General features: G+C 44.6%; 1 protein-coding gene across 3 annotated transcripts; it reads left to right on the top strand.

The window, feature by feature from the left end:
• The first annotated feature begins 6,138 nt into the window (after window positions 1–6,138).
• LOC121269811 (synaptic vesicle glycoprotein 2B-like) lies at window positions 6,139–59,568 on the top strand. 3 transcript variants are annotated; one of them, XM_041174778.1, is made up of 12 exons: window positions 6,139–6,676; window positions 18,412–18,592; window positions 24,885–25,036; window positions 31,346–31,479; window positions 32,988–33,077; window positions 33,799–33,909; window positions 36,941–37,029; window positions 39,571–39,735; window positions 40,779–40,912; window positions 43,939–44,145; window positions 55,319–55,478; window positions 59,021–59,568. In XM_041174778.1, the coding sequence occupies exons 1-12, from the start codon at window positions 6,139–6,141 to the stop codon at window positions 59,202–59,204; spliced, it is 2,145 nt and encodes a 714-aa protein (XP_041030712.1). In that variant the 3' UTR covers window positions 59,205–59,568. The 3 variants fall into 3 exon arrangements, with proteins under 3 accessions (XP_041030712.1, XP_041030710.1, XP_041030711.1); XM_041174776.1 differs by lacking the exon at window positions 6,139–6,676 and adding an exon at window positions 13,370–13,506; XM_041174777.1 differs by lacking the exons at window positions 6,139–6,676; window positions 18,412–18,592; window positions 24,885–25,036 and having other exon boundaries at window positions 31,401–31,512.
• Window positions 59,569–72,089: the final 12,521 nt, after the last annotated feature.

A 72,089-nucleotide genomic window follows, 5' to 3' on the forward strand; every position in this document is an offset into this window, starting at 1 on the left:
TTTAAAAAAACAACAGGCAGTCGCTGAGCAGGAATTAATTAACCAACAGCGGTTCCTATCAAACGGAATAAATTAAAAAGCCATTTGGGGAGTTGAGAAAGCTTCTGCAATTTTGTATAGAACTCCTCACGGGATTCTCACATGAACAAAATTAAAGGCATTTCATTGTGAAAATATGTTTGGCCAAATTTTTTTGTTTGAAGAAGACAATAAATGTATTTTTTCCACATGTAACATCACACGTAAATGACTGAAGTACATGCATTGTGCTTTGTGTCATCATGTCAGGTATTCTCAAACAAATGAGAAGGGGTTTGTCAGGAAATCTTTCTTCAGAGAGGATATTCCTGTATCCCTTTGAACAGCAACGGAGCAGATGCATCTGCATGAGAACAGAAGCTTTCTATAGGCACAAGCCGCCCCCACAAATGCAAGGAATTAGCCATGAATCAGACAAACCCTATTGTAGCCATTATACCATGGTTATAATTACTTTTCCACGCCAATTTTATTTCTGCCCAGAACTAGATTTTTAAAGTTTCCTCCTGACCTTTCTGGTGGCACAGGTATTGCTCGGATGATTCTTTCTGTTCCACAGTTCAGTAAAGGACAGCTGTGGCTTGATACCTGCTCTTTGTGAAGTACAAAGGTATACTTACAATGCCTAGTCTTACTGTGTTATGGCACAGGAGTGATAGCTTTTCTCTAATACCTCGTCCTGTTTGGTAAGAGCTCCACAGGTGAAAGCAGTCAATGATTCCATTTTACCTTATTGAGTATTTTTAAACTTTATTTTAATAAGTTATTTCAGCTGTTACGTTGCTGATTACTTTCCTGGGTGAATCCCTACGTTGCGACCCCTCTAGAGCATATTGGCTTCAAATTTTAGGAGTTTTGGTGAAATGCCTGGGTAATGAACAGCAAGCCCTCTTTAGTAATTGCTTCTAGATACTCACTTTACATTGCCATAGTGCCTGTCATTTTCAAAAGTAGAGAGATTGTCATTTGACCTGATTTCAAAAGTGAAATATAGAAATGATATGTTAGGCTTTATAGCAAGACATTTGGAGTATATGTGCAAGGAAGTCTTGCTGCAATTATATAGTCCTTGTATGAGAGCACACCTGGAGCACTGTATATACTTTTGGTCAACTTATCTAAAGAAAGGTATATTTACCTTAGAAATGGTGCAACAAAGGCCCACTAGATTTATTTCTGGTATGGAGGGGCTGACCTACGAGAAGAGATTGAGTAGAATAATCCAATATTCTTTGGAATTTAGAAGAATGAGAGGTGATCTCATTGAAATGTAAAAACTTCTTAGAGGGATTGACAGGCCTCCAACGGTTCCTGGATGGAGAGTCTATAACAAGCGATCACAGTCTCAGAATAAGGGGTCATCCATTTAGGGTTGAGCTGGGGAGAAATTTCTTCACTCAGAGGATTGCGTATTGTTGAAATTCTTCGCCCTGGAGGCCTAAGTATACTCAGTTGTTGTGAATATTCAAGACTGAAATCAATGGCTTCTTGGGCACTGAGAGAATCAATGAATTTGAGAATAGAACAGGAAAGTGGAGTTCATAAGACCATAAGACATATGAGCAGAAATTAGGCCAGTCAGCCCATCGAGTCCGCTCCGCCATTCGATCATGGCTGATAAGTATGATAAGTATCTCATAAGCTGCTAAGTATCTCATGTAGAGATTCAGCCACGATTTTATTGAATGGCGTAGAAAGGTGAGGGGCCATACGACCTATATCTGCTGCTAATTCTTATGTTTTTATATAAAGCAAGTTTATTGCGTAAATGTTGAACATGCGATTAACCTAACAATGATATAACAACTACATATTTGTAGTACTATTTCTACTTATCTTTTCATTATAATAAATTAACAGCCCTTAGGGTGGAATTTTACATTAGCAGGATTTTATGGTGCTGCCAAAGTCAGTGGATTTTTGAATGGCTTGCCGCATTTTACAGCCCCACCCCCACCCTGATAGGGCTGTAAAATTCCACCCTAGGAAATATTTGAATTTACATTTGATTGATAAATAAAAACAGCAATTTCTCTTGTCTAATTTGACATCCAAAACTTCCATAAGCTCCTCCTCCTGAGATCACTCAAGGTAACTTTTCTTGTATTCTTTCAGGGGATGTGGGTGTCGCTGGCAAGGTTAGCATTTTTTGCCTGCCCCTAATTGCCCTTGAGGATGTGAGGGTGAGCCAAGTTTTTGAACTGTTGCATTCCATCTGGTGCAGGTACACCCACAGGGCATTGAGTTCTAGGACTTTGATTCTGCGACAGTGAAGGAATGGCGACATAGTTCCAAGGCAGGATGGCTGTGGTTTGGAGGGGACCTTGCAGTTGGTGGTGCTCCCATGCATCTGGTGCTCTTGTCCTTCTAGGTGGTTCAGGTTGCCAAGCTGCCAAGCTGAAAAAATTATCTCACAATTGCATTAACTCATGGGCATATTCATCTGCCCAACTAATTATCTAACCCAAAATGCTATTGGCTAGTTTTTTTGTTCTATCTACCTGCACTTGTACTCTCTAGGAATTATGTATTTAGACCTGAAAGTCTTGCTGTTGCTCTGTGCTTTTTGGTATTCTTCCACTGAGTATACAAACTCATCTCTTGGCCTGTATTTTATGTGCCTCCGCCAGATGTGCTTTGGGCACGGGATGGCATGTAAAATAGGGTGGGTACGCACCCCACCATCTTCCTTCCTAACCCTGAGCTTGCCCCTGTAATACAGGGGCTGGGCAGGCACCAAAATCGGCAGCCGCCCATCACATTCAAATAAGTAACCAAGGGTCAATTGGGCTTGACAGCAAGCCAATTCATCGTGATAATGTTGCCCATGCCATAAAGTCTTTGGCGTGGGCAGCTGGGTAGGAGCGGGCAACCCGATTTTTAAAAAAAGTTCTTCTAAGGGTGGGTAGGAAGGGGAGTTCGCTCTTTGGGGGTTGTTCTTTGCTGATCCTGGAGTTCCCCCCCACCTAAGATCGAACCTGCCTTTCCTTCTCACCCTCCTGCACCCTTAAATCCACCCTCAAACACCCCCCCCCCCCCCAACCCCCTTGCCACCACCCCATGATCTATCCAAACCCTCCTTGCCCAAGACCATGGACTTACCAGCTCGGGGGAACCATGGGCCTTCTTCCTGCTTCTCCTGCAGTCCCGGGAGCTGCCACTGACACATTTTTGGTGCTGCCAGGACTGATGGAGCTGCTGGCCAATCCGATTGGAGGGCTGGACTTCCTCCTCAGTGAGGGGTGAAAGTGCCACTTCGCCCTCGTTTAGCTCCCCTAAAGCATGGAGCATGTTGGTGTGGAGTGTGGAGAACCACCGCCCCCCCTCCAACATCCCCCCCCCCCCACCATATTATTCAGCCCCTCGTCTTTTTCCCAAAACAAATGACCTCATTCTTTTGTGCCATAAACTATCCACCAATACTATTAAATTATATTCTCCTGAAATCTTCCCTTGCTGTTTGTCAAATTGCTGCTTTTTCTCTTTTGCTCTCGAAGGTGGTTCTTGAATCGTTGACCAGCTTGAAAAGCTTAGCAAACATAAAATAGAGTTTAAGGTTGTGACTGTCAACCAACTGTGTATGGGCACTAACTCAGCACTCCCACACAGGGAAACAATATGGGTGTTGATACAGGAGGATGGAAATGCCTCATCAATCCATTTATATATTTCATCTCCAGGGGAGGTAACGTCCTTCTGAGGTTGAGGTTAAAGAATGTTGAGAAGACAGGGAAGGCCGTTCCTGGACATAACACCAACTACACATGCCTTGGGAGTGCCAAGTAATGGTAATGAGTGCCAAAATGTGGAGAAGAATTTTTTTCATCAGCACTGACCATGATTAGCACAGAACAGCCCTACTGCAATTGAGAAATGCAACCTAATCCCAGGGGATTCACTCTGATTTCATTCCCCCTTAGATGTCTATCACTCTGTAGTTACCTGCAATATAATTATTGAAGCATGGGTATATATTAACGTAAAGCCACAGAATAACCAGTCAATCTCTATGTGACATTGCAATAGATTGTCTGATGCCATAATGACTTATAGTTAGGGAGGCACACTTACTTTAATATTAGTGTGTACTGATTTTGGGACAACGGTTTTATATTTGGCATTAAATATCTCAATTAAACTAAAGTAGAGATAAAATGATTATGAAAGTCAATAGGATAGATGCCGAAAAACTATTTCCGCTGGTAGGAATTGAAATTTTCAGCACGTAGACTGCTAAATTTTCTTAACTAAGGGATATGGAAGAAAGTAGAGTAAAAGGGGTTGAAATAGAGGTCAGTTACGATGTAGTTAAAAGGCGGAACAGCCTGGAGGGGCTCAGTGGTCTCCTTTTGTTCTGATGTTGTTATGGTGAAGAACCTTATGCCTCAGGAGCAAAACTGCTGCCATTTAAGAAAGGCTGACACTCACAAAATACTCATTCTTGATATGTGAGCCTGCCATGTAATAGCTGTCAGGCTGTTCATCTAAAGGGGGGTGTGGGGCATAAAAGGCAAGCACACAGTGCCTGTGTTCAACATCTACATACATACAGTTTACAGCCAAGCTCACTAGAGAGCAAATTGCAGAGGGAATCCCTCACTATCAACATCCTGGGGGTTACCATTGACCAGAAACTGAACTGGACCAGCCATATAAACACTATGGCTACAAGAACAGGTCAGAGGCTAGGAAACCTGTGGCGAGTAACTCACCTCCGGACTCCTCAAAGCCTGTCCACCATATACAAGGCACAAGTCAGGAGTGTGATGGAATATTCTCCACTTGCCTGGATGACTGCAGGTCCAAAAACACTCAAGAAGCTTAACACTGTACAGGACAAAGCAGCCCACTTGATTGGCACCCCATACACAAACGTTCACTCCCTCCCCCACTGACAAACTGTGGCAGCAGTGTGTACCATCACTGAGGCTCCTTAGGCAGCGCCCTTCATATCCAAAACTGCTACCATCTAGAAGGACAAGGGCAGCAGACACATGGAAACACCACCACCTGGAAGTTCCTCTCCAAGCCACTCACCATCCAGACTTGGAAATATATCGCCGTTCCTTCACTGTCGCAGGGTCAAAATCCTGGAACTCCCTAACAGCACTGTGAGTGTACCTACACCACATGGACTGCAACGGTTCAAGAAGGCAGCTCACCACCACCCTCTCAAGGGCACTTAGGGATGGGCAATAAATGCTGGCCCATCCAGGGACACTCACATCCCATGAAAGCAAAAGGAAGAATGCTGTTCATTTTCTTGTTCTCTCGCGCAGCTCCACTGTCGTCAATTGTAGCACCGCCTTATGTCAGAGTAGGCACAATGTGCTGAATGGGCTGCACATATTCCTGTGTTCCTGTTGCCTGCACAACTGAAATCAGCGGACTCAGCACACAACTGGGATTGAACCCAGTACTCACTTCTAATTCAGAAACCAATAAAGCTGTAGCTAGAAACAATATTCTTTGGTGAACAGGGTCCAATAATGATCCATCGTGTTGCAAACATATTTAGCTTCTATCCATTTAATTTAAACTTCACATTTAATTAAATAGATATGGGGATTCCATTGAGCATTGATATATGTGAGTGGCCTCTAAAGACTGTCAGTTTGCCAGACATTTTTAACAACAACAGCTCAATCAGAAATGAGATTGAAAAGAGATAGCTTGTAACTCATTTCATTCCAATCAACTTGAAGACAGCAAAGTTTATTTTCTCTTTCTTCTTTATTGCAGAAATTTACCATTTGGACCAGTCAATGAGACGTACTAAAGATCATCCATCACTTCAAGACACTGATAGAATTTGATAGCTAAGCTTTTTACAGTTGGAAGAATTGCCCCACGGTCTTCCTGTTTACATTAGCATCTCTCCCGGAGACATGCAGTGACCTCATCGTGGAACTGAAAAACACTTAAGAATTTCAAACTTCTTTCTTCAACTCTTTCCTCCTAGGAAATCAGTGGAAGAGCATCCAAACTGCGTTGTGGCGTACTTTTTTAACAGTAGAACAGATTGTAACTCATGCTGACAAGATTATGTACATGTAGTTGAAGTGCAAGTCAGAAGAGCTCTACTTTTCCGTGAGCACAATGGATGACGGATTTGGGAATAATTCAAACTTCTTTCAAGGAGCCAAGGATATCGCCTACGAGGCCAAGAGGCAAGGCAGGATGCAAGACTCTTACACACGGTATGAAGGTGGTGGGGAGCATGCCTCTCAGGATGGGGGATATTACCAGGGTGATGAGCCCCATGCACAGGAAGATGCTGACAGTGATGCCACGGAAGGGCATGATGAAGACGATGAAATCTACGAGGGGGAGTACCAGGGGATCCCACACCCTGATGATATTAAAGCCAATCGGATGGCAGCAACTCAACCCATTCCTGATGAATACAGGGACCAAGCAGATCTCATTGCTGAACGTATGAAGGATGAGGAGCAGCTGGCACATCAGTATGAGTCAATCATTGAGGAGTGTGGACATGGACGCTTTCAGTGGACACTCTTCTTTATCTTGGGATTAGCGCTGATGGCTGATGGAGTAGAAGTGTTTGTGGTAGGCTTTGTACTTCCCGTGGCCGAAAGGGACATGTGCATGTCAAATTCCAACAAAGGAATGCTAGGTAAGTGCTGCTACAATGATACTAATGGAGTTCATTCCAATAATTATACCTTCCTCCCAGAATCTGAATTCCAAAATGAATCTTATTCCTGATGGAACTTGGAGATGACAGTGTTGGCATTTTGTATTTGGTTGTGATGCAGACATTGTCCCTATTTGTCACAGGAAGCACATGTTCTCCTCTACACACTGATCTGCAACATGATGTAATTCATCTTCAGTCACCAGACCAGTACCTGAACAGATGGTCAAAGGCCTGCTTCTGCATTGTTGCATTATAAGAACATAAGGAATAGGAGCAGGATTAGGTTACTCAACTCTTCATACCATGCTCCGCTATTCAACAAGATTGTTACTGATCTTCGAACTCAACTCCTCCTTCCTGTCCTAACCTTATTACCCTTAATTCCTTTAGTATCAAAACTCTATAGATCTCTGTCTTGAATATATTAATTGCTTGCGTATCCATAGCTGTCTTGGGTAGAGAATTCCAAAGATTCATAACCTTTTAAATGAAGACATTTCTCCTCATAATTGTCCTAAATGGCCAATGCTTGATTCTGAGGCTGTGACCCTTAGTTTTAGGCTCCTCAGCTAGGGAAACATCGGCCCAGCATCTGTGTCAAAACAACTATGAATCATTCCCTTATTCTATGGTGCATTTGCTCACTGTTCCTTTGGACTGCCCAGTGTGTCTTTAATCGTACTTTATTTTACTTAAACTGTTGATGGATTATTGTGACTCGAACCTGTGGTCACATGATGACATTACCATGCACTGATGGCATTAACTTCAAATCCCATCCGGACATATGGGCTGAAGTGCTGTTTGGAGGCCAGACAGTTTCTCTTAGCGAGGGAAGGAAAGCTTTAAGATAATTTAACCCCCTGGTCTAAGCTGCACCTCCTAGTAGCCAATTACAGAGTAATCTTCCAAAATGGGAGTGAAGGAACACCTGCATCAATTGGGAGAGTGAACAGCAGCAGAAAAGATAACCTAATTAAAGAGATCTATTGATGGGTGGAGGGGGTGTTTGGTGTCTGACTTTGAGAACACGAAGAATGGGCAGACTTGATTTCCACTTTGTCTTGAGCTATCTGATCTTAACTGGATGATGGGGGCAGTTCTAGAATTTGCCTCAGTTCCTCTAGGCTTTTAACTGGCATTCCTGATCCGGATCACAATCAGTGACCTCTGTTGAAAAGCCCTTGGGGGCCATTTTTAACTCTTTTAAGCGGATGAGCTATAAGTGAGTTAAAATCTCACCCCAAAGGTAGGAATTTCCTGTGGGCTTCGGGACCCTGCCATCAGGATGAAATGGGGATCCTGAGTCTAGGCCCTTGCTGGTGGTAGGACTGGCTTGGCTATTTGACTGGAGGGGGCTAATTCCGGGCTTGTTTTCTAATTAAGGACAGCAGGCGGGTTTCCGATGCTGTGGCCCAGCCAGAGGGCTGGCAGGTCTGGATCCTCAGCAACTCCAAGTGAGAGCAGTCAGCCTGTTCGGGCCCTCAACATTTTAATTTGAAACATACCCCTCTGACCTCTCAACCTCTGAGGCAGCTCAGGGATATCAAGGGGTCAGAGGGGTAAGTTTCAACTTAAAATTTTGAGGGCCCAAGCAGACTGAATCCATCAGATGGTCCAATGGGGCCACGCAAGTGGCCTTTCCTGCCTGCAACCAGCTCCTTGGGCCTTGGACCCTCTGGCTCTGATGGCACCCCCCCCCCCCCCCGCCCTTCCCCCCCAACCCCACCCGCTGCCAAGGGGAGGCCACATTGGTGAAGCTGGCGACCTTCCCATGCGGTGGGAATTGCCGGCTGTCACCACCAAGATGCCGAAGGGCCTGAAGGAACAGCCCTAAGCGGGTCATTAATCACTTAAATTGGCTTCCCACACTCATTCAGTAGGCAGCCTTCCACATCGGCCTGCATTGGGGTGCTGTCCGTCTTGGCTCCCCCTACTTTTCCGGCGCCTCCCAACCCCCAACTGAGGGGGAGTCTGGGAAAATGCTGCCCCAAGTGTCTGATATCAGGTGAAGACAAGATGTCATCCACATCAGCTCAGCTTATAGGGAGAGGAAAACAGTTGGACAATATACGTGAAAGCCCCCAACACTGATGGAACATGAAAGGCAACATGACTCAAGAAAGGTAGGAGAAAGCTGGGTGAGTGAGAGAGAGAGAGAGAGAGTTTCTCTCTCACCAACTCAACACAAATAGGGTTAAATATCTTTTTGGATCTATGTATGATGAAGCAGGCCCTTACGACTTTAAATACTCAAAAGGTTAAATAGTTGTTTTAAACAGTAATGCTATAGGAGTACTTTGAATGGTTAACACAGTTTTAACAAGAGTGAATGCAATATTTTGCTGTTCACGCAAAACCTCATTAAAATGATGGCCAGGCTCCCAGAGTGTTATTGATACCACTGAGAATGCTCTGTGATGTGAGCTCTCAGCATTCTATTGATTGAGGAGTTTAATGGAAATTATCTGTTAAAGTACCATCTTCCATTTTGTGTATTGACTTCCAAGCAAATAAATTTTTGAAACTGCAGTACTAAGTATCTTGGTAAAAGCAGAATGTAATGAGATTGCTCCTACAGAGTGCCTCAAAACCACTCAATAGTTTTAAAGCAACATTGCCATGTCATATAATGGTTAGGACAGATTTGTTTCCTCCCTGGGGACTGGGTGGTGATGCGAATTATAAACTGTCCCTTCACCTTGAGCGTCCTGATCCAGTTAGTCTGATGGATTGATAGCATCCTCACATCTCTGGGCAGTCTCTATCCACTGGATGTGGAACACAAAACACAAAATTGCTTTAATTTGGTACTAAACTAGTAAATTACACTCAGAAATGCTGTAGGAAATAGGGAACGTACTGATACAGTTTGGATGCTCTTCTGAATTTGGGATTTGAGATTCATTGTTGGACGGAGAAGAAGCTTTTCTCTGCCCCTAACCTTGACATACATGTGAGTTGCACATCTGCCCTGAAGGTTTTGTTGAAAGGGCTAAATTTATATATTTAAAAAAAAAATTCTTTCATGGGATGTGGGTGTCACTGGCAAGGCCAGCATTTGTTGTCCATCCCTAATTGCCCTTGAACCCAGTGGCTCGCTGGGTCTGGAGTCACATGTAGGCCAGACCATCAAATTTCCTTCCCTAAAGGGGATCAGATGGATTTTTACAGCAACCAATCATAGTTTCATGGTCACCATGAAACTATCATCATGGTTACCATTACTGAGACTAGCTTTCAATTCCAGGTTTATTAACTGAATTTAAGTTTCCAATACTTATCCCTAGGGCATTAGCCTGAGCCTCTGGCTTACTAGTATGGTGACATTACCACTATGCCATCATCTCACCCAGACAGCCCAGTGGGTGGCGCAGTCACATCTCATTTAAATCCACACAGGCTGATGGGATGAAAGGTGCCTGATTCTGCTGGCTGCGTGTTTCCTTATATTAACTGAATTTCAGCCCAATACCTCGGGATCAGTAACCACAGCAAGTAGCTTCATGTAGGACACTCGTGGCCAGTGGTAGAGAGAAGACCTTTATCCCACCATCTAGACTAGGAATATTTAAAATCAAAACAAAAAAATGCTGGAAAATGCTCAGCATGTCAGGCAAAACATGCAGAGAGAGAAACGGAGTTAATGTTTAACATTTCAGGTTAATAATCTTCCGTCAGCATTGGAACATTTGAAATATTTAATAGTTTATGAGCAAGTACAGGGAAGTGGTGGGTGGGAAGAAGAAAGAGAAAGGACTGAGATATAATGGAGGACAGGAATGATTAAATGCCAAAAGTGATGATGGTACAAAGCAAATAGGGTGGTAATGGGACATGTAAAGAAACAAGAAGATGCTTCCAGAGGAGGTATAAATAGTTACAGCAAAATAGCTCTAGGGGGAGGGAGTTAATTGTTTTTCCTTTATGGATTCATGCTATGAAGCAAGTAGACTACTTATAAAGTTTATAATAATAATCCATGTTCTAAGTGACTTGAATATATCTCAACTTGCTGGTACTAATATCTTAGTGTTCTGATATAGGAATTATCCTTTGAAAGAGCTGATCAATTTAGTCCCATGACCCAGCTTTATCCCTATAACCCTGTGAATTAGCCCTGTTCAAGTATATGTCCAGTTGTCCTTTGAAAAGTTTTTATAGAATGTGCTTTACAAAGTATTGCAAAGTACTTACAGCACAGAAACAAGCCATTCAGTCAGTGTCTGGGCTTCACATTAGCCTCCTCTCGTCTTTCTTCATCTAACTCCATCCATATATCCTTCTATTCTTTTCTCCGTCATGTCCTTATGAAGTTTCCCCTTGAATGCACCTTTGCTATTTGCCTTAACTACCCACTGTGATAGCAAGTTCCACATTCTAACCACTCTCTGGTTAAAGTTGGCTTAGATCTTCTGGTCTCTGGATCATCAGAGACCGGACGTACGACCCAAGGTACATGTAGGGACCCCATGGAAGTCCTGACACACTGACCTCTGTGAGGAGTATTTGGGAAGATTGAACTTTTGATGGGCAATTCCCCTGTTCCTCGGAAGCCTGCGCAAAAGTCTCCGACTCTGAGCCAGAGTCAGAGACTTTGGACAGTTCTGACTTACTTCCCTGGATAGCTACCCAAGTAATGTTAGAGAAAAAAATCCTACTCTAATTCCTGGGTAACTACAGAGCTCAACCGCCTTCCCCAATCACAAACACTAACGCCTCCCACCAAATGCCCCTTGACTCCCTGACTATCCCCACCCCCCCCCCCCCCCCAACCCCGACCATTTCTCAGACCTGACCTGACCAACCCCCAACCTGACCTGAATACTCCTCCTGACCACACTTAACCCCTGCCTGCCCGATTACTCCTCCCGACCCTTCCCAACCACGCCTGACCTGACCTGACTTGACCTGACCTGGTTTCCCCTCCTGATCCGCCCTGACAACCCCTGACGCTTCCTCCCCCACCTACTCACCTCACCCACCTGCTCACCCACACCACCACCCTGTGCATTCGCTCATTCATCCAATCACTTACCATTACGGCAGTTAAAGCCCTTAAAAGGGGGCATGTCCAGTCTTCCTCCTGATGCTACTCCACTGCGATGGAATTCTCCGAGGGACCACATGCTCTGCATTTCTGCAGAAGCCGGGCTTGGAAGACCGGGCCAGAAACGTGGAGCTGTAGAGGGACGCAATCCGGCGGTGATTGCTGCTTCACAGGAGATCCGGGCCATTGTTGCTCTTGAACTCCTCATTGGATTTCTCAGGGTGGAATTTTTTGGGTGGGCGCGGTATTTCGGGGAGGTGGGCGCCCGCGAGAGGTGGCAGTGCGCCTGCCGACAATTAAGAGGCCTATTAAGGCCCTTAATCAATTAATTGAATTGAATTTTTTTGCTGCCCGTCCAGCCTTAAGGTCGGCGGGCGGGCGAAAAGGCCAAGCGGCCTTTGCATTTTTTTTACGAAACCTCACCTACGGGTGGGATGAGGCTTCGACCGTTGATTTAAAAAAAAATCAACAAAAACTTTTAAAACTATTTTTTAACATGTCCCTGCTCATGAGTCACATGAGAGGACATGTCCTTATTTTTCCATTCTTCAATTTTAATGTTAAAAATCTTCAGCTCCCTCAGGCAGCTCTGTGCCCTCAGGGCGCTTTTAGTGAGCGTACCCCCCGCCCGCATGCGCTGACTTCTGCACCCCCACCCCACCCCCCCCCCCCCCGGCGTGCATGCGCTGACTTCTGCACTCTTCCCCCCCCCCCCCCCCCCCCCGCCCGCATGCGCTGACTTCTGCACCCCCACCCCACCCCACCCTCCTCTCCCCCCCCCCCCCGCGTGCATGCGCTGACTTCTGCACTCTTTCCCCCCCCCCGCCCGCATGCGCTGACTTCTGCACCCCCACCCCACCCCACCCTCCTCTCCCACCCCCCCCGCGTGCATGCGCTGACTTCTGCACTCTCCCCCCACCCGACCCCCCCCCGCGTGCATGCGCTGACTTCTGCACTCCCCCCCCCCCCCGCGTGCATGCGCTGACTTCTGCACTCCCCCCCCCCCCCGCGTGCATGCGCTGACTTCTGCACTCCCCCCCCCACTCCCCTCTCCCCCCCCCCCCGTGCATGCGCTGACTTCTGCACTCCCCCCCCCCCACCCCCCCCCCCCGCGTGCATGCGCTGACTTCTGCACTCCCCCCCCCCCACCCCCCTCTCCCCCCCCCCCCCCCGTGCATGCGCTGACTTCTGCACTCCCCCACCCCACCCCCCTCTCCCCCCCCCCCGTGCATGCGCTGACTTCTGCACTCCCCCACCCCACCCCCCTCTCCCCCCCCCCCGTGCATGCGCTGACTTCTGCACTCCCCCACCCCACCCCCCTCTCCCCCCCCCCCCCCCCGTGCATGCGCTGACTTCTGCACTCCCCCACCCCACCCCCCCTCTCCCCCCCCCCGTGCATGCGCTGACTTCTGCACTCTCCCCCCCCCCCCCCGCGTGCATGCGCTGACTTCTGCACTCTTTCCCCCCCCCCCCCCCCCCCCCGGCGTGCATGCGCTGACTTCTGCACCCCCACCCCACCCCACCCCACCCTCCTCTCTCCCCCCCCCCCCCCCCCCCCCCCCCCCGCGTGCATGCGCTGACTTCTGCACCCCCACCCCACCCGACCCCACCCCCCTCTCCCCCCACCCCCACCCAGGGCAGCGCTGAGCGTCTCAGCGCTCGATTCACACTGGCCGACCGTTAATTGGAATCGTGGCCGGGGCCTGATCGCGGGCTGCTGTGGGTTTCATGGCCACTCCGGGACCTGCCTGACAAGGTAAAAATCCTGCTCTTATGTTTATGACCCTTTGTTCTGATCTTGCCTGCAAGTGGAAATATCTTCTCTATATCTGTCCTATCAAATCCTTTCATAATCTAGAAAAGATCTCCAGCCTGTCCAATCTTTTCTGACAGATATACCTATCAGTTTTAGTATATTTTATTTGCACTTTTCAGTGCCTTTAAATTCATTTTATAATATAGAAGCCAGAACTGTTCAGTACTCCAGGAATGGTCTAACCAAAGTTCTATTTAAGTTTAACATTGAGTTTGCGTTTTTTTTAATTTCCTTATTAACTTACATCACCACATTCAGTGATCTTGGCATTTGTACCCCCAGGTTCCTCTGTTTCTCTCCATTATTTGGATACTTTATTGGCTAAAGAATATGTGGCCTCCGCATTCTTCCCACCAGAATTTATTACCCCACATTTATTTATTGAAGTTAATTTGCCAATTACACACCCTATTGATTCATAATTGGAAAGTGCATGAGAATACAGGACAGGATTACGTAATCTACCAACATTCGTTGTCAAGGCTTGGGCATGAGGAGTGCCCACTTCAGCAAGGTGTGTGATTGGCACTCATTGAACTATGTCCTGCAGTGATTGTCCAAAGGGGAGAAAACTGGCAAGGAAAAAGGGGAGTTGGCCAATATCATTCATCAGTTGGCCCCCCAATGTGGTTGACAGGCTCCTCAACCGTGTCTGACCCACCTCCCAGGTCTCTGCCTGCATACGTTCCCCTCCCTCTCAGATCCATGATAGGGTCCCCCTTGTCCTCACTTTTCACCTCACCAGCCTCTGCATTCAAAGGATCATCCTCCGCCATTTCCGCCAACTCCAGCATGATGCCACCACCAAACACAACTTCCCCTCAACCGCCTGTCAGCATTCCGTAGGGACCGTTCCCAACGGGATGCCCTGATCCACTCCTCCATCACCCCGAACACTTCATCCCTTTCCCACGGCATCTTCCCATGCGATCGCAGAAGGTGCAACACCTGCCCCTTTACCTCCTCCCTCCTCACTGTCCAAGGCCAAAACACTCCTTTCAGGTGAAGCAGCATTTCACGTGCACCTCCTTCAATTTGGTCTACTGCATTCGCTGCTCCCAATGTGGTCTGTACGTTGGAGAGACCAAACGCTATCTGGGTGACTGCTTTATGGAACACCTTCATTCTGTCTGCAAGCATGACCCAGACTTTCCTGTCGCTTGCCATTTCAACACACCACCCTGCTCTCGTGCCCACATGTCCATCCTTGGCCTGCTGCAATGTTCCAGTGAAGCCCAATGCAAACTGGAGGAACAGCACCTCATCTTCCGAATAGGCACTTTACAGCCTTCCGATCTTAACATTGAGTTCAGCAACTTCAGACCATAAACTCTCTCCTCCATCTCACCCCCTTTTTTTGATCCCCTTTTTTCTACATTCATTTTTATTTTTTATCCACTTATTTTTATTCTTATTCATTTATCCATGGTTTTACCCCCTTTTGTTATCCCATTTTCTATCCTTTTTACCATCACCCGCTTCCCCCCACCCCATCCCCCACAGGGCCATCTGTTACTTGTTCCAAGTTGATCTTTCACACAATGCTACCCCTGCTATAATCCCCGTGGAGCCGAGTTGCTTTACCGTTAGTGGGTTCATTCAAAACCAGCGACATCCTGAGATGCTAGCAAGGCACGTGCATTCCCTTGACAATATTCACAGCAAGAGATGCAAGAGCACAATGTCATTTACTATACAACTCAGTATAGCAACAGAATACTGTAGAACAGTGATTCAAAAATGGGGTTTTGCTATGGGTGCAATTAGCAATCTCAATGCAAACTATGTTCAAAATAGCGCTAATTTTGAGAAGCATTGCCAATTGTCACTGGTTCACTAATGTCCTTTAGGGAAGGGAATCTGCGGTCCTTACCTGGTCTGGCCTACATGTGACTCCAGACCCACAGCAATGTGGTTGACTCTTAAATGCCCTCTAAACTGCCCTCTGAACAAGGGCATTTAGGGATGGGCAATAAATGCTGACCTGGCCATCGATGCCCGTGTCCCATGAATGAATAAAATAAGATGTTTTTCCCTCCACCAAGACCCACCAAAACATACTATGGTAATTCGGTTATCAGATGTTTTGTGGGATCTTGCCGTATGCAAGTTGGCCACTGCATTTACTGACATGGCAACATTATCTGCACTTTAAAAGTAATTGGTTATAAAGCACTCTATGAAAGCGACCTCTGAACGAATTTTCAGTCACCTCCCCAACTCCTCTCCCACCACTGATTTTGCCTCTGTGAAGCAAGTTGGGATGTTTCACTGTGTCAAAGGCATATCATTGTTCCACATTCTTGTATAGTACAATAAGGATTTTTAAGACGGTGATCACCTATACTATGGCTGCACCAAACCCGGACTGCACATCCAACTGGATTTAGATATATTTCTTTGAACACTGATAAACTGATGACTGATTCTATTTTTCTTTTAACTTCATTAAAGGCCAGTTTTTTGATGCTTGGCTTTCGACCCTATGCATATCAAGCTGCATATATGAAACTGAATTCTATATAAGCGTGAAATGGTTAGATAAAATCCAATAGCTTTACATGAAATCAAAGGCCTCAGTGTGGGCCTGAACCATGCCGGCCGGGAGGGTTCCAGCTTTGATCTAGCTTGTCTTAGCTAATGCCAGCTGGAGTGAAATGAGCTGCTACAGATTGTCTCAGCACCCTTATAGGCTAGGGAAGAGAAAACTAAATTTCCAGAATCAGGGGGTAACCTGGAGGTCTTGCCGAATTTAATGGTAGGGAGCTATCCAATCATGTGGGGAACGGTGGAATCCAATCAGATGGTGGCACGGCAAGGTTGGGGGAAGAGACTTGGGAAAGGGACCAATTTTGTTGGCAGTGGCCCTGAAGAATGTTATGGACCCTTATTTCTGCTGACTTCACATGAATTTACGAAAACATATTGAAATTCCTCCAAATGTTGATATGGCTTATTAAACAGACGCCAACAGAAAGGTTAAGCTCAGTGGAATAGGCCTTTCCTGGACACTGTCCTAAGGGCCCTGACTCCTATTTTAGATGGCTGCCAGGGATGCCTGAAATATCAGCTGACTAGGTTTTGGGTCGTACATGATTCGGGCATCCTTGAGGTCCTCGGTGTGTGAAATTGAGCCTTGCTGTATCTGTTTTTGCATCTCCACTTCTCTTTCCTCCTTTAAGATGCTCCTTAGATCTACCTCCTTGACCAGTCTTTTGGTCATCTGTCACAATATTGCTTGATGTGGCTTGGCGCCACTTTAAAGCACAATGTGCAAGTTGTTGTTGTAAGGCAGACACAACATGCATCTGCATTCCCATTGGCTTCCTCTCTCCTCAATGTCACCTTGCACCATTACTTCTCAACATCTAGCAAGAGAATATTTTCTGGAGAGCAGCTTGAAATAGCATCTGAAGCGAAGCAATTTTCTACTTAATTATTGTATTAGAGCATACTTCACAGACTTGCTGTAATAGAGGGGTTCAGGAATACTCAAGCGTGAAGTGCAAAGGAAGCATTAAACTGACTGAATTCTCAGAGATAGTGAGTATGTTTTGGAATAATCTCCTGGGGAGCAGTCCTTTCTATTCCTTTGTATTTCTTTTCACTATACATTAGTGAAAATTTTACAACAGACACAAAATTAAATCCGTTGTTTTTATGGGGAAGATTTTCTGCTTCATTGTGCTAGACAAGTTGATATTGATTTTTATGATGAGTCTATAACTCTTCTGTTTCATGCTACTACCAGGATGGCAGAAAGTGAATTAGATGGACCATCCCATGATCCGTATATTAGATACAGACAATAGGGGCAAGGACCTAGTGTCTCTGGCTCCCAAACCCACAGTGTTGCCCCAGAGTTTCAAGGACTTCCCCCAAATGGTGTAGCTGTGCTTGGACTGCAGTGAGCAATGATCCAGGGTAACAATGTGAATGAGCAGGGGCAGGAGATGTTCCCTTACTATCCCTTGACTGTGCCCTGGAGATACCCAAACAGAAAAGTGCCCTAGTAAACCTGGAGGTTGGACTTGTGCTGTGACCTTCTGCAGATCCTCAGGATCCTCAGAAATGCACTGAAGATATTTTATATAGTCCCCCTCTCCAATAGCAGCCAGAAGTTCCCAAAGCAGGTGGTTAGGAGCACAGCTTAAGGCTCTGCCAAGGAGCAGGCCTGAACTAGGTGAATGATCCAGGCCAATTCCTCCCCTCATACAGTTCACCTCCGGTACATCACAATAGGAGGGTGCCGTGTGGCAACTCAGAGAAGAAACTGGCCCCATACCTCAAAACCCAGCCAACATTTACTCAGCTTTTCTCCATCCTCTCCTGAAGGTGTTGATATAAGTTGGGCTGTGCCTCCATAGTCTTTCACCTTTGGGAACTGCTTGCAGGTGAAAATTTGAATACAGGCTGAGATGTGAGTGTCACCAGGTTATTCCTACAGCCAAGTCCAATTGTGTCCCCGTTTAATGTTCTCGTATACAGCAAGAGTGAACAGATAACACTCTTCCCTTTGCATCAGAAGGTCATGGGTTCAAGTCCGAAACTAGAACCATTCTTCGGATGAGATGTTAAACCAAGTTACTGTCTGTGTGTTAAAATGGACTTGAAAGCTCGAATATTTTTGAAGGGATGCAGGGAATTCTATTGGAGCCCTGGCCAACATTCCCCAGCCAACAAATATCACCAAAAAAAAAATTCTATGTATGGGATATTCTTGTGTTTAAAATCAGTTGGTGCGTTTGGCAATGTAACAGCAGTCAGTACACTCAAAAAATAATTTACTGTGTGAGGAAAATTTAACATGATTATTTTATTAATCTTCTTATTACTGCTTTGCAGGCTTGATAGTATATTTGGGGATGATGGTAGGAGCCTTCATCTGGGGCGGTCTGGCAGACAAAATGGGCAGAAGATATTGTCTGATCATTGCCCTCAGCATCAATGGAGTCTTTATCATCTTCTCATCGTTTGTCCAGGGCTATGGCATGTTCCTGTTCTGCCGACTACTTTCAGGAGCTGGGTAAGGGAATCATATCTTTTGAAACAAGGGAATTAAAGAATGATCATTGAGATATTGTATTAAAATTCCAGCCTGGCTGTCTTGGTAACTCTCTTGTCCTTGGTTAAGACACCCACACAGTTGTGCATTGAGTGAGATTAACACATGCTCTGCAGGCAGCCATTACTGAACACACTTTATTTACACCTCCCAACATAGAGGGCAGCAGAGAGAGCAATTGAACAAAATGCTCAGATCTTGTAATACACATACACCAAGATTTGAATGTTCAGCGTAGATTAACATGCAGGAGATAAACTTGTAGTTTCGTCTGCCAGTTTAGATCGTGGATCTTAAGAGTAATGAAATGATGTTTGGGCTACTGCTCAGGAAGGGTGGAGCTCAAATGAGACAAAGAACTATCTTCATCTAAGCTGTGATGTGAAATTTTACAATGAATTGAAATGATGAAATTCAATTCAATGCTTAAGCTGGAAGTCCGGTTCTTTTGTAGAATTACTGGGATGAAAGACTCATCCTAGGAAGAAAGGTTGAACAGGTTGGGCCTGTACCCATTGGAGTTTAGAAGAATGAGAGGTGATCTTATTGAAACATGTAAGATCCTGAGGGGACTTGATACTGGGCGGATGTTTCTCTGGTGTGAGTCTAGCACTAGGGAACACAGTTTAAAAATTAAGAGGCCTCCCTTTTAAGGTGAAGATTCTTTTCTCTCAGAGGGCCGTTAGTCTGTGGAATTCAGTTTCCACAGAAAGCAATGGAGGCTGGGTCATTGAATTTATTCAAGACTGAGTTAGATAGATTTTTGATAGACAAGGGAGTCAAGAGTTATGAGGGACAGGAAGGCAGAGTTGAGACCACAATCAGATCAGTCATGATCTTATCGAATGGCAGAACAGTCTCAAAGGTCCAAATGACCTAACTCCTGCTCCTAAGTCCTATGTTTCTAATTCCCAAACTGGCTGATTTTGCCAACTTGCATTTTGCTGCTCACTTCAGAGGCACTGTTTAGCATTTGGATATCCCAATTACCAAAGTTATGGCTTGTACCAACTGAGAGTATCCCCAAACAACTCCTAGCACTAATTTGGTATGAAGTAAACACAAGGGGAGATTTTGAAACTATTATCAACGCCAGGACCACAGTGATTCATGAAGAAGACCCGCTACCACCTTTTCCAAGCAACTAGGGATGGAGATTAAGTGTACCCTTGCCAGCTTCACCCATATCCCAAGGACAAACAAAAATTAATTTATAATATTAAAATGAATGGGGGAAAAATTTAAAAAGGTAAGGTCATTTCCCTACGGAAAAAAACATTGCATATTTTTAGCTTCCCCTTTTATTCTTTTCAAAATCTCAACCCAGTGTTTTGTTCCCACATACATCCTTACAGTGCCTGAATGTATAAATTCCCTCTGTCTAATCCCAGTGTGGGAATGTTGACAACTAATGAACTCAGGAGAATTGTTTTTTTTTTAATTATTAGCGTACCCAAGTGAAATATTTATTTTTGGTGCCCTATTTGATAGAATCATTGAAATTACAATTTGGGAGGAGGCTATTCAGCCCACTACACCTGCTCCACTGCTAGCTCTTCAAATGGAACATATACTTTTGTGTCCATGTTTTTGTGGGCACTGCTCTATGTAATGCTCAGCCATATAAACCGAAAGGACAGAGGTTCAATCCTTGTTCTATAAGCAATTAACATCTTACTAATTGGATGACAATTGGACTCAGTGCTCCTGGATGAGGAAGGTAGGTGGGCCAGCTATGATCCTTGTTCCTGACTGCTATCTAATGAGCTGTGTAGATATCGGGTGAGATTGGGAAAGTGCTATCCAGGTGTTGAGATGCTGTTTGCAGTTCCCCTCCAAGTCACACACCATCCTGATTTGGAAAAATGAAGGCATTCCTTCATCATCACCAGATCAAAATCCTGAAGATCCCTTCCCAACGGCACTGTGGGTGTATCTACAGCACATGGACTGCAGCGGTTCAAGAAGGTGCCTCACCACCACCTTCTCAAGGATTATTAGAGATGGGCAATAAATGGTGACGTCCACATCCTGTGAATGAAGAAAAACTGATACAACACAGACCATATGCCCATTCGTTAGTTTTATTTCCTCCTTCCTATTCACAAGGACCACCCGTGCCATCGCCCCGCCATCCCCAGCATCCACATTTTTCACAAGGTAGGATTTTGCACACAGAATCTGAGCTATCGAACGTAAAATCATTTAAAACCTTATTTATAATTCGCTTTCTTATTTAATCTTGAATTACTATGAAGAGTCTTATCACATTTTTCCATATGACAGATAGGATGGGCAAAAATCTATTGGAGGTGACACTGCTTCTCCACCCAGGCACATGATGGAAGAGTTGATATAGACTCACCCCATCTGTCATACGGAAAAATGTTACAAGACTTCTTCATGGTAATCCAAGGTTAAATGAAAAAGGAATTATAAATAAGATTTTAAACGATTTTATGCCCAGCAGCTCAGATTCTGTGAGCAAAATTCTAGCTTGTGCAGGCCTGGCCTGATTGATTGATTAATTCTTAGACACTGATTGTTAAGGGAATGTCTGTAAACTCTTTGGCCCAGATATTTCCCACCATGATGGAGAGCCTTTCTGTTGTGGCAAAAATGGTGAGCGACTCCAGAAATCCCACGTCCTGCCCCCGAAAATGGCATTTCCACTTTCGTGGGAGCAGGACTGGAGTCAGGCCGGTGTTTACACACGCGCGGTTTATGGAGGCAGCCGGCTACTTAAACCACCAGCTGCCTGCACTGAAGTGGGATTTTGGTAGGCCAGGAGTGTGAAACCTGGAGTGTGCAGATTAGACCAGGTAAGAGCAGGTCTGACTTGGTGGGTGCATTTGGATATCCAGGGTGCCCCTTTGGAGAGGTAAGGTACCCCTGTGGATATGGTCCTGAAACATTCTTGGGAGAAGTAAGGCACCTTTTCAGATTGTTAAAATTAAACATAATTGTGTGTAAAAAGTGCAGACTTATTGGAACTGTCAGAGCTGTCAAGGAACTGTCAAAAGATAGAAGGTGAGTTGGCATGGAGGGGCTAAGGGCAAAGGTTGCTAGGTGGGGCCATGGGTTAGCTTGAGTTGGCATAGGGACTGCAAGCGGCCATGGGATGTGGGCAGCATAGGAAGTATGAGGAGGTAGGTAGAGGGGCACGGGTTGGCATAGAGGGTATGAGGGGCCATGGTGGTGGGTAGAGGCATGGATTGGCATAAGGGATACGAGGGGCCATGGGGGTGGGTGGGTGGCATAGGGTGTCATGGATGGGACATGGGGAGTATGTGAGGGGATAAGGGGTGGAGGGCTGTTTTTTGCATAAATCTTTTTAAAATTTAATTCAACAGAGCACAGGGGGAGCTTTCCGCACAGCCCACCTCCGCATCTGGCAGCCTTCGCATTTGTTCCAGGGGTGGTGGACCTGACTTCTAATCTAGCCACCCCCCCCCCCCCCCCGCCCCGCATCGAAAATCAGAACTGCGGGTGGCCATTTTTAAAGGTTGGGTTCGAAGATGAAGGAATTTCCCTCGTCTCTGTGTAACTGACCCAGGAGTGAAAATCTGGGCCTTTGGCAGCAAGACTGGGTCTAGTTTACACCTGTATTCACAGTGCTGGATCCTGCAGTCCCTGTTTTCGACTTGAAAGGGGATGCTCCTTAACTGACTAGACTTCTCACTATTCAGTCTCCAGTGTGAGAGGTTGGAGGACCATCTGATATGTTGGCCCCTAAGTTTGGCTATAGCTAGCGTTCACAAGTCCAGGGGCTGGATTTTTTAGCCCCCGCTCATGAGTTTAATAGATTTTTATGTTTTGTCTATATTAATCATTCTGTAACATTCTTCTTAAATAACTGAGGGTAGTCAAAAGGGGCTTCAAGACATTGTTAGCACACATAGAAAAAGACAGAATACAGTAAACAGAACACAGCAAGTAAAGAAGAGAAGACTGTGCCCTGGAGAGCTTGGGAGGAGGAGTTGCCAGAGCTGAGTCTTGCTCCATATCTATTGCCACCGTTAATTATTAACTTTGTATTTCTTTGTGATACTTAATAAACTCTCTGGCTTGATTAAAAAACGGGAGTCCGTAACTTGGTGGGTCAGAATTAGTCAAGAATCCTGGGTGAGACAAGTTGGGGTTGGTCTCACATAGATTATCATAACTGGGAGTCTTTCTCTCTGTGGTAACTTACGCCACTGGGGTCAGGAGTGGAGGTGGATGGGCATGTACGGAAACTTGCACCGCTGGCCTGTGGTGCCAGTCCCCCAGCTCCATCCTGCATCCAGGTCATTTCCGGAAGGCAGGATGGGGATGAGGACACGGCTACCTGCCAGCAAGCGGCAGAGAGCCAAATGTCCCAATTAAAGCCTATCAAGGCCTGTTATTTTCCAGTCAGGCCCGAGGTAGAGTGGGGAATCAGGTGGTGGGGGGCGGGGTATTGGGGTGGTGGGGATAGGTTAGCTGCCTGGAGGCGGCCGCCAGGTTGCAGACTGAAGGGGCAGGCAGTGTTCCAGGCAGGTTGGCTACCTGTGGTGTAAGATTTTTGGATTCAGAGCCACAGATATCTGAATAGGCAGTTGACTAGTCATCAGCAATTTTAAGATGGTTTATTAGGTTTATTAAGAAACAACAGTTTAGATATGATATATGTTAACTAATTAGATAGATAAAATATACAACCCGTAACAGCTTGTGCTAACAGCATTCCGGTCTCTAGTCGGAGTTTTAGGAAACTCTTCCCTCAATCTTCCTCCTCTCCTCTGGTCCAGCTTCCATCTGAAGAAGGCTGCTGCCCAACCAGCACTGCCACCTCACCCCCCCCCCCCCCCTCAACAGCACCTCAGACGCCTCAGCCCCCCCTCAGCAGCACCTCAGCCATCTCAGCCCCCCCTCAGCAGCCTCAGCCCCCCCTCAGCCATCTCAGCCCCCCCTGAGCAGCACATCAGATGCTTCAGCCCCCCCTCAGCCCCTACCACCAGTATAACACCAATATACATGAGGCCCCCCCCCCCACCTTTTGGGGGGCTGGTTACTTACCCAGTGTCAACCGTCTATCTAACTATCCTGACCGATGGATACAGGACAAGTACTCCAAACATCGGGGCGGTTACCACCTCCCCTGTTTGTCATCCTGCTCGAGGTCAGTTTTTAGTTTACATCTTCCTGAGGGTCATACCCTGGCCCTTTTAAACAATTGCACAGATAAGAGGATACAGAAGACACCATTCTATCAGCTTAGGAATGTCAACATGGCAGTCTGAAATAAAACTGTTTTAGAGGTCAAAGTGTTTGGAAATCCTGTTTCCAAAGGGAGAGTCAATGCTGCTAGAAAATCCTATAAATGTTCCATATTATGCAAAAAATACATGTTTATTCAAGATCCTAATTTCTTATAATAGTGCAGCAGCAGCCCAGGCCACTTTATGGAGGGATTCCCCACCACCCCTACAATGGTGGCCTGGCTGCTGAGGCCATTTTTTATTTTAAACTTAAAAAAGTTGGAGAGTGTGCACGTCCATTTTGAGGTGCCCTCTCCCTCACTTACCAGCCATGGTATCTTGCTACTACTTTCAAATCGAAAGGCCTCTGATTGGCCGGCCACCTTCAAGAACCTGCTTGCAGTCCTTATATGGATGGCCAGCCTGTCTTGTAGCCATTAATTGGCTGCTCCCGGGAAAATCACATCAAGTAACTCGATGCAGGCATCTGACTCCCATTTGAGCTGATGGCAGAGTTCAGAAGCCCTCAGGGAAGATCGTGCCCTAGGATCTGAGAATCCCAGTATGTGTTTAACTGCTTACAAATGTTTATATGATGTCAGCAGTTCACTAGAAGCTTCTTGTGACCTTTGGACGCTAGTAGGACTTGAGGACATTATTGATCTGACTTTGAACATTGATTGAAATGATCTTTTAAGGTTTTGAGTTTGGACAGGCTGCAGGCTCAGGTCATTAGTTACACTGTTCCTTCTTGAAAGCAATGGAGGTTCCAGTGCTTCACCACTTCCTAAAGTAAGAGAACATCTATAAATGAGCGCATCATAATAAAAGTCAATATTCATACATGTCTGCTATCATGCATGTTCCTCGTAAAACTCAGCACTGCCGGTGCTTTGGACTCAGGATGGTAGGCAATAGGAGAGGTCCTGATAGCACGTTGAGGGAACGAAAGAGAACGGGCCTGAGTCCTGCTGACTTCTCTCCATCATCTCTTGCATTCTGAGAATGATTCTCCTTTTGCTGTTTTTCAGTATCGGTGGCTCCATTCCCATCGTCTTCTCCTATTTCTCCGAATTCTTGTCTCGTGAAAAACGAGGGGAACATCTCAGCTGGCTCTGCATGTTCTGGATGGTTGGTGGGGTTTATGCATCGATAATGGCCTGGAGTGTCATCCCACATTACGGTTAGTGCCTTGACGATTTGGGTTCTAAATTCGTTTTTGGCCCATTCTATGCAAAATTGGAGACCAAATCATTTTTAGAATCTACAGAATCTATCTTTAAGAAAAGAAGGAAGAAATATTATTTATGTAGTACATTATCGTGACTCTTGGGGGCATCTTAAACTGCATCGCGTTCAATAAATTATGCTGAAGTCCATTGGCTGCAATGCAGACAAACACAGAAGCTATTTTGTGCACAGCAAATAATGAGATGAATGACCAATTAATTTTCTTTTTGGTTGAGGGGAATTGTTGGTCAGGACACTGAACAAACTCTCTGCTCTTGCTCAGATAGTGTCATGGGATATTTGACATTCCACCTGGAAAAATCCAACCAGCAGGTGGAACTTTGGTTGAATGTCTCATCTGCAAGGTGGATCCTGAGACAATGCAGTACCCTCTCAGTGCTGTGCTGGTGTGTCAGTCCACAATATGTGTTTGAACCTTGGAGTAGGGCTTGAACCTAACGGGCAGATTAACTCACAGGCCTGTGGAGCCCTTTCTATGCACAGAGAAATCAGCTAAATACGGGGCCTCAAAAGAATAGAGGTCTTAGATGTGCAAATGTGGGCCCGCATTAAGCTCTCCATAAAGCAGAATAACATCTGAATTGAAACATTCTACTATTTTAAAATACTGTCAAAAGGGGATGAGGGAGAGTTTGTGCTTTAACGGATCAGTGTTGTGAGGAGAGTGGGAAGGTTCCCCAAATACTTACGATGTCCCAGGGCCGCAAGAATTTTGAATCCAGCCAAATCTTCTTGAACCCATAGATTTGCATGAATAAGACTGAAATCCATACTAAGAGCAATAAACCAGCATATACAGTTAGTGGGGTAAAGAGGCTAAAGTGGCCATGTGCTAGTTGGATTTATGCATTGTATGGGGTGTTTAATAGGCTGCTTCCCAAGAACATTTATGGGCCTTTGCTAGTAGAATTCTCTCTAAAATGGCAACGAGATTATTTAAGTTTAACAGTCTGCTGTCGGAGGGATGACGTTGTTCTTTTAATTAAAGACAGGAGAAATGGCACATTTCTACAATTTCACCAGTGGAACATTATCTAAAGAGTAAGAAAGAATTCTGCCATTTGTCAGTAAAGAACAGATTCCAAGGCTGTAAGACAAAGCTATCCAATCTATTTACCAATGTCAATGTATATAGGGCGAGTAGGGGTGTGGTTGGTAATCTTCATTTAGATTTTTGTGGGGGGGGGGCGGTGGCAATTTATCTGAAGAAGGATACAGGTCAGGAAGTGAAACATGGCTATAATCCCATATGAAAGGTCATTGACTTGAAATGTCAACTCTTTTTCTCTCTCTTGTTTCGGTCCCCATAGAGACCAATAGCTATTAAAAAGAAATGTTAATTTCCCAGTGACCAACTCAAAGGATCAGATGACTATATTTCACATTTTAAGACTTATGCTGTAACAAACCAACTAAAATCAACAGTGGCTAAACAATACTTCTTAGGCAGCTAATGCAGTAAACTACAGAAAAGGTGGGTCCCCTTTAACTTCTTAACACAACAGAAAACCTCACACTGCGTTTTTACAGTATGTCACACTCTGTCCACGTGTAGCCTTAAGTTTAAAATCCAACTCCAACCAGTGTTAACAGGATCCCTTCTGCATGATTCGCCAAGGTGAATCTTCCAGTGGCCTTTTAAACAAAGTCCCCTTCACTCAGCCCTCTGAGCATAATCGAATGGACTCCCTGATTTTGTGGTCTCTACATTTTCACAATCCCTGTTTCGTGGAACATGGGTTCCATTCTCACCAGCCCTTTGCTGGGTGATTAACCCAAATGCAGTTCTTTTCTTCTGCTTGGCATAGCAACACCTGCTTTCAGTCTGACTGCTTCTGGGAGTCTGTGAATCTGTAGCAGCAAGGCCAGCTGTTTTTCCCTTTGTATCCAGGTGTTAAATCTTGCTCCTGACTTTGAATAAGTTTTGGATTTCTGTCTCCATAGTAAGCAGGTCACATGGGGTTTGCCTCCGGGACGATTTATTAGAAGGTCACATGCCCTACTTCATACTACTTCATTTATGCTGAACTAAAATAGGCAGTTTAAAACATAGCCATCTTATAAAGTCTAGTGGTCATAATGCTCAATGGATGCTGCCTGATCTATTGAGTATTTCCAACATTTTTTGTTTTTATTTATGGCAAGAATGCCCATCTGCTAATATGTTTAAAAAAAATCTTTGTTAATTTCACGTAGTTTTGAGAGGAACTGCAAAATGCAATGGGGTAACAGAATGTCATTTTACCCTGGGTCATGCATTGGAATCCAGTTTAGATTGAAATGAAGATCTTTCTACCAGTTTCAAGCGCCCAAAACTAATGCAGCCTGAGGCCAAATGTAACATTGGCTGAGATTATCTAAATCAGCTTACTCCAGGAACAATCTATGAGTTTTGTTTTTGTACCAGGCAGTGCAGTTGCTTATTAAAGCTGGCTCCATTTTGTTCAACCTTAATGATGTCCTGTATTATGGGCCTTAGGTTTTTCAATTTATTTTCAAGGACTTCATGAAGGATATTTTGTTTCCTCTGGGGAGTTCGTATTAGCTCATCAGCTCTCTGATCAGTATGTGGATTTTGCAGGAGACAGAGTATCAATAATGCCTCACAGCTCACATTTGCATTGAAATTGAAATGAGCTTTGAGGTTTCATCAAGGATGTCAACTGTTTCTGATCCAATCTGGGTGCATTGTTGCGCTTGATAATACATTGTGTTTAAAAGGTTAGCTGCCTGTAGTTAAATGAAGTGAAAGTATCACTGGCATTTCCTGCAAGTCCACAGGAATGATGTGACAGATGGTGCTAATGCGCTGGTGGCATTCAGCCCAGCTAGTTCTGGCCATAGTCTCTTGTCCAGACTGCAAATGTTCAATGCTCGGGGTAGGAGTGGTCAGGTTAATCATTTTGTTAGTGATGAGTCACACCAAGGAGGCAGGAGTAGAAACTGTGGTAACCTTCCCATGACTGCATCCCCCCTGTCCCCATCCCCCACGCCCCCACCACTCACTCACATGGGGAGGGAGAGAAGGGGAAATCATTGCACCTTATAACAGTGCTGCTATTAGGTTATGTTATTATTAGTCCATTACTAAATGAATTCAAAAAATGACACAATGAAAAACAAAAGATTTATTCTGGTTGCAAAAAACCTCCCTTGAAACAGTTTACAAATTCCATCCTGCAGACTACCTGAATTGTTCTGTTTCCCCAATTGCAGCTGTGAAAAAAGGCCTCCATAACCTTTAATGTGGAAAGCATTCTGCAGAGGAATAACAGGTGTGAAGCAGCGGCAGAGGAGTTTGGAGCGATGGCTGAATTATGGTCAAAGAGAATAGGTTTTAAGGAGATTTTTAAAGGCTGGGAGGGATCTGAATGATCTGTTACAGCAATTGAAGCACTGTTTGTTGGTGTCATGAGAACATGAAGAAATTCACAAGCACAAAGTAATACATGTTAATGGGTGGTCAAAGGAGGATTTGGCAGAAATATAGACTAAATATAGAAGAAAGACTATGAGGATTGAATTTAGGTAAAATTTGAAGCAATTTGTAGATAGCAGGCTGGCAAGTATCACGTAAGTAATGAAAACCTACTGTTAATGTCCTGAGACTGTCACACTCAAACCTGCTTTCCTCATCGACCATCAAGGAATGAAAAGATATAATTCAGAAATTTACCTTGCCTATGTCTCCATCAGCAAATGGCTCTTTCAGCTTCATCCTCTCTCCACACTTAGCTACAATCTTCCTCGTCACTAGTTTATTGATATTGCACTGATCTACGATTCTTTGAATTTTTCCTTCCTCTTTCTCCAAAATGCTCAAGATGCCAAACTCCTTCCTTGTCACATCGACACAATTGAAATCAAGACTGCATGCACCATCTCCGACTCCAACTCATTCTTGACATTCGTTACAGCTGCAATTAGGGAAATATGATTAAATCAGACAATTTACAAGGTGGAGCTTGTAGAATGTTGCACACCTCCCTGTATTCCAATACTCCTACAATTTACAAAATGCTTTCTAGGCATGCTCACTTACCATGTTTCCAGACTTGCTCTTTTCAATCCTGACATCTTGTTCCATGGGACTTGACCCTTCACCTAACTATCTTAATTTAACTGAAAAACTATTCTTTTCTGTAGCTGTAATCAATGCACCAAGGAAGGGCTGAGAAACACACCCACAACTTCTTCACTTCAAGTGTCCAAACAGATGGCCAATCCCCATAAAAACTTCAAACCCTACTCTCTGTTTCCTGGTTTGTAGCCAGTTTGCTGTTCATTCTACTACCTATTCCCTGACTTCACAACCTCAGTCAGGAGCCTACCATGTGGTACCATCCTTCACTGTCGCTGGGTCAAAATCCCGGAACTCCCTCCCTAATAACACTATGGGTGTACCGACAACTTTATCACAATATTTCAATACCTCTAAAAATTCATAAAAGCACCAAAATAGAGTGGGATAGTAGGTAAGTAGACAAGAGGACAAGATTGAAGTCAGTAGAAAAGACTCCTGAGAATTATGTGCAGTGTAAGACTGGTTACTGATACACTATGAGCCCATTATGCACTCCTGTCTTGGCAATCCCACCCCACAAAGCCCATTCACAGGAAACTTTCATTAGCAAAAAATAAGCAGAACACCAGCCGTGATTCCACCCTGTATTGCAAGATAATTATGGATGACAAAGGACATCTAGCCTAGTTCATCTCTTACATCCCAGAATGACATATGAATGTACGTAATAAGAACAGGAGTCGGCCATTCAGCCCTTCGAGCCTGCTCCACCATTTGATAACATTGCCTACATTATACCAATGACTATAACTCAAAAGTACTTAATTGGCTGTAAAGTGATTTGGGACATTGTGACAGGTGCTGTATAAATGTAGGGTTTGTCTTTCTTTCACTACACCTGCATGCAGTGGTCAGAGTGACTGTAACAATGGTGAAATTGGAGGCCCAATGCTGATTCTCTTATGATAATGGAGTTAGGAAAATGCTACAAATTAATCACTACATTTACAAAACAATTAAATTCCATAGCTAACCTCCCTCCCAAAGTTCCCTCCAATGTGCTACCTAATTCTCAATGCAACCCCCTCTAACCTCCCCCCAACCCCCCTATATCTCCCACCTCCCTTCCAACCTCCCCGCAACCTCCCCCAACGCCCCCTCTGTCCTTTTCTAACCTTCCTTCCAGCCTCCCCCAACACCTCCTCCAACCTCCCCCCAAATCTCCTCCCCACCTCCACCCAACTCCACCCTCCCCACCCCCCTCCAAACTCCCTCCAATCCCTGTTGCCAGTATTGAAGACAAAAAATAGGGAGGAGATGTATGAGCTGAGCATAAAGCCATTTGAACTTGTTTCATTTTCTGATATTTATAGCTGAGTAGGAATCTTCACTGGTTGCTTTGGTTCAGGGAGTAACTCTTCCTTTTTGGGTATCTTTGCCAGCACTCTTTCTCTGTGCCATGCACCATCCAAAGTAAAGAGAGAGTGACCTGCTCCTGGCAGCTATCCTCAAACCCAGGGATCAGGAGGGGGTTCAAGAGACACCCAAGGTGGATGCCCCCTTTCAGAGGTTCTATCCTTATGGGAAGAGCATGACTTCCCTACCACAGCATGGCTGAAAGATGGGACAGAATTTTGCGGCCCCTCCTGCCAGCAGGATCACCTGTTCCCCTTGAAGTCAATGGAGTTTTAAACAGCTCATCACATTTTATATTCCCCCCCCCCTGCTGCAATGGGGCCATTCCACCCATGGACTCAGCATGGCTAGGCTGATGGCACAATCGCATGCCCAGCCGCTCAGTGGGCATTGTATCACCACCATGCTGGACTCCTACATTTTCACCTAGAATCGTATTGCAGAGATAGGAATGTTTAGTATTCGGTCTTTCTCACTTCCTCCTCCTTACAGTTATCTGAAAGTGAACACTACTGAGTTGCTCCCTTCCAGGGTCAGTATTTGGCTGGCATTTGCTGTTCAGGCTTAGACATAAAGAACTGTTAGGCAGACAAGGTAATGCTGGAGCCTGTGAAGCTGTATCCTAGCCAATGCCTTCAGAAGATGGAGGGGCAAGAAAACTGACATGAGGCAAATCATACCAGTGGAATTCTGAGGTCAGAGTTGACAGAGCAAGGACTACCAGCCACTCTTTTTCTTTGCTTACGCTGGTACATGTGGCAGTGTTGTTTTACCCAACTGTTGTCTTTCTGTCTGTTGCAGGCTGGGGTTTCAGCATGGGCACATCCTTTCAGTTCCACAGCTGGCGCTTATTTGTCGTAGTGTGTGCCCTGCCAAGTCTCTCTTCCCTAATTGGCCTCCTGTTCATGCCAGAAAGCCCACGCTACTTACTAGAGGTGAGACAACCAGCAACATAGAAGCTGCACCTGGTATGTTACTTCCAAGGAAAGGCAACCCAACCCACTGTGGATATGTTGATCCTTGAAAAACTTTCACTTAATCTCTTGAGGTTGAGCTCTTCCATGTTGCCCATTAAAATATATTTAACTTATGCCAAAATTTATCCTATCGGAAAATCTACATATTCATGGAGCATGGATTGGCGATGGGGATACTGTGTTGTAGATCACAACCTCCAGATGAAGTTCCCATTGAGCACAGCTCCCCACTGGAAGCACAGGACTGCGGAATCATTCATTAAAATCCACTGTGAGGTGTCAACGTCTCGCAAAGCGTAGCAGAGCAGAGAAGGTTAAGAGGAGATTTGATTAAGGGTTTTTATAAAGTTAAACAGAAGAAACTGTTTCCACTGGCAGGAAGATCAGTAACCAGAGGACACAGAATTAAGATGATTGGCAAAAGAGCCAGGGGTGACATGGGAAATACCCTGCCTGAAAAGTTAGTGGAAGCAGATTCAGTCGTAACTTTCAAAAGGGAATCAGATGAATTCTGGATGGGAAAAGATCTACAGGGTGTCGGGAAAAAGCAGGGGCGTGAGACTAATTGAACAGCTCTTTCAAAGAGCTGGCAAAGGAACAATGGACTGAACAGCCTCCTTCTGTGCTGCCTCATTTTTTGATTCCTTGAGATTCATTTGGTATGATGAGTTAGACACGAAGCCTGTGGTGACTGCTTGCCCACTGGAGGTTGAGTTAGGCATAACTTCCAGCCAATCCTTGGTTGCACTCTTGTCCACATTTCCTGCGACAGGCAGGTGGGCACCGCATGCCATTTATAGGACCACTGGCCGCCCGACCTGGATGGGTGGAAGGATACTCATTATGATACTTTGCCAGAAATCTAGTTTTTAAGGATGTAGAGCGTGATGATACTTTTGCGAGGCAGGCTATATTTTAGTCTTCTGAATGGTGCTGCCACGATGCACAATTGTCAAAGAACTTACAAAAATGGGATCCTTGAGGCCTTAAAGGGTGACTCCTTTAAGCTTTGAGTTTCAGGTCGCTGAGCAGGAATTTGATGGAAAGGTGGCTGAAGAAAGAGGCAGCTTTGAGGAGGCTTTTCAATTAGAGGAGAGCTGAAAAAATGCTGAGAGGTTCATGAGCAATGTTCCACAGTTGAGGGGCAATTGATGAAAGAAAGCACTGCCACCATTAATGAAGAGGAGGGAGTGGGCAATGTACAGTAGACCAGAGTCGGAAGAAAAAGCGATTCAAGATGGGACATATGGTTACAGGAGGTTTCAGAGGTTGGGAAGGTGGAGTCATGGAGAGAGAGGGTAGAGTGGCCACTGAAGGTCAATAAGAACAGGTTGATAGATGAGCTAGGACTGGAACCAGTTGGCAAGTCCTTAAAGCAACAACAAGAGAAGCAAACAGGCTGATCCCCTGTTAGCTTTGATGATAATTCAGATTTCTAAGGACTATTTTTTATTTCTGCTTAATAGATTGGGAAGCATGATGAAGCCTGGATGATTCTAAAACAGATTTACGATACAAACATGAGGGCCAGAGGACACCCTGAAGCTGTCTTCACGGTGAGCTGAAAGCAAATTGAATTCGATAATTTAAAAAATTCCCTTTTTCAATTTTTTTTGCTGTAATCTTCTTCCTCCTCATTTTTAATTTTTCCCATATCAGTTATTGTTGTCCTAAGGGTCAGCGATTTAAGGCCCAAGCCTCCACCAGCCTGTCTGTGGGACTGCCTGAGATAATTTGCCTTCTGATCTCTCTCTCTCTTTCCCTTTCATTCTGTTCATCGCTCCCTTGTATCCCTCTCACTCCCTCTCCTCCCCCACCCTCTCTCTCTATTTGCTTTCTCTCCCATATCCGTCTTTCTTCCGCCTTATTCTATCATTTCTTTATCCCGCTCGATTACCTCTTTTTATCACTCTTTGTCTTTCCTCTTGACTCCCTGCTCTTCCTTTGCTTTCGTCCTCTCTCCTCTTTCCCCAGTCTTCCCATCCTCATCTCTCCCCTCTCTCTTTCTAATGCCAATCTCACTCTTTTTCTTCTCTCGAACTGTAACTCCCCTTTTTCTCTTACATTCTCACAGTTTCTCCCTCTTTCATCATCCATTAATAATCAGATCTGAGAAACCAAGCCTTCTCAAGTGAAGACCAGCAAGTCTAAACCTGACTAATATAACTTCAGGAAATATTTCTGCAACATGTTGTTCCTTAACTCAGCTAAGAGCAGGGAGGGAGAATGGAAGAATATTAGCAGCAATGAGCAAATACAAACTTTAATGTTTTTCAGGTTTCCCATATAAAAACCCCAATACAAATGGATGAATTCATCGAGATTCAGAGCTCAACTGGAACTTGGTTCCAGCGTTGGTTGGTCAGGATCATGACTGTTGTGAAGCAGGTCTGTATGAATCAAACACACTAAGACACAAAGCCTTCTCGCCTATTTATTATTCAGGGACCTGCAGGAGAGATAACTGCTCCCAATGACTGATTTTAATCTTAAACTTTAAAAAAGCAAATTATTTGGGGAAGCGAAAGATCCCAGCAGAGTTATGTATTACTGTAACCACAATATCTTCCCATGAAGGTGAATCAGCATCATGTTTATCTCAATGTGAATTGTGTCCTCATTTGGCTTGTGTGCCAAGGAGAGATGGACTGGCTCTTCATCTCATTGTTGTCTGTGAGAATTTGTTCACAGCACCATTTGCCTATAGAACAGCAGGTATTGCACTTGAAAAGTAATTGGTTATATAGGAAATGTTTTATTTCTAAGTGAAAGAAAACAAACACTTGCATTTATATATTTCACAACCTCAGGACATCCCAAACTATTTTACAGCTAAATAAGTACTTTTTGAAATGTTGCAATGTAGGAATTGTGGCAGTAGCCAATTTACACAGCAAGCTCCCACAAACAGCAATGTGATAATGACCAGATAATCTGTTTTAGTGATGTTGGTTGAGAGACAAATATTAGTTCAGGACACAACCCTGCCCTTCTTTAATAAAGTGCTATGGGATTTATCTACATCTGCCTTAGAGGGCAGGCAGGGCTCTAGTCTAAACTGTTACCTGAAGGACAGCACTGCACTCCTGCAGTACGGCACTGAACTGTCAGTTTGGGTTACACACTCAAGTCTCTAGAGTGGGACTTGAACCTACAACCCTTTGTCATCAGGGCTGAGAGTGCTACTGACCCAACCATGGCTGACACCCAATAATGAGCAAGTATTTTCATTTATATAATACCACAAATCTTCTGTAAGATCCTGGCTGGGATGAAGAGGACCAGCAAGTTAGAATGGTGCTAATTAAAATAAAATGGATATGCCACAGGAGTAGGACATTTCCATTTTGCCATTTAATTAGATTATGGCTATTCCGCCCTCCAACTCCACTGATCCACATCCCTTGATCACCTTAGGTGATTTGGTTATTTTAAATTTTATTTGAACCCGCAGCTGAGCTTTGTGCCACTATTGGTTATTAAGATGTTCTTTATAACCCTATAGCCAGACTTTGTAACCCTGCCAATTGTCAAATGAGGCTAAAACTGCTGAATCCCATTTTGATAGGATTTTCCGGTCCAGCCGGCAACAATTCCTGCCACAGGCAGGACCTTAAATCCCCGAATTGGTTACCTGTTAAAGCATTACACTGATAGATAACTACACCCCACCTTGATGATATCATGACATCACATGACCAATGTTTCCATTCATTCACTAACAAGGACGGCGTTTATTGCCCATCTCTTGTAGTCCTTGAGAAGGTGGTGGTGAGCTGCCTTCTTGAACCGCTGCAGTCTCTGTGGTGTAGGTACACCCACAGTGCTGTTAGGGAGGGAGTTCTAGAAATTTGACCCAGCGCCAGTGAAAGAACAGCAATATTTCCAAGTGAGGATAGCGAGTGACTTGGAGGGGAACTTCCAGATGGTGGTGTTCCCATCTGTCTGCTGCCCTTGTCCTTCTAGATGGTAGTGGTGGTGGGTTTGGAAGGTGCTGTTGAAGGAGCCTTGGTGAGTTCCTGCAGCATATCTTGTAGATGGTACACACTGCTCCCACTGTGTGTCGGTGGTGGAGGGAGTGAATGTTTGTGGATGGGGTGCCAATCAAGTGGGCTGCCTTGTCCTGGATGGTGTCAAGCTTCTTGAGTGTTGTGGGAGCTGCACTCACCCAGGCAAGTGGGGAATATTCCATCACACCCCTGACTTGTGCTTTGTAGATGGTGGACAGGCTTTGGGGAGTCAGGAGGTGAGTTACTCGCCACAGGATTCCCAGCCCCTGACCTGCTCTTGTAGCCACAGTATTTATATGGCTGGTCCAGTTCAGTTTCTGGTCAATGGTAACCCCCAGAGGTTGATCTGCCAAATATAAGTGAGGGGCTTAGTAAGCCATTACAAAAGGCAGTTAAGGGTTAACCACATTGCTGCTGGTCTGGAATCACATGTAGGCCATGCTGGGAAAGGGCAGCAGATTTTCATCCCTAAAGGGCCGTAGTGATCCAGATGTTTTTTTTTACAAGTTTCTTTATTTTCATGGTGACCATTACTGACTCTAGCTTTTTATTCCAGATTTGTTTGACTAATTGCTCTTATAGAATCCCCAGGTGCCATGGTGGAATCTGAATTTATATCTACAAGCCTTCAGTCCAGGCCTTTGGATTAATAAAAGCAAAATACTGCAGATGCTGGAAATCTGAACTCAAAGCAGAAAATGCTGGGAAAACACAGCAGGCCTGTGGAGAGAGAAACAGAGTTAATGTTTCGAGTCCATATGGCTCTTCTTCTTGGATTTCTGGCCCAGTAACGTAACCGCTGTGGTGGGTTGGTTAGCTCAGAGGGCTAGTGTGTGGATTGGGTTACCACCAACAGCACAGGGTTCAGGTCTCAATTCCAGCTGAGGGAGACTTAGGGTCTTCGTCCTTGCCCTACCTGTGGTTTAAAAAAATCACAGCACTTTGCTGTGGTTTAGCAAATAATCGATAAAGGATCTACCATCTGATAGAGACCTCAGGAATAAGAGAATGTAATCACCATGCTACTGTTTTCTCATGAAGTACAAGTATACAACTTATCAGATATATGTTTTGTACTTTGCAACATTGCTGGTTGATAGCATCCCGTAGTGACATTGTAAATTGCACCGACCAGTTTATCACAGCCATCCTGCATTTACTCTACCTTTTTGTCCATGGTTTATATTAAGACTGCTGATATGATTCAAATGTAAGTCATTGGAATTGCCACTCCAAAGGCCCATCTTTAAGATAAACAGCACCTCAGTGTCTCTGAGACTGTCACCTAATGAAGGTTTGGCAGTACAATACTTTTCACTCACTGATTGAGGTGTGATGTAGCAGTTATGGGACAGCAGGTGAATGTCCATGAGTAATTCTCTGACATTAGAGTTCTGATTATTTTTCAGGTTTGGCAGAACATGTTGCTTTGTTTTACACCCAAGTACAGGATGACGACTCTGTTCCTGGCAGTGGTTTGGTTCACCTTGTCCTTCAGGTTAGTGCTGAGATATCTACTGTGAGAAATGATTCAGTCTTTTATTTTGATGTGTTCTTGGGAATTGAATTGTATACCGCACTGTCAGCAGGAAACCAGTGATGTACAGATAAAAGCAAAATACTGCAGGTGCTGGAAATCTGAAACAAAAACAGGAAATGCTGGAGAAACTCAGCAGGTCTGACAGCATCTGTGGAGAGAGAAACAGAGTTAACGTTTCGGGTCTGAATGCCCTGAAGAAGGATCGTACAGACTCGAAACATTGACCTTGTTTCTCTCTCCACAGATGCTGTCAGACCTGCAGAGTTTTTTCCAGCATTTTCTGTTTTTGTTTCAGTGATGTACAGAGTTAGCTTCCATCTGCCCCTTCAAACGTAAAGGCTGGAATTTTCCAGCCCCCCCCCCCCACCCCCACCGTGGCGGGTTTCCCGCAATGAGGCCGGCGAGCTATCGAAATCTCCGTTCACCAGGAGATCCTGCAGGCATGAGAGGCTGGAAAATTCCAGCCAAAGAGAAAAGAGAAGACTGAGGGGATGGCCTGATAGGGTTCTTCAAGATTATGAAAGGGTTTGATAAAGTAGTCAAAGAGAAGGTCTTTCCATTTGTGGGCAAGACCAGAACTAGGGGCCATAAATATGAGATACTCACTAATAAATCCAACAGTGAATTTGAGAGAAACTTCTTTGTTGATAAGTGTGGTTAGAATGTGAAACTCACCACCACAGGGAAGAGTTGTGGCAAATAGTATAAACGTATTCAAGGGGAAGCTAGATAAGCAAGAAGGAGAAAGGAATAGAAGGGTATGTTAATGGGGTGAGATGAAGAGGAATGGGAGGAAGCTTGTGTGGAGCATAAACACCAGCATGGACCAGTTGGGCCAAAGGGCCTTTTTCTGTGCTGTAAATATTTTGTAATACTTGCGGGCCAGAGGCCACACAATTAGATTTAGAATAAAGCTCCTTCTCCATTCTGCCATTAGGAGCTCTTAGTTTAATAACATACAAAAGAACGTCCCCTTAGACTGTCCAGGCAGATGCTTGTGGGTCAGGTATAGCACGGATTAGATGCAATGCAAAGCTTCCTTGATGCTGCAGCATCAAATCTCCTGTGTCAGGTATAGCATAAGTTAGATGCAGGTAAAATTCTCTTTGTTCTGCATCCATTGCTTTCATTTTCAGAGAACTGCTTCCTACTGCACCAGTGTGATGTTTTCCATTTCTCATGCCAACTATCTTGTTGCTAATTTAATGCCAATTAGTGCCAAATTAGAGACAGTTTGTGCTATGTGCCCATTAGGACCCAGATTGAGTTTGATCAGAACTCCTTTCAAGTTGGACCTTTGAAGACAGTGGGAAGGGAATTGTCATCCATTATTCTGGCTGAATGTGAATGTCAGCCTTCTGTGTGAAAAAGAAACATGATATTTGCCCAGGGTTCACATAAAATCTTCTTATAACCTTCCTGTCCTTAAAGAGCATAAGAATCACACAACTCACACAACAGTAATTGGCAGAAACAATGAAAAATGCACAAAAAATAATGGAAAGGTTTGTGAATTGACTATCAATTAAGAAAGCTCGGACGAATCCTTTTGAATAAAATCTGGTGGGAAAAGATAATGGACTGTATAATGGAGCCTCAGATAGCAGAATCATTGAAGCTTACAGTGCAGAAGGCAGCCAGTCAGCCCATCACGTTTGTGCTGGCTCTTTGAAAGAAGTCATACATAATCTAATGCTATTAAGTTTACTATCTCTGCCTTTCAAGAGCAGTTGAACCTGTGATTATTTCCTAACTGGTTTTATTCGCTAGAGGAAGCTGTCACAGGATGATAACCTTTGCCCTTCCCAATCTGCAGAAGGTCGTCACAAAAGAGGCTTGGCAACCCCTTCCACTGGTCTTTTCTAGAAAGCCATGGGAAGACAGGAAGGCAGGTGGATAAGTAGCTAGAATGAGAGATGGTGTGACGAGTTTTGATTTCAGTTCAGTGAGGAAACAGAAAGGAGGAAGAGCGTGGGCTTATGCATTTGGATTTTTGAAACAAGAGAGGAAAGCTCAGAGGGGAACAGACCCCAGCGTCAATAGCAGGAGAGTAGTTGAGTCTAAGTTGAGAGGAGGTTCAGCTACCAGAGAACACCTTTCATAATTGATAAGCTCCCCATGCAACGTCTGCTACACAGCAATCCGCATTTGGAGATGATCTCTACTTTGAAACTTCAGAAAAATAGACACAATATATTGTCACAATTTTCACAAATTAATAATCCAAGTCAACTAATATGTAGAATGAATTACTGATCCCAGACTGTTCATGTCGTGGATAAGCCTGGAAAGCTAGTTAGGGTCTGGAGTTTTCATTTAACAGAATCTTCCAGTCTCTTCTAGTTAAAATATTCATTCTTTGGTTCCTTTTCTATAAATGGAAGATGGACTAATGATTGGGCAGCTCATGTCACATGGGATTGGGCCATTAACTAAGAAGTAATGAATTTTGGAATTGTATGTTGAACCCTATTCAGTTTGGCCTCTGCTCTTGTTCAGCTACTATGGACTGACAGTGTGGTTCCCGGACATGATCAAGTACTTTCAAAATGAAGAGTATGAATCCAAAATGAAGACATTTCATCAGGAGCGAGTTGAAGACTTCACATTTAACTTCACACTGGAGAATCAGTTTCATACAGAGGGAGAATACATCAATGTCAGGTGAGCCTATATAGAATGTCAGGCCAGAACAGTTTGACAACTATCAACCCAACCTACTCCACAAAAGAACTCCAATTGGATTATGCATAGCACATTTCAGGATCTCTATTACCTTGTACAACACAATATAGTCTAGAACATCCTAGTCTGTGTATTGTATTGCGTTTAACATGTTTGTTATCCTGTATTTAATATCGGAGTAACCAGACATGCATAAATGTGTTGTTTTCTATTTCTTTGATCAACTGTTGCACCACAAAATCACACCATAAAATCTCACATGGTAAAAGCTCACAGCAAAATCTCACTGAAAAAAATCCCACTGCAAAATTCCATGACAAAGGTTGAGTGACTGCCCCAAGAGACCTAACCAGGGAATCATTGATTCGCCAATCGCAGATATTTTTCTCACTTCTTTGTAGCTCATCTCATCTCAGTAGTGGCAGCTCATACCTGATGTCGCTCAATCAGATCTAGGATCTGTGCGGCAGAGTGTTTTATACTAAATCATGAATTAGTATTGGCAGCATTTGGAGGGAGTGCCAACAAACAGCACAAGGACAAAGAGATTATGACAAAGAATTTGTACATGACTACCATCTACATTTTTGACAGCCCTAATGTGGAAAGACTGTTACCATTACAGAGAGTGTACAATGGCGATTCACTGGGATTATCCCAAGGATGGGAAACTACAAGGAGAGATTTGCAATACTGAGACAGAGAAGGCTGAGGAGGTTCTTTAAAATTATGAATTGTTTTGACAGATTGAATAGGGAAATATTATTTTACCCTTTTTGGGAGTCAGTGATGAGAGACTCATCATTTTAAAGTTGTCACAAAGCAAGAGGTAAGAGATTTTTGCTACAGAGAGAGTGGTTAGAGCATGGACTGCAATGCCACAAGATGTGGTTGAGGCCATTACATCTTTATAAGGAAAGTGTAAATTAAAACACCAAACTGCGTATGATCCATTACGTGACACAGTGTGTGTAATATCCCAACCTGTGTATTTTTCTAATTGCCACTTTATTTCTGGACAGATTCATTGGGATTAAATTCAAATCTGTGACCTTTGAAGATTCCCTGTTTGAGGAATGCTACTTTGAAGATATCACATCAACAAACACTTACTTCAAGAACTGCACTTTTACAGCGACTATCTTTTATAACACAGGTCAGTCTCTGAGGGCATTGGCACTCTCGTCTATTTAAACCACTGTTTTAACAGAAGATCTGGGGTGGGGAGTGATAGTTGTCTCCATTTGCCAATGGCACAAGGAGATTTCCCATTCCACACTCATGCTGACTTTATTGTAATGTTAGCAAATGGAATAAAGTAGCTCCTCTACTTTATCAAGACCCATGCTAACTCAGACTATATTACCATTTTTCCACTCTGATTTTTCTCCCCATCCCTGAAGGTGTTGATTCTTGCTGGTACTGCCAACCCTTAGATACCAGGTTCTTACAACCATACTCCACATGCGAGTCTAGTTGGTAACTGTCCACAGTGATGAAGAGGTACCATTTGTGAGTGGTAGGGTCAGGGCAACGTTCAGTGGCTGGAACCCCAGCTGACATTTTCTCCCACCCACCCACCAGCCTTCTCAGGCGAAGGAAAGCTGGGCCCAGCTGGAACACCTCAGCTGCCTTTCTGCCTGAGTTCAGAGAACTTTTTAATTATTCAATCATGGAATATGGGCGTCACTGGCAAGGTCAGCATAACTTGCCTATCGCAGTTGCCCTTGTAGAGGAGATGGTGCGCTTTCTTCTTGAAGCACTGCAATCTTTGAGGTGTAGGTAAACCTGCAGTGGTGTTAGGCAGGGAGTTCCAGGATTTTGACCCAGCGATGATGAAGGAACTGCAATATGTGTCCAAGTCAGAATCGTGTTTGACTTGGAGCTGATGGTGTTCCCATGCACCTTGTCCTTCTAGATGGTGGAGGTTATAAGTTTGGGAGGTGCTGTCGTAGAGGCAAATTTATTATTCTCTTCAACCACACCTTGTCAAAATAAGCTTCTAATGTGATAACCCTTATTACAATATTACAGCCTGGAGATGCCACCATTTAACATTCTCGTTTCAAATTCCTCTCTCTGCTTTTTAAATTAAACCGTTTAACACCACAATTAAAGTAGAGGAGAGAGCAATTTACTCTTAGGTGTGTAATAGTGTCCCTGACAGACATCTTATGAATTATGTTTTAACTCTATTTCTAATTCAGCTCAGTTTTAAGATAAGATGGACCACAATGATAAAGAAAGCACAAAATATGACATAATTAAAAATGGCAGCAATTATTAATTTTCCAGGCAGATTTGATTATATCTCTGTCACTTCACAAAACAACGCAATTAATTTTTAACAGGTGGTATGGCTTATGATGTCTGTGTCAACCTAATAGGTTTTGCTCCACTTGACTTGGGCTTCATCTCAGAAGGCGAAAAAGTTAAACAATTCCTTAAATCTTTGTCCTTTTTCCAATATTCCAATAGCCCTAATTTAAATAAAAGGTGAGATTTTCCTGTGTCTGGATCTACAGTGGTGGACCAGCCTAAATGCTGTGGATGGAGGAAAACTGGACAAGGGACAGAGACATGGAGAGAAGGGGAGTTGAAGAGGGAGCAGCATCAGCAGTGTTAGAGGTGGATGGGACAGAGAGAGGGAGACAGAGGCAGGCAGAGAGAGAGGGAAAGAGAGAGTGAGGCAACTTTAGCATGTTAGAAAAAAGAAGAAAGGGGAGAGGACCAGTGACTTCAGAGTGAGGGACAGAGAGGGCAATATGTGTGAGAGGGTGTCATTAACAATCTTAAAGAGACAGGCCAGGTCAAGAAAACAGATTTTTTTCTTATTCTTCTACACTTCTCCGATTTTTTTCTGGTGAGATTTTATCTTTATTGAGATGAGGAATGTCTGTAGTGGCAAGTGGAACAGCTTTTTCGTTTTGGGCAGCCCATTATTGGCTTCCAGCTCTCCCAGATCTAGTGCAGCAGAACTCAGATTTAGAATCGTGTGCCCCTGCACACGATCTCATCTAATGATTCCAGAGATGTTACATCACAGGAGACATTCAGAATGGTGCTCCCCCTACACTACCCCAGAAAGGTTGTTGTAATCCAGTTGGGGACCAGTAACTTTTTGTTTAAAGTAGACAAAGTTTGAAATCCCAGCTACCCACTAGGAGAATAAAACCACAAGTTTCCAGTGTTTTAAACGCAAAATGAACTTTACAATACAAAGTCAGAAAAGTAAAACAGTTTACAATGTCTATTCATACTCTTAACATTCAGAATTAACATGAGGTAAATATGAATTAACAGGCAAACTGTGGTCAAACACTGCACATCAAATGGCAGATATGACCAAGTCAAATCCCACGGATTTCTCAGCAAACCACCCAGACATTGGTTTGTTAAAACTCTGTTTCCCTTATGAGGAATTTCAACTCTTCACTTTCGAAGATCTAGCCTCTGAATTCCCTCAAGAGCCGCTCTGACTCAGTCTGCCTCAATGACTGCTCACCCACTGGTGGTTCAGTCTCTCTTCCTGAGACTGCGTTCCATGGGATTCACATAGCTGCACTCCTCCTCTAATTACTGGCACGATTTCAACTCTTTCACAGGCTGCTAGCTTCACTAATCTGACACTGCCCCTAAGCCTCTCAAGACTCCAGTCTCTCAGCTGCACCGAGCTACAAATGGCTCCCAGGGCTTTTCCTGAGCCCTAACTGCCTGGAGCCTGCTAACAGCAACACCATTTCAGTATGGTCTCTTCCTTGCTGTAGCACTCCCGCTCTCCCAACAAACACACAGATAATTTGAAACCAGAGGAGCTTCTTAAGCTCCACCCATCCCCATGCTGATATAGTTTGATCTGGCCTCTCCTTAAACTGATCTCCAAGCCAATTTTCCCTCCATTACAAGTTCTCCAGCTGAGTAATCCCATCTGATTTTTTATCGTTCCATCTCTTCCAGCCCCTAACCCCTTAAGTCAAAGCAGTCCCGACCTTTTATGTGTAATCGAATCCAAGCATTTATCCTATTTTCTACAGTAATCTTCCCAGAACTAAACAATAGCTCTAAAACATTAACATGAACCATGAACTAGTTATTTGTCACAGAGTGTCTTCACCCTCATTGCAGAAGGTCAGCCCTTGATGACACATGTCATCACACTGAACTCTTGTTTTTTATTTCCAGATCTCTTCAAGACAAGATTTGCTCACAGCAGGTTTATAAATAGCACTTTCCTCCACAATAAGGAAGGCTGCCAGATTGACTTCAGTGATGATGCTGAAACTGCCTTTCTTACTTACTTGGTCAGTTTCCTGGGGTCCTTGGCTGTGTTGCCGGGAAACATTGTGTCCGCACTGTTTATGGACAAGTTTGGAAGGATTAAGATGATTGGTGAGTAGTCATTGACAAACTCATAAAAAAAAATTAATCTTTTGTCATGAAGGAGGAAGGGGGAGAGCTGAAAGAGACTTGCGAAAATAGTTGACTTGTTGCTTACTATGTGACAGATTGGAGATGATGCGGCGATGTTTATTTCGATTACAGAGTAATAGGAATAGTCATAGAGCTGTTATGGCACAAAAGGAGGCCATTCAGCCCATCGAGTCCATGCTAGTCCTCTGTAGAGCAATCCAGTCAGTCCCAACCTCCCGCTCTATCCCTGTTGCCCTCTATTCCCCTCAAGTGCTCATCCAATTTCCATTTGAAGTCATTGATCGTCTCCGCTTCCACCACCCTTATAGGCAGCGAGTTCCAGGTCATTCACTGCATGAAATGGTTTTTCCTCACTTTCCTCCCCGTATCTCTTGCCCAAAGCCTTAAATCTATGTCCTCAAGTCCTTGCAGCTCAACTAATGGGAACAACTTTTCTTTGTCTATCTCACCTAAACCTGTCATAATCTAGTACATCTCAGATCTCCCCTCAAACTTCTTTCCTCCAAGGTGAATAATCCAATTTCTGCAACCTCAGCTTATTGCTAAGTTCCCTCATCTCGGAAGCCATTCTGGTAAATCTCCTTTGTACCTGGTCAAGGGCTTCAACGTCCTTTTTAAAGTGTGGTGATGAGAAGTACTCTAATTGTGTCCTAACCATAATCTTATAAAGGTTCAGCATAACCTCCCTGCTTTTTACTTAATACCTCTATTTATGAAGACCAAGATCCCATATGCTTTGCTACCAACTCTCTCACTATATCTGGCCACCTTCAAAGATCTATGCACATGAAACCCCAGCACGATCTTTAGAGCTGTACCATAAAGTGTATATTGCCTCTCCCTATCCTTTCTGTAAAATGCACCACATCACATTTCTCTGTATTAAACCCCAGCTGACATTTGCCTGCTCATTCTGCCAGCCTATCTATGTCTTGTTGCAATCGTTTGGTATCATTCTCACTATTTGCTACTCCAAGTATGGCCTCATTGACAAAATTTGAAATTTTATCCTGTATTCCAATATCTAAGTCATTTATATGTGTGTGTATATGTGTGTATATATATATATATATATATATATATATATGTATATGTATGAAAAAGAAGTGATCTTAGCACTGACTCTTGGGGAGTACCGCTGTCAACCCTTCTCCAGTCTGAAAAAACAGCCAATTACAATGACTCATTGTTTTCTGTGCTTGAGTCAGTTTTTTTATCCAAGCTGATGCTGACCTTCGTATTCCATAAACCTCAATTTTGTTAGCCAGCTTTTTATGTGGTTTCTTGTCAAATGTTTTTTCAAATTCACATAGACAACATCCACTACATTCCCTTCATAAACCTTCTCTGTTACTTCATCAAAAATTCAATTAAGTTAGCCAAACACGACCTGCCATTGACAAATCCACACTGGCTCTCCTTCCTTAACTCAAGCCTCGTCAAGTACTTGTTCATTTTAACCCATTATTGTTTTTAAAATCTTACTCACCACTGATTAAACAGATCGACCTGTAGTCGCCAGTCCTTAAACTTTTTCTTGTAGGTTAGATGTTAGATGATTCTTCTCCTAGTGAATACCGAGCCTTTGGAATTAATTGCTGGCTTGTGTGGTGGGTGCTGGTGCTCTCCATGCCTTCAAGAGGAAGCTGGACTGAGATTTATTGTCCATGGAACTATTTTCTGCTTTTTTTTTTTGTTGCCAGTCTCAGAGATTATAGGCTAGGTAGGGCTGGGTGTTTTGGGGTGGCTAGGGGGCAAGAAATAAGTTTGGTGGAAGATTCATGAAAATTCTGGAGAAACAACAAAGCGTGTGCTGACATTGATTTTCCAGAGTTCCCGTGGATCTTCTCAGAAATAGGGGAATCCCTTGAGAAGCTCAGCTTCAAGGTGATTAAAATGTTGGTTATAATGCCTGTGTTTTTGAGCCCAAATTCTGGGAGGTCAGACTGAAGCTGTTAAATTGCCCTGGGAGGGCAACAGCTGGAGTGTTGCTTGATGCAGCAAAATGCTGGGCCTAGAGGTAGAAATGGGTAATAAATGCTGGTCGTTAACGATTGCCACAAGTTACCACAGGCACCTTTGCATGGAATAGGACCAGTTTTTGGGTTTGAGTCCAAACACTGAACTTTGGCAGACTATTTGGCAATGGGAGGATATCACAACTCAATCACAATCTGTTCCTATTTGATGTTTATACACATGCATTTTTCAGCAGGAATCACAGGAGCAGGAGTCCTGGATGCTTTATCTTTTCATAACACGCTGAAATTATTCTTTGATTCATTTTTTTTCTCTGTGTCTTTCTCGTTAATCATCTGTCTCCATTGGAATCCCTGAGAGACTTGTGCAAATCAAGGATGCACAATAGGGTATAAGGAAGGCTTTAGATGCAGTGGTTCCTGGAGAAATGATATGCATTTTGAGTAAGGTGTTGGAGGGCACCTGATGACCATGGAACTGTATCCCCAGCATGAGTTGTGTATTTTCAGGAGAGAAGGGAAGTGAACAGGAGGGAGCTGCTGGATGGAGATGAACTGTGAGGAACAAGTAAACTGGGACTCTTCACCTTCGAAGAGGGAGCTTGATGGAGGTTTGGCAGATACTGAACAGGGTATAAAAAGTAAACCCAGGACAATACTTTTGGAGAATATGCAGCAGAAAAAAACAAAGGACTGCAGTTCCAGGGCTGAAAGGGCAAAGCTAGTCAGAATGATGAAGTGTGGTGAACAGATAGAACCAGTTTGATGGGTGGACTCCATGTTACCTCATTTAGGTAATGTTAAGGCAAAGGCACTTGGAGTGTTCAGGGAGAAGCTCCTAAAACCTGTTCTAGGTGGGAGGAGAGGAAACAACAGTGGTCTTTGAAACAGTGCCAGAAACTAGTAACTCACTAGGCAATCATTCTCCTGCAGAAGGTGAACAGGATTTGAACAATGTATATTTTCATATCCTGGAATGCAATTCATAGTTTTTTTTATTCATTCATGGGATGTGGGCGTCGCTGCAATTATTGCCCGTCCCTAACAGCCCTTTAGAAGGTGGTGGTGAACCGCCTTCTTGAACTGCTGCAGTGCCTATGGTGTAGGTACACCCACAGTGCTGTTAGGGAGGGAGTCCCAGGATTTTGACCCAGCATCAGTGAAGGAATGACACTATATTTCCAAGTCAGGATGGTGAGTGACTAAGAGGGGAACTTCCAGGTGGTGGTGTCCTCATGTGTCTGCTGCCCTTGTCCTTCTACATGGTAGCGGTTGTGGGTTTAGAACATGCTGTCTAAGGAGCCTTGGTAAGTTCCTGCAGTGCATCCTGTAGATGGTACACACAGCTGCTACTGTGCATCGGAGGAAGCAAATGTTTGTGGATGGGGTGCCAGTCGAGTGGGTTGCTTTGTCCTGGATGGTGTCAAGCTTCTTGAGTGTTGTTGGAGTTGCATTCATCCAGGCAAGCGGAGAGTATTCCATCACACTCCTGACATGTGCTTGTTGATGGTGGACAGGCTTTGGGGAATCAGGTGGTGAGTCATTCTCCACAGGATTCCAAGCCTTTGACCTGCTCTTGTAGCCACAGTGTTTATGTGACTAGTCCAGTTCAACTTCTGGTCAATGGTAACCACCCAGGATATTGATAGTGAAGGATTCAGGAATGGTAATACCATTGAATGTCAAGGGGCAATGGTTAGATTCTCTTCTGTTGGAGATGGTTATTGCCTGACACTTGCTGGCACATATGTTACTTGCCACTTGTCAGCCCAAGCCTGAATATTGTCCGGTTCTTACAGTATTTGGACATAGACTGTTTCAGTATCTGAGGAGTCATGAATGGTGCTGAACGTTGTGCAATTATCAGAGAACGTCCCCACTTCTGACCTTATGATGGAAGGAAGGTCATTGATGAAACAGCTGAAGACGGTTGGGCATAGTACACCACCCTGAGGAACTCCTACAGTGATGCCCTGGAACTGAGATGATTGACATCCAACAACCACAACCATTCTCCTTTGTTATAGGTATAACTCCAACCAGCGAAGAGTTTTCCCCTGATTCGCATTGACTCCAGTTTTGCTTGAGCTCCTTGCTGCCACACTCGGTCAAATGCTGCCTTGATGCCAATGGCAGTCACTCACACCTCATCCCTGGAGTTCAGCTCTTTTGTCTATGTTTGAACCAAGGCTGTAGTGAGGTCAGGAGCTGAGTGGCCCTGGTGGAATCCAAACTGAGCTAAGCAAGTGGCGCTTGATAGCGCTGTTGATGATCCCTTTCATCACTTTACTGACGATCGAGAGTAGACTGATGGGGAAGTAATTGACCAGGTTGGATTTGTCCTGCTTTTTGTGTATAGGACATACCTGGGCAATTTTCCACATTGCCAGGCAGATGCCAGTGTTGTGGATTTTTTTTCTTTTTTATTCAGTTATGTGATATGGCTGGGCCAGCATTTATTGACCATCCTTAGTTGCCCTTGAGAAGGTGGTGGTGAGCTGACTTCTTGAACTGCTGCAATTCATGTGGTGTAGGTGCACCCACAGTGCTGTTAGGGAGTTTCAGGATTTTGTGCTGGAACAATTTGACCAGGGGCACAAGTTCTGGAGCACATTAAATACTATTGCCAGAATATTTGTCTGGGCCCATAGCCTTTACAGTATCCAGAATTGGCTGAAGACTTGCATCTGTGATGCTGGGGACCTCCGAAGGATGCCAAGATGGATCATCCACTCAGCACTTCTGGCTGAAGGTTGTTGCAAATGCTTCAGCCATATCTTTTGCACTGATGTTCTGGGCTCACTATCTTGAGAATGAGGATATTTGTGGAGCCTCCTCCTCCAGTGAGTTGTTTAATTGTCTGCCACCATTCACGACTGGATGTGGCAGGACTGCAGAGCTTAAATCTGATCTGTTGGATGTGGAATTGCTTAACTCTGTCTATCACTTGCTGCTTTTGCTATTTGGCACGCAAGTAGTCCTGTGTTGAGCTTCACCGGATTGATATCTCATTTATGGTATGCCTAGTGCTTCTCCTGGCATGCCCTCCTGCACTCTTCATTGAACCAGGGTTGATCCCCTGGCTTGATGGTAATGGTAGAGTGGGGTATATGCTGGGCCATGAGATTACAGATTGTGGTTGAGTACAATTCTGCTGCTGCCTCATGGTTGCCCAGTTGCTAGATCTGTTCGAAATCTATCCTATTCAGAATGGTGGTAGTGACACACAACACGATTGAGGGTACCCTTAATGTGAAAATGGGACTTTGTCACTCATACTGTTACTGTCATGGACATTACAAGAAGGAGTTGGGAAGGAGAAGGGGGAGTTCAATAGGCCAGCTGTGAAAAAAGTTAACTTTCAAAGTAGATATGGCTACACACAGCAAGAACCACTGTTCTAATTTGATATTAGAGCTCTTTTGGTTGATGGATTAATCTTGCTAGACTGATAGAAAATATGTAAGAGAGGGGAATAAATGAAAAAGAAATGACAGATGCACTACTCTAAATCAATACTTTGAGCTCCTGTTAAAGAACAAATTCACTTTTTATGGCCTTGCCTTTGTAATGAAATGGCCTTTAGGTAAGAATGAGGAAGCTCTATCGGTTGATCGATTTTCTCGTTCCTTCAACTTGCGACAGATCTGAAGGCAGAGAAAAATTTCAGCCAGGCAGACCTGTTACTTTTATAATCAATTATGGCTAACATGTAGAAAGCAGTAAACCCATGAGACAGGCTTTGTCACATGGTGTTCAAATCACTGGTGAGAGAGCTGCCCTCTGCATTTTCATCATATTAAACTCGAGAGGCCGAAGTCCTCTCGATATCTGCTTTTCTCTATTCAACCTGCTAATGGAATAGAATTGAGTGGCTTTCGGACATAACGATTTCTGAAAAGGCTTTTTCTAAAGTGGGTAATTCATTAAAAAAACAGATGTGTTCTTGTTTTCATTATTCGTCTCCGCGATTCATTACCCTGTATCCTGCGCAAACACTTGCAGCCTTGGCACTGTTCTCCACGATGGGCCTTGTCATTTAGTCGGATTTCTCATTCAAAAAGTGAACGTTTACCTTGTATTTAAGTGTGTACATTGCAGCTTTGCAGAATGCAAGTTTCCGTTGTGTTTAAATTGGTCTAATGGGTAGAACCTCGCATTTATGTTGATTGGCTCACTGTTTGAGTATATTCGATCTTTAATTTTCATCACAGGCTTTTCCTTTTGGCTCCCTCAACCACGCCTCGCTTATCATTCACTTAATTGCTCCCTTTCTTTGACCAAAACCTGACCATGCTAGAGTCCTGGAAAACATTTTGCCTTTGATTTCTCTTCTGTTTGGCCTCCAGCCAATAGTTCCCTCCTGTTCACTCCTGAAAACGCACAACTCATGTTGAGGTGCAGCTTCATGGGCAACAGATGCCCTCACCCAAAATGCTTATTATTTCTCTATGAACCACTGCAACTAAAGCCTTCCTTATTCTGTATTGTGTGTGCAGCCTTGATTTGCTTAAGCCTCTTGGAGATTCCAGTCTAAGACAATTAAAGAGAAAGACACAAAAGGAAAAAAAAAAATCAAAGAATAATTTCATTGCACTGCCCTGGGTTAGGAAGAGCGGACTCGATCACTGTCCTGTGATTCCTGCTGAAAAGTGCATGTGTATAAACATCATATAGAAACAGAATGTGATTCACTTGTGATACCCTCCCGTTGACAAATAGTATGTGAAAGTTTGTTATGTGGGCTGACACCTAGAAAAAACTGGTTCTACTCCATGCAAAGGGCAGGCGGTGCCTGCGGTAACTTGAATCACAGCATGAATCAGCATTTTCAGAAGAGGAGCATTGGAAAGGGAACATACCTGTAAAGCGTATTTATCGGTGCACCACAGTGCTGCACCAGTAGCACCTGCTCCACAACGCGATTGTTAAGGTCAAAGTAATGCTCCATGCCTAATTTATAAAGCAATTTGGAAAGCAATTGGCATATAGGCCTTTACTGAAAGCAGATTGGAGCGCAAGAACAAGGAAATCTTGCTGCAATTGTATAGGGCTTTGGTGAGACCATACCTGGGGCAGAATTTTGCCCTTGGTTGGCGGGCGGGCCCCACCGGCTAGGCGGCGGGTGGGCAGCTGAACTCCGCCGCCGGAACGGGGCCCGCCGCCATTTTGAGTGGGCGGGTAAAATTAAGGCCCATCCAGCGGTCTGCCCGATGGGAAGTACTATGCGTTCCCCGTGCGGGGGGAGAGGAGGGATTCCCCAACTGTCAAAGTGCGCTGTTTCGCGCAAGTGTGCGCTGCTCCCTGAGACTAAGTGCTGTCTCAGGGAGATTAATGACATTCTAAAAAAACTTTACAAATATAAAAATATAAAAATTATTAACATGTCCCCCTAATGTGACAATGTCACACGAGATGGGACATGCTAATAAAAAGCACATAAACTTTGGACATGAAACCTCATTCGGCCAGTGGATGAGGTTTTGTGTATTATCAGAAGCCCACTGGGGCTCCTGGCCTGCCCGCCAGCCTTAAGGTTGGCCGGGCAGGGCATTTAACTACCTTAATTATCCTGTCAATGGCCTTAATTGGCCATTGACAGGTCGGCGGGCCCGCAGCTGATCGCTCTGTGTCCCCGCCTTCCTCAATATTTAAATGGACCGGGATGATGTCGGGGGTTCCTCCCAACATCATTCCGCGTCATTTTACTGTCGGCGAGCGGGCCTCGCCCCCAAATCGCCGACAGGAAAATTCAGGCCCTGGAGCCCTGTGCATAATTTTGGTTTTCATCTCTCAGGAAGGATACACTTGCATTAGAGGCAGTACAGCGAAGGTTCGCTAGATTAGCAGCTGAGTTAATTGGGCCTATAATCTCCCTGCAGTTGGCAAGACTGAGAGATGATTTCATTGAAACATACAGGATTCAGAAGGGGCTTGACAGAGTGGACATTGAGAGGTTGTTTGCTCAGGCTGGGAAATGTAAAACATGGGGCACAGACTCAGGCTGGGTGGTTGGTTATTTAGGGCTGAGATGAGGATAAATTTCTTCACTTAATGGCATGTGAATCTTTGGAATTCTCTAATCCGGAAGGTTATGGATGCTCCATTGTTGAGTATATTGAAGGCTGGGTAAGATTAGATTTTTCATTACTCAGGGATTTCAAGGAATATGGGGAGCAGGCAGGAAAGTGGAGTTGAGGCAGAAGATCAGTGAGATGCCCAGGACAGGCATGAAGATATTACAGATTTTAAAGCTATATTTTAAAATGTGGACACCAAAAGCTGTTTAAGATGGCTGTAGCATGCCACGTGCCTTGGCTATATATAGCTCCAGGTAGTCCTAAGACTCAAGCAAATATCCAGTTAAAATATAGACAAACACTGCTGCTTGTGGAATTTACACATCACTTTGTTAAGGATGGACCATCAGCAGAAAGGACTATAACATACCAACCAACTTGCCTTTCTGCTTCTCTGTGGACAATAGAGACATTGAAACTCAATGGGTGTTCGGTGATTATGAAATGGATCACATCAACCTTTTGTATTGTGATGGGTCTTCATCCCAAACGCAAAGACTTTGGTTTTCTGAAGCTCTTAGGGCCTGAGAAGCCACAATACAGGATATGTATCAGCCTAACATACCCTCTTATTTGGAAAAGGACTTTTGACTTGTAATAGGTCACATGGGTAAGGCAGCCATGTTTGTTACCTGCTTTTAAAATATAACAACTGAAGCTATTCAGGGACCGATACCATCAGAAACACTATATAAGCCATCGAACCAGCTGCAAAACAATTACGCAGCCAAGACAATATACAGCTATCCTGTGAAAGCGGGAGAAGGACCCTGCCCGCAACCTGTTTCAACTTCAAGTTCATCTGAGAGCTGACCTGCCGGCAGTTCAACTACAAGAAGCTTCGTAGCTTACTGAAAATCCTCTGCTTTTAGAAGACCTGCACTCTAGCTAAAGCATTAATTCATCCAAGAAAATACAGGCTTGCTAGGAAAGGGACTGAAATAATTCCAGATTGTTATTGTATTTCTTTATCTTCAAGATACCTGGAATGAGTGGGTTGTCTTATGAGGAAAGGCTGGACAGGCCAGTCTTATATCCACTGGAGTTTAGAAGAGTAAGAGGCAACTTGATTGAAACATAAAATCCTGAGGGGACTTGGCAGGGTGGATGTGGAAAGGATGTTTCCTCTTGTGGGAAAATCTAGAACTTGGGGTCACTGTTTCAAAATAAGGGGTCGCTCATTTAGGACAGAGATGGGGAAAAGTTTTCCCTCTCAGAGGGTTGGGAGACTGTGGAATTTTCTTCCTCAAAAGGTGGTTGAGTTAGAGTCCTTGAATATATTTTAAGGCAGAGGCAGACAGATTCTTGGGTATGCAGGAATTTGAAGTTGGGTTAAAATCAGATCAGTCATGATCTTATTTAATGGTGGAGCAGGCTCGGGAGGCTGAGTAGCCTAACCCTGCTCCTAACTCGTTTGTGCATACGTTTGCATCTAATCTTTGGGTGTGCGATAGTGTGAGTGAGACATTGTGTTTTAAACCTCCGGGGCAAGTGTGTGATAATAAATATAATCTTCCTTACTTTAAAATTCATAAAAGCTTTCTGCTGGAAATCCATTAAATCTGGACAAATCACTCTGAGGTTAAGAAAACGCACTAAACTCACAGATTTAAACACTTTGATCACAGACAACAATAAACCACATAATCTCGGTCCGTGACATCAGCCATGATTGCCCTGAATGATGGAGCAGCCTCAAGGTGCCAGATGGTCTACCCCTGCTCCTATTTCTTATAGTCTTAAATGAATGCTGTAGTATAAGGGCCTGCCACATGTAGGGTTAACATGGGACTGAGTACAATACCACCCACTCAGTGATGTAAGAGAACACCGGACCTGCACCTAGGGGTCAGTCTAGTGTTGGACAGAGCTGTGTGCACAAGCAAGAGACAACTCCTAGCTAGAACCCTATAGTTCTTGTAGTTAATAAATACTTACAGTTAACCCACTTAAGACTGCGAAGTCTTCATTAAGACCTACTGAATGGTATCCAACACCCTACAACAAATGCTTAGCACATATTTATTTTATATCTGCCACAGTCAACTGCAGATGAATGCACATTCATAGTAAGCACAATTCCAAACCCTCAAACCCCTTCCACTGTCATTTAGTAACATCTCTCAGCAAATGCTTTAAAAGAGCAATGTTTTCAGGAGGAAAGCATTCACCAAACTTTTCTCTTTGGGAAGATCACTATTAGCACTATTAAGTCAGATGGGTAACTGATGGGGTAGATGATATACTTCATTCGTTTGTATATATTGTGATTAAAATAAACAGGGGGTTTTGCAGATATTTTCTTTACGAAAGCAGTGAGCTTTGAAGGGATGATTGCTCTCCCATGGGCCAGGGCCTCTCTTTTTGCCCATTCTTAATCTACTGCCACAAGGTGCCAACAGGTGGCCCCACTGCCTTTGTGGAGCAGGCTCAGAGGGGGCTGATTGGCCAGCTCCGTTACCTACATTCGCCTGTTCCACGACACAAATGTAATTTTGGTTTTTCCACTCTGTGAGACGACAGCTGCTCCCAGTGCCTCCACACTCAGTTGGGATTGATAACATGGTGGAAAGGTGAGGAGTGGTTTAACCCCACGCTGCAACTGCTCCAACCCAATAAAACACCACACAAGGACCCGGTTTTATGTTCTGATTGGACTTGTCCTTTCAGCGTGCACAAAAAAGAGCAGAAACATGTCTTCTCATTCAATGTTGTCAAAATATTCTACTTTCGGGTCAATGTATTTTGGACTCCAAGCATGATTTGTTAATATTATTTGGTTGAACTATGATTATTATCTGAATAACCTCTGCTTTTGGGGTCTTGGGGTCTGGGGTGCACTCCAAAGATTTACAACAACCAGCATTTCTACACTGCTCCTCATTTAGAAACACGCCTTAGGATGCTTTACAAGGTGGAGAGAGCATGCCAGGCAATGGTTAATGCAGGAGAGAGGCTATTGAAGTCTTATCATATCGAAACATCTCAAAGTGCCATACACAATGATTACCTTTGCGAGGCAGTGTGTTTTGTTATGTGGCAACTATTGTTTTGTTTAATTTTTTCTTGAAGGAGGATCCATGCTGTTGTCGACCATCACCTGCTTCTTCCTGTTTTTCGGCAATAGCGAGTCAGCCATGATTGGAATGCAGTGTCTGTTCTGTGGGGTCAGTATAGCTGCGTGGAATGCACTGGATGTGATCACAGTGGAACTCTATTCCACAGATAAAAGGTGGGCCTGAGTCCTTTCTGGCATATTTACAGTTAGCATGTGTGTTGGTTTATCTGGGACACCCTGGCGTTACAAACTGAAATCTTCCTGCTGGGGAAATGTATTTTCTTTTATAAATTTTCTGCAAGGTGAGGGATAGCGATGCTGGGTCATATAGAGCAGGGTTTTCCAGTCGGTGGGGAGGGGCTGTAATGGGCGGGCCTGGGAGTGTCCGGTGATTGGCCCCCGACCACGATTTCATGCTGGCCGGCCAATTAGCAGCCAGCCAGGGTGAAACGCGCACTGAGGACCTTAGCGCTGCCGGTGTGTGGGGCCGGGAGGAGCGCTAGCGCTAAACTCGGCGCCTGTGCGGAGGGTGGAGCGCACACTGAAAGCTCCCTGAAGGCCTCAGGGAGTTGAAGATTTGTGGAAACAGAAATAAAGATATTAAAAATGAGAGAAACATGTCCCCACACATGACTGAATCAAATAAACAGGGACGTATTAAAAATGATGTTTAAAATTTTTACTTTATAAAAAATTACTTCGCCCGTGGATGAGGTTTCATAAAAAAATCTGAAGGCCGCCTGGTTGATTCACCTGCCCGAGAACCATAAGGTTGGTCGGGCGGTGAAAAGTTGCTTTGAATTAATTGATCACCGGCCCTTAATAGGCCTCTTAATTGTCAGCGGGCGCGCTGCTGACTCTCACTCGTGCCCGCCGACCGAAATATCGTGCGAGTGCGCGATGGCTTTGGGAGGCTCGGCCGATGCCATCGCACTCTATTTTGCGCCCAATTGGGTCGGGCCTGCACAAACCCGCGGGACATAAAATCCTTCCCATAATGCTTTTCTAATTCAAGCACCAAGTGTCAACATCAAACAATCTCTCAGCCTCGTTATACCATGGGTGTGATGTAGGATAGGAGAGCTCCTCCGAAATTGCCCTGCTCTCCAGCGATGCGAATCCTTTTTCCCAAAAGTATATTTTATTCATAAACTTTGTGAAAGCACATTCCGAAACATTTCAAATGGAATATTACAGGAATATTACAATGACATTCAACTTTTCTCCATACAGCGTGTGCCACTCAGAAGTGCCTCAATACAATTGCAATACTCTTGATATTTATAAAATACGTTCCATGTCAAGCATCGAGCCCACGGTGTCCCACACGGTTTCCTCCCAACCTTAGAAGTGCAGTTGCCTAACTGCGCTAGTGTAACACTTTTTTTTTGCATTTTCTTACTCCAGCCATCTTGTAGCCTTTCAGAGTGAGGCTTACAATGTAGTGCCAAATTCAGATGGTGAAGATTAGGGTGGTACTTCTTTACCTAGAGAGCGGTTGGAATGTGGAACTCGCTACCGCATGGAGTTGTTAGGACGAGTAGCAAAGATAAATTTAAGGCAAAACAAGATAAGTGCATGAGACAGAAAGGAATGGTGATAAAGATGGATGAAGTGGGGTGGGCTCATGTGGAGCATACACACTAGCAGAGGCCTGTTGGGCTGAATCACATGTTTTTGTATCTACTATTAGGGGCAGTTTTGTATTGTAACCCGCTAGGACCTAGCTTGAAACTGTTCAAACATCCTTAGAACCAGGAGACAGAGGACACTTTCAACCAGCACATGTGTTGTATAAGTGAAAGATCAGGAAATACTTTGCTGCACCACCCATGCTCCTCTGGACTTTACAAAATACCATCTGCCACCTCTTACTACATTGAACAAGTGTTGATATCCTCCTTGGTAATGAAAGCCTCCCTGAGGCTTGGCCAGTGTTGGCTCTTAAAGATGCCCTCATGTTCGAAACCTGCTGTAGATTCCGATATATGATTTTCTTGCCAGTGACTGCAATTAATATAAAAGCAAAATACTGTGGATGCTGGAAATCTGAAACAAAAATAAAAATAAAAATAGCTGGAAAAACTCAGCAGGTCTGGCAGCATCTGCGGAGAGGAACACAGTTAACGTTTCGAGTCCATATGACTCTTCATTTACAATTAATAAACTTGCTGGTTTTCCTTTTAAGCAGCAGCGGAGATCCACTCTACTTGAGTATCACAGGACTCACTCGCTCTTGTTTCTGCCTGGAGAATGGTGCCAGCTGGAAGTGTAAATGGCGATGGGGGGTGGGGGGCCAGGGTGGGTGTGGTGGTAATTGGCATCGTCCAGCCATTGCAAATCAGACACTGAAATATGAAAGCCTCTTATACTTACACTGGATGCCAGGATCAGCAGAGAGAACCACAAAGGATGCACACTCGACATAAGCCTGTGAGAACTCTGCTCCTCAATTCTGGTCCTGTGCTCCACACTTGGCGGCTGTGCCTTCAGCTGCTTTGCCCCTAAGCTCTGGAATGATCCCTCAATCTCTTCCTTTCTCTCCTTTAGGACATTCCTTATAACTTCCCACTTTGACCAACATTTTGCTCACCCTTCCTAATATCGCCTTGGGCTGAATTATACAAGGCAAGGGCACCCTGCCCCCCCCACCCAGGTAAAAAGTCAAGGATGGGCAGAGTGGTTGGTAGCCCACAGAGGGGAACACCGGCTGCACCGCAGTGATTTAACAGAAAATTGACTGTTAACAGACTGGAGGCAGGATTTCTGTCCTGCAGGAACAGGCAATCCCACCTCAGAGAGTTGCCCTCCAGTCAGAGGCCGGCAGCACTGCGGGCCAGAGGTACGCGATGCTGGAGCGGAATTTCGTTAAGTGTACAAAGGTCTCGCTGGGTGCCAAGCTGGCACACCCTGGTGAGGAGGGCGAGGGGGCTGAGGGCTAGGGGGTTGAGAGTCCAATGGGAGAGGAGGGCAACCTCAGGAGGTGGTAAAACCTTGGGAAGGGCCCTCCGATGGCCCCATTCAGGAGGGACACTTCTGCCTGCCACCAGCCCACGCAGGGAAACTCACTGAGCGGGCTACTTGGCGTGGGCCTCTCCTGCTGCTGGTTAAATCCTGGCAAAGGCAGGGCGAGCTCCTTAGGTGGGAATTAATTGCCCCCTTTAGGGCCTCAATAGGCCCACTGGTGGGTGGGCCACCAGACACCACCCCCGCCATTGGTATAAGTGCAGTGGTGGGGAGGGGCAGGGGCGCACAGTTTGGCACCAGGCAGGCTACTCGCTGGATTTAACAAGCTAGCCTGCTTTCAAACCCGCTGGGGGGAGAGGATGAAATGCAGCCTTGTGTGGCCCTGTGTCAAATTTTGTTTGATGGCCTTCCTGTGAAGTGCCTTGGGATGGTTTAATATGTTAAAGATGCTACATAAATGCAAGCTGTTGTTGCCTGAAAGTTGACCTTTCTTTTACCTCTGACCTCTCCCAGTCATAATCATTCCCGCCATTCTCTTATTTATTAAAGCAGCTACAGCCCTTCCTCCTCAGGAATCTCCATTCCTGCATCTTCACTGTTTTGAAATGAAAGTGGTCACACTTCTACTACATCATGTTTCCTAATGTACAGCCTCCCTGCTAATTGAGAAGCCTGTAAAAACATTGTCTGTAGAACATAATTTTGCTATGATTAGTAGTGGATCTAAATCTCTTTTTTTCTTTCCTTAGGGCAACTGCATTTGGTATTCTGAATGGACTGTCCAAGTTTGCTGCAATACTGGGCATATCAATATTTGCCTCATTTGTGGAGATAACTAAGGTGATTCCTATCCTGTTGGCTTCCATTGCATTAGTAGCAGGTGCCCTGCTTGGTCTCCGACTTCCTGAGACTCGGGACCAAGTTCTGATGTGATGGGCCCTCCAAACTCTTCTGGACTCACAGTATATGCACAGCTGCTAACCACTGTCCTTATAGCCTAAAGCATCCACTCTACCATCTGTGCTTTCTGTGACTGGACATACTTGTGCTCTCTGTACACTCAAAATGGTTTCACAAAACTAGTTACCACGTATTTACAGAAGTTGTCCTGTACACCTACCCCATAAGGCTGAGATGGGGAAGATCGGAAACCATCGGAAGTGTTTTCATTGTTGACTGTTGTGCACTTCAAATTTCACGGTAACCTGTTGTTGTGGCTCTTTTCTCCTTTGCTAATCATACATACTTTCCCTGTAATTGGATTTTCCCTTTTAAAGGATAAGCTTTTGGATACCAATTTTTAGGTCTGCCTGCAGAATTTCTTCCAAGGTTACTTTGTGCTAATTTTGTAAGGCGTTGAGATTTTGGTGGGGAGCACCCCCCCCCCCCCCAAATCTGGTGCAAACCATGAACTAGCACCATTAAAATAGTGCTGACTGGTTTTGGTGAAATTGCCCTTGTACTTTTAAAGGGGCCACTTTCAAACAACATCCTGACTGTTAACTCATGTCTCTACCTTCAGTAAGGGTACATCAAAGGGAGCTTTCTAGTTCAGCTTGCTTATCCCATGATGGGTGGACTGGGCTTTCACCATTGGTGCCCAAAGAATTGTCAAAGCACCATTTGTAGTAATCCAATGGGGTCGAAGGCTATCTATTGCTTATACTTGCCCTAATTGCCGTACAAAGGGGAGTCAGTGTTGGTGCAGCTCAGTTGAGCACTCAGCCAGGAGGCAGTGGGTTTAAGACACACAGGAAGTGCTCTCCTTTGGAAAGAGACATTAAACTAGAGTCCTGCCTATTTCCAGGTGGACATGCAAGGTCTCATGACATTAACAAGAGAAAAGCAGGGAATTCTCTAAATGTCCCCTTTCCACCAATTGCACTGAGAAAAGATTTACTGGTCATTCAAATCTAGGGAACTAGTGGTGACCTGCCTAAGGCCAGGTTCTCTGCTCTTTTCTCCACGTCTCATGGTCCTAGCCCTTTCCTTCCTTTTCAATTTCAATGAGCAGTATGACTGGGGAAAAGAATACATGAGGTGGTTTCCTGCTGCCTTCCTTGATTGTACTTAAAGAAAACACAAGTCCTCTTCCCAAAGGATCCTCCCCCTGTCACTCTTCCATCATCACCACCAAAAATTTGACTGGCTCCACAGTTGGACATTGCAGGTAACACTGAGCATGGGATCCTCATCTGGGCCTGTGGTAACTTGCAAAAAGGAAAGGATGACCACCCTCTGAGATCTCAAATGATCCTGTTTAATATACTGTTTAATGTTGCTGTTTAATGTATGGCGACAAAGGGTCTTTACATGGGACTAGATAGTTCATTGGGTTAGCATACTAGTATTTCAGCCTAAAGGTCAGCCATTGAGTGCAGTCCAGTTTGGTGGGATGCAGTTTTCCTTTGATTGCTGTCCATACGAGTGCCTCATGAAATGAGATTAGCCATTGGGTTTGGTAACATTGTGATTATCTTACTTGACTAGTAATCCAGAGGCTTCGACTGATCTTTCAGAAAATGTGGGTTCAAATCCCACCATGTAAACTTGAATTCAGTTTTAAAGTATTTGGAGATGAAAAGAAGGAGGATTGTCAAATTGGTTCACAAAAGAAAACTGCCTTTTACAAGCTCAGGACCTCTGGAAGCTCCTTCCAGCCAATTTTTGAAGGGTAGTCACTGTTGTAACATGGGAAATAGATGTCCTTTAAGGAAGGAGATCTACCATCCTTACCCAGTCTAGTCCATATGTGAATCCAGCCCTACTCCGACATGGTTGACTTGTGCCTGCCCTCTGAAGTGGTCCAACAAGCCATTCAGTTGTACAGAGGCAAGTAAGGTTGGGCAAGAAATGCCAGCCTTGCCCATATCCTGAGAATTAATTTAAATAAATAAGGTTCCAGTGAATATTTACATGTGATGACAAACTGATTCTGCTGGGACATGGAAAAATATCACTGGTGTAATAGGAAGTGAAATTGAATGCAAAACACATTGGCCTAGCGTGAGGATTACTCTGCATCTAATCTGCAGTAACATCCCTCACCTTGATGAGCACAAAGCTGACAAAAGATAAACAGGAGAACTTTTATTCACACTTCCCAAAAGTAATTTTAGAAACAATCTACTTGGCTTCGCTTGGTGTGATGCAGAAAATGGCACTGATGGACTCAAAGTGAAGGAGCTAAACCTGGTAATAGTAGTGAGAACCCTATTGCAAAATAGAAATGAGGCTATTAGTACCATAACTATAAACTGCTGGCTTTAATTCATTTAACATGGTGCAAACCTGTTGCAATTCTCACCTTGATAAGCACATTCCAAATTATTGTCTGAAAAACTATTAATTGATGAGGACTGAATTTTTTTATTCTTTGATGGGATTTGGGTGACATTGGCAAGGCCAGCATTTGTTGCCCAGCCCTCACTGCCATAATTAAGTGGGTTGCTAGTCCATTCCAGAGGGCAGTTAAGAGTCAACCACGTTGCTGTGGATCTGGAATCACATGAGGCTGGACCAGGAAAGGATGGCAGATTTCCTTCCCTAAAGGACATTAGTGAACCAGATTAGTTTTTTTGTACTGACAGTCAACAGTGTCTTTATGGTCGCCATCATTGAGACCAGTTTTGAATTCCAGAATTATTAAGTTTGTTTTTAATTAATCAATTGAATTTAAACTCCACCAGCTGCTGTGGTGGGATTTGAACCCATGTCCCCAGAGCGTTAGCCTGGGACTCAAGATATCTAGTCTAGTGCCATTACTACTACATTGTTGTCTTCCCAAACGGACCAGTGCTAGTCAGCCTGGTACACTGAATGCGTGATTACGGCTGTACAGTTACTTAATGATATGGCATCATTTACCAGAAGCCATACCTTAAGCCATCAAAAAGCTTTCCAATTCCTGACTGCAGTCAGTATGTTGTTCTACTCTTGTAAAAGCAATAACCACTTGTAATTACATGGCCTTGCTCACTAACAGGAACATGCCTCAATGTGGTTTACAGTAAGGAAAACAGCGAATGCTGCATACGAGGGAAAGAAGGGAGCTAAAAGAGGATTGGAAGAACAAGGTTTTGCGGATTTTCTTGAAAGTGGGGAGGTAGAAGGTTCTAGCAACAGTTCCATTGGGTAAAGGGAATGAAGGGTGAACAAGTAGTCCCTAGTACTGGAGCGTAGGGAGAGGGTTGATAAGGAGTTAGAGCTGTTGTGTGTTGGGTTTAGTGCCTTTGTCCCCTGAGCAGATTTGATATGATCATGGCTGATTTTGTACCACAAACCCACTTTCCTGCCTGCTCCCCATATCCCATGGTTCCCTGAGAGAACTAAAACCTATCGATCTCATTGCTGAATATACTCAATGATGGAGGATCAGCAACCTCCTGGAGTAGACAATTCCAAAGATTCACAATCCTTTGAGTGAAGAAATTTCTTCTCTCATCTCAGTCCTACATGATTGACCCCTTATCCTGAGGCTGTGCCCCCATTTTCTAGATTCCACAGCCCAAGGGAAACGATCTCTAAGAATAGAGTGAAGAATGCTTTGTTCTCTGTCCAACTGCTTCATACTTAAACAGGGAGTGCTTGAGGCTCACATTGGGTGCCTGGAATAGAGAGCACAAATTTTCAATTCCTCAGTTTGATGAGTGCAAAATGGAACCAAGACACAACCTGTATTTCATCATACAGCACAGGAGGCCATTCGGCCCATCTTGCCTGTACCAGCTCTTCGAAAGAGCTATTCAATTAGTCCCACTCGCTCATCTCTTTCCTCTTAGCCCTGCAAATGGTTTCTCTTCAAGTATACATCGAATATATTGGCCTAAAGATGATTATAATGTTTAAATTGGAAGATTTGTTCCACTGTGTTTTCAGACGCTGAGAGCCAGCTGTGCATTACAAGTTCTCTTAACAATTGCACCTTGACAAGAAGTATCCCACTTCAGAATAACATAGCAGAGCCATTTATCATTTATGAGCCATTAATATTCAGCAGTCACAATCCAACCACAAGCAACATCAAATGTTTCCCTGTCCATGAATTCCCCAGTGATGCTGAACTGCTCCTTTACCCTTGGATTTTCTGTATGTTCACAGAATGAACGCTGGATGCTTCAGGAAACTGAAGCATTAGCTGCCCAAGACAGAAATTTAAAAAGAAATACTGAGGTAGAAGTTACCCTCTGACCCCCACATTCAGCAAAGAAAGACTTGCGTTCATATAGCATCCTTCCTGATCTGAGGATGCCCCAATGTGCTTTGAACCAATGAAATACCTTTTGAAGTGTAGTCACTGCTGCTATGTAGGGGATGTGGCAGACAATTTGCGCACTGCGAGCTCCCACACACAGCAGTGAGACAATGGCCAGGTAATCTGCTTGTAGTCATGTTGGTTGAGGGATAAATATTGGCCAGGGCACCAGGGAGAATCAACTGCTCTTCATTAAAGTAGTGCAATAGAATCTTCTGTGCCCACCCGAGAGGGCGGGAAGCAGGGGGTGGCGTGCGGGGTTGGGGGTGGGGTGGGGGGTGCGAGGGGTGGTGGTGGATGTGTGGTACTCAGATTAACCTCTCACCCAAAAAGACAGGTGAAAGGAAGATCAATGCGATTCTGATGAAGGGTCTGCATATGATCACAATGGATGATGGAAGCCATTTGTCCCATCTTAGCTTATCCATTCACAGCGACCCCATGCAGGGTTCCAATTCCAGGGTTACCTGGCAGTTCTTTACAAGAGTTGGTCACCTTTTTGGGAGGAAAAAAGAAAGTTCTGATTTCAGTCTCTAAGATGCCGTTAACTTATTTTGGACGATGATCTCTCATCCCTACTGTGATGCTTTAACTTAAAGTAATTTTCCAAATTTAGCTTATCCATTCCATTTACAATCTCTTAGACCTCAAGTAGATCATCTCTCAGGTGACTCTGAACAAGGATAAAGAATCCAAGTTTTTCCAAACCCTCATCGTAAGTCCTTGGGAAATGTTACCTGGGTTTTTTTTTCTGTTTTAGATGTCAATTGATATTGTTGCATTTCCAGCATTTTCTGTTTTTGATTCAAACCTCTCAGATTCTATCCCTTTTTATTCCTTTTCTAGATGGGTACAGTTTTGCCCATTTATTTGGAATTAGGTACTGGCTTTAAAATGAAACTTAGCATAATCTAACAAAGTGAAATTTGTTAGAAAATAATTGTAAATATATATTTAATACAAGTTGTGTAATGCCTGGGGGGGTTGGTGTAAGTGGTCACAAAGTCCCAGATTCAGCTTCAGATGTGTGCAGAGGGCAGTTGAGGTGAGAATAAGAATGCTACAATTGGTCTCAATGCCATTGCAATAGAGAGAGAAAAGATCAGATAAAACTTCCACTTGTATTTGCATTCGGGTGATCCGTGTTGAAAATTGGGAGGATGTCACATGAGGATAGAGTCAGGCTCAACTGTGACATTCCTTCCGATCCTTTCAAGTCCCACTGGCACTTATTTGGCCTGGCTTGCTCTCGTGGATGGTCCCATGGGGATTGGGAACGAAGGGGCTGTTGGTGCACACGGAACCATATTCCAGCAAGAATCAACACGTTCCAGAGAGGAGGCCAGGGGAAAAAAAAATCTCAGTACCTTCTATTGTAATTAGAATTCTTGAGCTTGAAAAGCTAGACAAAGCCAACATGGACAGGATGGGCTGAATGGCCTTCTGTACTGTATGATTGTAAGATGCAACCTCAGCTTCTGAGGTTAAGCAGGATCTTTTGATAAAGTAACAAAAGATAGAGCTAAATCTGAGCATGCAGATAGGATGCATTCAGACAGCGTTCTGGAAAATGTTAATGATGGGCTGTTCAGTTCTTGGAACAGTTTACCCAAGAGAAGCCATAATGGTAAATAACTTAGCTCTCTTCAAGGTAACATTGGACAAGTATGTTAAAGAGATGCAACAGCAGGAAGGCAAACACATTGGACTTATTTATTGGTTGGTTTTCAGCTTTGCCCCCTAGGTGTAAAGCTGGGGTGCAGATGAGCTGCCCATTACACAAAGGGAATTCACTGGAAATGGGATGGACCTGGATGCCGGTTTTACACTTGGGCCGCAAGCTGAAAATTTACCCCATTGTCTCGTCCAGACCTGAATAATGTTGCTCACATTCAAACTGTGTGACTGCTATCAGCCTGCTGTATTTTCACAATTAGTTTTGAATTCTCAAACCTACCTTGAGGAATTGTGTAAAATGAATAGTCTACGATACAAAAGAGAGCTAGGGTGTTGTTTGGAACTAATGACCCTTCCTCACCTCCTGAAATATCAAGCTCCTAATCATTATTATCCAATACTGTGTGCAGTTTAGGTCTCCTTATTTAAGGAAGGATGTAAATGTGTTGGAGGCGGTTCAAAGGGAATTTACTAGATTGATACCTGGAATGAGTGGACTGTCTTATGAGGAAAGGAAATGTCCAGCGCTGAGGCTTTCTGCGAGATTCTGGTGTTAAAATTGTCTGGAGTGGCCGATCCGGTAGGCACCAAAAGCAACAGAAAAATAAACCACCACAGAACCATCCAGAATTTGACAGAGTGCAACAGGTATCACGGACTCTTCAGTGGAAAGTGACTTAGCTCATGTGCATCAGAACTCACACTGTTAGCTTCAGTGACGCAACCGTTGTAACATAAAGGGGTTCAGTATTAAATGACTGTATATGGGTTATAAAATGTAAAAAGAAAATATGTGTATTGTCTAAATGTGCACGCTGCTTAGCCATTCACATACCGACAAACCATTCACTGCAGTATAAATATGTATAATTTATATGCGCCTAGAGAAGTGCATGCTGCTGGTTTTAAGGAGAGTGATTGCTTTAATTTGGGTTTAGAGACCGCCTACTTCAAAATGTTCACTGCTGGACATGTCACCTAATGAAAAGAAGGAACATTTTATAAAATTATTTAATCTGATCAAAGGCAATAATGTTTTCTTTTCAATCTTTGCACCTCAATCAGAAACTTCTATGTTTAGTCTCTAGCCAAAAAAAAGAGCTTTACTTGTGATAAACGTCTTGTAACTGCTGGTGTCAACTTTCACATCACATTAATGGATGTTAGTTTAGTCGCCTTACGGGTGCTGTATGTCATTAATTGTAAATAAAACACGGCGTATCCACTTGGCCAAGGTGAGAATAAAAAACATTATTTAGTTCTTATGTTTCATTTGGGCAGACGTTTAACCACAATCTTACCTGACAATTATTTTTCTACAAGCTTGTCTGGCTGTTCTTGAGAAATGGAGACTGGTGCTGACAATCCAAGTCTGTTTTGTTTTGTGCGTGTTACATTAAAAAAAAACAATTATTTTTGCGTTACCCAAAATTAATTTAAAATATTTGTGTGAGAAGTCTTACGTTTGTGCACACTTCCTGTCGACTTTTTCGTGAACTCGTCTTTATAATGGTAGCCGCTGGTGTAAACATGTCACGCTGGTATTTCGCCCTCCAACCAGTGGCGACATTGTAAAGCTAACGATGACTGGGGAATGCAATGAGCCATCACGGCAAATTTAGGTGGGAACTTGCTGATTTTCTTCAGTTCTGTGCCCGAAGGCAGGTCTGACTTCCACCATGCGTAGGGCAAAGAGGCAGGTCCCGAATCCATGCCAGCCAGAATGGGGATTGAACCCAATGCTGTTGGCACCAATCTGATCACACCGGCTGTCCAGCTGTCTAACCAGAGATCTCTCTGGCTCACCATTGGTGCATGTCGGGGTGGTGGGGGGGCGGAGGGTGGGCTGGGGCGGTGTGTCGGGGGGTGGAGGTTACAATTTAATACTCAACTTATCTGGCCACACTAGGAATGTACCTTCCTTGGCCATCAAGTCCTGGAGTGGGACCTGAACCCGGAGCTCCTGGCTCAGAGACAGGGACGTTACCCAATGTGTCACAAGACCTCAACTTGCCATTATGGAATTTATAATGGTAATACAAAACTAAGGACAAATTTCATCATTTTGAAAAGGCATTTCAATTACATCCCTGTGACTTGGTCCAGTTAATCCACCCCCCCTCCCAAGTCTCTAAATCTAACTGCACTTTACCATAAATACATATGTACACGTGTTTCAGAGATCCTTCAAAGTCCAGTTGGGTAAAAGCAGTGCCTTATGTTATAATGTGACATACAGAGGAAATAGTACCAGGTTTTACCCCTGGTGGCTTTGATGCCAGTCAGTATGAGTCGTTACAACTGCCTATAATGCCCCCACCCCCGCTGAATCAGGGAGGGGGAATATCAGCAAAGCTTTCAGCTCCTTGTCCATGCTGCAGGGGACACAAGTATGGGTGTCAGGTCAGGGCACGTCAGGTCAGGTTAAACTGTGATACACCCCATGGTAAATCAGCCCAGTGAAAGACATCAATAATGTTGCTCACATTCAAACTGTGTGACTGCAATCAGCCTGCTGTATCTTCACAAGGAGTTTTGGATTTTCAAACCCACCTTGAGAAATTGTGTAAAATGAATAGTCTATGAAACGAAGGAGAGCTGGGGTATTGACTGGAATTAATGACCTTTCCTCCCCTCCTGAAATACCAAGCCCCTAGTCACTAGTATCCAATACTGTGTGCAGTTTAGGTCTCCCTATTTAAGGAAGGATGTAAATGTGTTGGAGGCTGTTCAGAGGAGGTTCACTAGATTGATACCTGGAATGAGAGGATTGTTTTATGAGGAAAGGTTAGACAGGCTGGGCTTGTTTTCACTAAGGTTTAGAAGAGTGAGGGGTAACTTGACTGAAGTGTATAAGATCCTGAAAGGTATTGATAAGGTGGACATGGGAAGGATGTTTCCTCCTGTGGGTGAGTCCAGGACTAGGGGGCACTGTTTTAAAATTAGGAGTCGCCATTTTAGGACAGAAATGAGGAGAGTTTTTTCTCTCAGAGGGCTGTGCGACTTTGGAATTCTCGGCCTCAGAAGGTGGTGGAGGCGGGGTCACTGAATAGTTTTAAGGCAGAAATAGATTCTTGTTCGGCAAGGGAATCAAAGGTTATCAGAAGTAGATGGGAATGTGGAGTTCGAAACACAAATGGATCAGCCATGATCTTATTGAATGGTGGAGCAGGCCCGAGGGGCAAAATAGCCTACTGCTGCTCATATTTCGTATGTTCATATGTCTCCTAGTCAATCTCTAGTAGCATCCACCGGCTGATTGGTTGGATGGGTAAAGAGTCCTATTGGCTTGTTTTATGGGTATGGCGGTGATTATGATTCTAGGCTAAATCCTCAGGGGTGATAAATATCTGATAGCCACTAATAAATCCAACTTCTGTACCCAGAGAGTGAACAGAATGTGGAATTCACTAACACACAGAGTGGTTAAGGTGAATAGCATAGATACAGTTAAGGGGAGGCTAGATAAACACGTGAGGGGGAAAGGAGTAGAAGGATCAGGTTAGATTAAGTAGGGTGGCAGGAAGTTTGTGTAGGGTATAATTGCTATCATAACCCTGATGGCCAAATGGTCTGTCTATGTGCTGTGTCATTCTATCTGTGAGCTGGTATCAGGTCAGCTCATTATAGAAGCCCCTACGAAGAGAAGGAGCCAACCCACCCAGGTCTAACTCCAGTCCCACACTCTGAACCGGCCTAGCTACAATACAATCACTAGAGCAATTAGGGATGGGCAGTAAATGGGGCCTTATGTGCAACCCAAGAATAATTTGCCTAAGGAGTGCACTGCAAAGTGCTGATGCTAACTCTGGGTTTGATGATCTGGGGAAAGGGATTTTAGGGAAGTTGAGGCTAAATGAATTGATGAAGTGCCCAGACAAGTAAAGAGAAAATTGGGAAGTCATTCCCCACTTGCCCTCACACACCTCCCAGAGGGTCGCAAAAGACTGGAGGGCTTTTGAACAGCTGGTTGCCTTCACCTGGTGGAGGGTAGGACCTGAGGAGAAGCACCTTAGAAAGAGAGACATGGCCTAAAAATGGCAGTAATCCCAGCATGAACTCAACAGGAGGTGGTGGGGTTATGGGGAAGCAATCTCAATTTCCATGGGAGATACTCACACAACTTGACTCACATCTTGGCTTCACAAAACCCCAGCTAACCTTGGCCTTGGCTGTTCGGGCTCAGCTCCCTCTCCCTGCACTACACCACCTCTTTACAAAACTAACCATCCTCTATACATCTCTGAAGGTGTGGGATGGAACAGGCCACTTCACCTCATCACGGTGGAGGGTGAGTGTCCTATGGGCAATAGAAGTGAGGGGTTGAGAAATGGCATTCACACCAAGAGGTCTTGGCCTCCTCACCAGCTTAAATGCCAGAACTGGAAACTCTGAGGAGTTGGGAAGGACACTCCTTCCTGGCCTGCAGTACTGGAGAGCTGCTGGTCTCTGATTGGCTGGCAGCTCTCTGATGCAGGACTACCTGTCCCTGAGGGCGGTAAGACCTGTCTCCAGTTGATTAATGGCTAACTGGCTGTTAAACGGCAAGACAGCCGTTATTCAGCTGGGCAGCCTCCCCACTAATGTTGCCGTTGAGGGAGCAGGGTCTGCAGCACCCGATTAAATCCAACCCTTTGAGTGGAGCTTGAACTCATAACCATGTGACTCAGAGCAGAGACCAACTGAGCCAAGACCAGCACCACAACAAAAAGCAGCCCAAGCATCGCACTGAATCAGCAGCCTCACTCACTGACCTTTCCGACAGGCCACTTTGTGGGACACCACCATCCAGACTGCGGGAGTGACTCCGAGCTTCTTGTCGTTTGTCATTGTAGTTCTTCACCTTCTTTCCACTCTGACCTTTCTGTCCTTGGCCTGCTACAATCTTCCAATGAAGACCACACAAGCTTGAGGAACAGCACCTCATCATTTGACTAGACAGTCTTCTAGACACAACTCTGTGTCCAACCATTTTAGATTTTTAGGTTTGCACCCATTTTGTTTTGTGTTTCTTCACTGATATGTTTTTCTTTCTCTTGTTTCTCTCTTTACTTTGAGTTCAGACAGTTGCTATCCTGCCATTCACACCTCTTCTAGGCACATCTTTTCTTTACTTGTCCCACTACCACTCCCTTTAGCCATGCACCGTGAAACCTCCTGGCGTTTAATCTCTCCTGCCTCCACCCTACCTCAGAGCTTCACTTTTGTTCTTCTTCCCACCTTCGTTTACAGATTTCCAGCGACCTCAGCATTTTGCTTTTGGACTATTTTTGGAGGTTGGAGCTGGTAATATTACACAAAGGGCTGAATTTTTCCGTTGGTGAGCAGGGGGTGGGGTCCGCTCGCTGACGGCAAAATGACGCGGGATGAGGTCGATGGGAACCCCCGACATCACCGCGCCCCATTTAAATTTTCAGGAAGGTGGGGGCACAGTGACATCAGCTGTGGGCCCGCTGACCTGTCAATGGCCAATTGAGGACATTGACAGGATCATTGAAACAATTAAAGGACCTGCCCGTCCGACCTTAAGGTCAGCGAGCAGGCCAGAAGCCCCAGCGGGGAATAGAAAACACATGAAACCTCACCCAGCAGCGGGATGAGGTTTCATGCAGGGTTTTAAAAAGTTTATTAAAGTTTTTGTGACATTTATTAACACGTCCCATCTCGTGTGACATTGTCACATAAGGGGGACACGTTAATAATTTTAAAATTTTTCTTTTTTTACAGTTCGAAAAACTTTCAACGATCAACCTGAGGCTGCACTTAGCCTCAGGGAGGTGTGCGCTTCATCGTGAGCATGTGCGAAAGAGTGCACCCCCGCTTTTGGGGAATCCCCCCCCCACCCTACCACACCGGACGTCATGCTGGGTGGGCTTTAATTGGCCCACCCATGTAAAATAGCAGCGGATCCCGATTCTCCGGCGGGGATAAGCTCCCCACCCGCCGGAGATTGGGTTGGGCCCGCCCACTCGACAGGCAGGAAATTCAGCCCAAAGTGTTTGTGGGCAAGGCTAGTACAACAGTGACATCTGCTGGTAGCCTGACACATCGCAGCGAGTGGCCCAACCAACGACAGAGAATTTCAAGGGCAGGATTTTCCCTTCGTCGGGCGAGCGGGCGGGCGCGGCAGGGGTGCCCAGGAAACAGCCACAAAACGGACCCCCCTGCCCACGAGGCTGGGCTCCGGCTGCGGGTTTCACGCCAGCTGGACAATTAACGGCCAGCCAGCGTGGAACGCGCACTGAGAGCCTCAGTGGTTGGGACGGGAGAAGCGCGGGCGCTAAACTCTGCCCATGCACGGGGTGGGGGGGGAGCGCGAGCGCTAAACTCTGCCCATGCACGGGGTGGGGGGGGAGCGCGAGCGCTAAACTCTGCCCATGCGTGGGGTGGGTGGGGGGGTAGCGCGGGCGCTAAACTCTGCCCATGCGCGGGGTGGTGGTGGTGGGGGAATGCGAGCGCTAAACTCTGCCCATGCACGGGGTGGGTGGGGGGGGAGCGCGAGCGCCAAACTCTGCCCATGCACGGGGTGGGTGGGGGGGAGCGCGAGAGCTAAACTCTGCCCATGCGCGGGGTGGGGGGAGCGCGGACGCTGAAAGCTCCCTGAAGGTTCAGAGCTGCCTCGGGGGGAGCTGAAGATTTTTACAATGAAAAATAAAGATTTTAAAAGCAAGAGAAACACGTCCCCACCCGTGACTCAGTCACACGAGCAAGGACATAATAAAAATGACGTTTAAATTTTTAAATTATTTTTTAAAAAATCACTGTTGGAAACCTCATTCCTCCCCCCCAACCTCATGGGTGAGGTTTCCTCAAAATTGCAAAGGTTGCCCTTCTTACCCACTCACCCACCTGCCAACCGTGAGGTCGTTCAGTCAGTGAAAAATAGG

This window comes from Carcharodon carcharias, chromosome 26 (genome assembly GCF_017639515.1).
Source record: "Carcharodon carcharias isolate sCarCar2 chromosome 26, sCarCar2.pri, whole genome shotgun sequence".
In the NCBI taxonomy this organism is placed as follows: domain Eukaryota; kingdom Metazoa; phylum Chordata; class Chondrichthyes; order Lamniformes; family Lamnidae; genus Carcharodon; species Carcharodon carcharias.

Excerpts from the sequence above, each read along its gene's own strand:
- LOC121269811 (XM_041174778.1), top strand. The coding sequence starts at position 6,139 with ATGGATGACGGATTTGGGAATAATTCAAACTTCTTTCAAGGAGCCAAG. Across the intron at positions 33,910-36,940 it reads TCATGACTGTTGTGAAGCAG|GTTTGGCAGAACATGTTGCT; the intron begins GTCTGTATGAAT and ends ATTATTTTTCAG. Across the intron at positions 39,736-40,778 it reads GGAGAATACATCAATGTCAG|ATTCATTGGGATTAAATTCA; the intron begins GTGAGCCTATAT and ends ATTTCTGGACAG.